Genomic DNA, 72089 nt, shown 5'->3' with positions numbered 1-72089 from the left:
CATCTCGAAGTGTTTATCCATATTTGACTAGTGGTTCAGGGTCTAATTAGATACAAATGTGTATGTCTTCATATTACATAGGAACCTCGCACGTTTTCAAGCCCTGAACTGACGTTTAGCATCCAAACCGACACATTTCTCGACTGGTGAGTTCATACCCCTACGTTTTTCCATGTTTTCAATGTTTTCAGGGGGGAATACAAGCAAAAGTACAAGGAAATCTTGTACTCAAACTTATGATTTCATTTGATCTGTTTCATATTTCATATACTTTTAACAAGGAAAACTGTATTAATCAATCGTTCAACTTGCAGAGTAAACCGTCATGTTATTTGTGAAACTCGTTTTAAAATGTTATATTTTATATTTCACAAATATATTTCCACATCATTACTGTTAAAAGCATGAACCTTAGAACTTTAAGACGTCCTTGATAACACTCCCCTTAGATACGAGAGTGAAGGACTAATAACATTAAACTTAGAACTTTACCACTCCCCCTAGTTACGAGAGTGATGGAATAGTAACATTAAACTTAGAACTTTAGACAAGTCCTTGATAACACCCCCTAGTTACGAGAGTGAAGGACTAATAAAATAGAATTTCCTGTTTTATTATCTTTTAATTCATTAATCTTAAGATTGGAGACACGTCCTTGTAACACTCCCCCTAGTTACGAGAGTGTAGGACTACCCCCATAACCAGAATCTCTTGGAGGGAGAACGTGACTTGAGTGTATAGATCTATATGGGATTGACAACCCCACACCTGGCTGCTAGCTACAGTCGAACCGAAAGGTTCAAGGGTGACAAAAGTCATAAAAAGATATTGGTCCCTGTTTCAAGCCTTATCCAGTCTATAGTATGGTTATGGAACTCACAATTTAGATTATGAATACTTTTATATTTACTTATTAGTTTTATATACGTGTTAAAACTAATGTACTTTTCAAGGATAAACAGGTTTTCAGGAAACATCACACGAACACATAAAGTATGGTAGACACTTGTACATTACTTTTAGAACCGATAACCGACTACAAACTTTTAGGGAAAATAAGGGTTTTTCCTAGGATAACAAACTGTACATAACCGGATCGTATAACAAATGGATAACTAAACTTTACTTATAAGAAAATATGGGATTTTCTTGGATATCAAACTTTTTCGGAAAACCAAAGGAAACTTGTACATTTTCAGAAAACAAACCTCTTATGAACTCACCAGCTTTATACTGATTTTCAAACTGCTTGTATTCTCAGGTCCACATTAGACAGGTACACAACGATCTTTTGGAGAAGACAAAGCGTATAGAAGACTCGTCTTAACTTTTGTTCATATGATATATATGTATAACTTTTGTAACACTTTGCTTTGAAACAAATGTAATTATTCATATGTAATGTAATGTTTTGTGTTTACTATGCTTACTATGTACATTGGTTGCGATACTTCATGACATCCTCCGCCCCGGAACGTTTCCGCCATCGGTTTCGGGGTGTGACAGATTGGTATCAGAGCCCTTGTTTATAGTGAACTAGTATACCAAACCTTACATGGTATAAGACTATAAACACTAAGGGGCCAAAGTGCTCTGAAATAAAAGTAAACTTTAAAATATAAGTATTTTCAAAAGTATACAAGTATACCTAACCGCCGGAATCCGTAACTACGAGTAGAACAGAACATAAGTAAATGAGTGTTGTATGCTGCGGTTAAACCTGGGCAGTTATGTAGTCGTGTCTAGGGTCAATATAGCCTGATCAACTATATTCATTCGAGACACGGCCAACATGTGCTTGGGAGTGACTGTGGTGTTCAGCATGCCTAAAACTTACCCAATAACCAAACAACGAGCCATTGTCGCAACGAAACATAAAATACTATGGGAGTATTTTAGCCAGAACTGAGTACATTGTAGAAATTCATTCCGAGCGTTGCTACTCACTCTTTTCTTAGCGATAGCTTATCTGCTTTGATAACTATTTCATGTGTATCACTTACTAGAACTTTATATTTGTCATAAAGAGATATTTCTTGTTCCATATCTCTTGATTCAATTCAAAGGACTTATGATCCTCTCTTTCCTGGCTATTATAGATCAAGATGCCTCCAAGAAAGAGGCCCAGCTCAAAGAACAACAACCCTCTGCCACCACCCCCTCCTCAATTTGATCCTGTGATGTTCCAGGCAGTTGTTACTGCCACAGTGGCAGCCGCCATGTCTCAAATGAACTCCGGTGGCCCCGGAGGTTCAGGAGGTGGTACCCAATCCCAAAACCAGGAAGGTAGCCAGGGACACCTGAAGGAGTGTTCCTATAAAGACTTTATGAATGCGAAACCCACATCTTTCGATGGCACTGGAGGTGTCATTTCCTTAACCAGATGGTTCGAGAAAATCGAATCCATTTTCAAAATCAGTGCCTGCTCTAAATCGGACAAGGTGAAGTTCGCCGCCTGCACTTTCACCGATAAAGCCTTGACTTGGTGGAATGGACGAGTCAAATCCTTAACTCTACCTATAGCCAATGATATGTGTTGGGAGGCCATGAAGGATCTTCTACTTGCTGAGTACTGCCCACGGGGCGAGATGCAGAAATTAGAACATGAACTTTGGAATCTAAAGATGAAGGGTTCCGACATTGCCGCGTACACTTCCAGATTTGATGATTTAGCTCAAACACCTACCAGTAGGTATGCTGGTACCCTCCCATTGTGTAACAAGTGAAACTATCATCACCTCACTTCCAGCCCGTGTCGAGAGGTGTTTTGCAACAGTTATGGCAAGAAGGGTCACACTGCGAAAAACTGCAAGACACCAACCCAATCAACCACTCAAGCTTCCGGAGCGGGCATCACTCAGGCTTGCTACGGTTGCGGTGAAGTCGGGCATTTCAAGCGAAACTGCCCCAAAGCAGCAACAGCCGGCAACATTGGAAGAGTCCTAACTATTGGACAAAATGAGACAGTTGCCGATCCCACCGTTGCCATAGGTATATTCCTCGACAACTTCTACTCTTGCAATCCTTTTCGATTCTAGTATTGAAAGAAAATCTGTTAACTACTCATTCAAATATCTTCATAAACATAGTCCTCAACTAATAACCGAAACCTTTACCATCGAGATGACTAACAGTGAGAAAGAGAACGCTGCACCCCTACTCTGAACGATCATTCATTTCCCATTGACCTAATACCAATTACCATCAAGAGCTTTGATGTTCTTATGGACATGGATTGGTGAAATCCCAATCATACATATATCCTTTGTTACAACCATCTGTCCCAATCTCCCCTCTGATTAGACTCTTAGGATCTACAGCGATAAACTTAGTTTCAGCCTTCGCATCATTTTGTGCATCGAAGCTCAAAAGTTTCCCCGAAAGGAGTGTCATGCTTTCCTAGCCCATGTGATCAATGAGAATCAGGAAGTTAAAAACCTCGAGAGCATCCCTGAAGTTTGCAATTTTCATAATGTCTTTTCCGAAGAGCTCCCGGGAATTCCTCCCGAACGTCAAGTCGAGTTTCGTGTCGACCTAATCCCTGGAGCTACCCCGTAGCCAAATCCCCTTAATCGCTTAGCTCCAGCAGAAATGCAGGAGTTATCCAGTCGACTTAACGAGTTGCTCAGCAAAGGGTTCATCAGACCGAGTTCCTCACCCTGGGGAGCCCCGGTGCTACTTGCGAAGAAGAATGATGGATCCTTTCGGATGTCTATAGACTACCGCGAGTCGATTAAGTTGACCATCAAAAACCGATATCCTTTTTCCTCGAGTAGATGACCTCTTAGACCAACTTCAAGGAGTCAGTTACTCCTCGAGAATAGGTCTCAGACCAGGGTACCATCAGCTTTGAGTTCACGAGGATGATGTTTCCAAGACAGCATTCAGGACTCAATATGGTCATTACGAGTTCGTAGTGATACCTTTCGGTATAACCACTTCCTTTGGCCACGTAGTAAGCGAAGAAGACATACACGTAGGTCCTTCCAAGATCAAATCAATAGAGAATTGGTCGGCACTAAAGACACCCACATAAACCCGTCAATTCTTAGGTCTCGCCGGCTATTATCGCAGATCCACCCAGAAATTTCTTCCAGAATCGCCAAACCCTTATCTACTCCGACATAGAAAGATGTACCCTCTTGTTTAAGATTGCTTCTTGTTGAAGGTCTTATCCTGGAAAGGCATGATATGCTTTGGAAAGCGCGGAAAACTTAACTCCAGGTACATTGGACCCTTCGAGATTCTCGTTAGGATCGACCCCGTAGCCTTCAAACTCCGAGTACCTTCAGAACTTAGCAACATCCATCCTATCTTCCACGTCCCGAATCTTTAGAAGTGCCTGTCCGGTGAAACCCTAGTAATCCCTCTTGAAAAGATCGAGATCATAGCCAAGAGATCAAACGTACGAAACGAAGCCGTATCCCGATAAGTGAAGGTTCGCTGGAATACCATGCGAGAACCCGAATTCACATGGATACACGAAGACTCGATGAAATGGAAATAACCACGTCTCTTTCCAAACCCATGATTGTGCCTTAAATCTAAATTTCAGGACGAAATTCCTTCTAACAGGGGGATAATGTGACAACCCGAAAATTTTTCCGTCACGATAACCCGTTCCCACCAGCGAAACCCGTCTATCTTTCAAATTTTTCCGCTAACATTTTGGGTTAGGTCATTTTATTTGAGACTTTTATAATGACCTCGTGAGTGTCCAAACCCATTAGAAACACATGAAAACGCCCCAAATTATTATTTGGAAAAATTTTAGTTTTATTCCATCGGGTTATAAACAATTAAATCGGGTGAGACCAAAAGACCCGTTTAACGTCAGTATCGGGTAGAATTCCACCGAGCCCCAAACCCGAACCATATATAAGGTTGAGTGGGCTTCATTAGAAGCTTTTCCACTATCTCTCTCTCTACTCTCTCACTAGAAACCCAAGTTTGATCCAAAAATCATCCAAATCAAGCTCCAAATCGGTAAGATAACTATCATAGCTCATAGTATAACATCTTTAGCCTTCAAATTCGTGTTTAGATTATGAAATAGGACCATAAACATGTGTTTACGGCCATGGAACATCCTTAAGCCGTGAACACATACAAATGGAGTTTTTAAGCCTTAAAACCCTTCCAAACCACATTTGGAGCTTAGATATGATTTAGGGGCTTACAATACGGGACTTGGAACACCAAAAACTCATCATTTAAGGGGTAAACATGAGTTTACTGCCCAAGAACATGCTTCGTCCATAAACACCCTTTCATGGGTCGTAAACACCTTCTAAGGTGTTAAGATGCCCCTTAAACACCTCCTAAGCCTTGGAATAAGGTCTAGAACCATCCAACAATGTGTTAGGGACCCTAAAATTGATAGAAACCACCCCGCTAAGGAGTTCACGGCCGTAAACCCCCAAGGATAGGTTCCTAGGCCGTAAACTCCTATAAATGGGTCAAATGGTGCCTTAACTTCATCCTATGAGTTGTATATTGGACTAGAAACTCTTGTGATTGACCTAAGACCACCAAAACACACTATGAATGGGTATGCAAGAGTTTACGACCGTAAACTCCTCAAATGGTCCCTATGATGTCCAAATTCCATTCCAATGCCTTAAAACCAAGCCTAGCATTACCCCTCATGAGTTGTAAGACCATTTAGCACCCAAGAACACCCCCACCATAAGTTTACGGCCGTAAACTCATGGGGAGTTGGTTATTTGGGCCTAAAACTCCATTAGGAGTTTACTCTTGAAGAATAAACTCCAAATCCAAGCCATACACACCTATAGATGTTACTCGGGTCACTCCAAACACTTGTATTGAAGTGTTTTCACGTCTCGAAGTGTTTATCCATATTTGATTAGTGGTTCAGGGTCTAATTAGATACAAATGTGTATCTCTTCATATTACATAGGAACCTCGCACGTTTTCAAGCCCTGAACTGACGTTTAGCATCCAAACCGACACATTTCTCGACTGGTGAGTTCATACCCCTATGTTTTTCCATGTTTTCAATGTTTTTAGGGGGAATACAAGCAAAGTACAAGGAAATCTTGTACTCAAACTTATGATTTCATTTGATCTGTTTCATATTTCATATACTTTTAACAAGGAAAACTATATTAATCAATCGTTCAACTTGCAGAGTAAACCGTCATGTTATTTGTGAAACTCGTTTTAAAATGTTATATTTTATATTTCACAAATATATTTCCACATCATTACTGTTAAAAGCATGAACCTTAGAACTTTAAGACGTCCTTGATAACACTCCCCTTAGATACGAGAGTGAAGGACTAATAACATTAAACTTAGAACTTTACCACTCCCCCTAGTTACGAGAGTGATGGAATAGTAACATTAAACTTAGAACTTTAGACAAGTCCTTGATAACACCCCCTAGTTACGAGAGTGAAGGACTAATAAAACAGAATTTCTTGTTTTATTATCTTTTAATTCATTAATCTTAAGATTGGAGACACGTCCTTGTAACACTCCCCCTAGTTACGAGAGTGTAGGACTACCCCCATAACCAGAATCTCTTGGAGGGAGAACGTGACTTGAGTGTATAGATCTATACGGGATTGACAACCCCACACCTGGCTGCTAGCTACAGTCGAACCGAAAGGTTCAAGGGTGACAAAAGTCATAAAAAGATATTGGCCCCTGTTTCGAGCCTTATCCAGTCTATAGTATGGTTATGGAACTCGCAATTTAGATTATGAATACTTTTATATTTACTTATTAGTTTTATATACGTGTTAAAACTAATGTACTTTTCAAGGATAAACAGGTTTTCAGGAAACATCACACGAACACATAAAGTATGGTAGACACTTGTACATTACTTTTAGAACCGATAACCAACTACAAACTTTTAGGGAAAATAAGGGTTTTTCCTGGGATAACAAACTGTACATAACTGGATCGTATAACAAACGGATAACTAAACTTTACTTATAAGAAAATATGGGATTTTCTTGGATATCAAACTTTTTCGGAAAACCAAAGGAAACTTGTACATTTTCAGAAAACAAACCTCTTATGAACTCACCAGCTTTATGCTGATTTTCAAACTGCTTGTATTCTCAGGTCCACATTAGACAGGTACACAACGATCTTTTGGGGAAGACAAAGCGTATAGAAGACTCGTCTTAACTTTTGTTCATATGATACATATGTATAACTGTTCTTACACTTTGCTTTCAAACAAATGTAATTATTCATATGTAATGTAATGTTTTTTGTTTACTATGCTTACTATGTACATTGGTTGCGATACTTCATGACGTCCTCCGCCCCGGAACGTTTCCACCATCAGTTTCAGGGTGTGACATGTGTGTGCATATTATCTGTATACTTGCTATCAATGTTGGATGAACAATTTTATACATGTTTTAAATGATTTAAACTGTATATGTAATTTATATCTACAAAATGTGTTGGGTAAAACATGGTTAGATGTAATAGTTGCTGTGTGACAAAATAAAATAATGAGAGGCCTCGTTATAGATGTTATTGATGATCCAGTCATCTAGCGGAGTATAGATGACGACCACAGACTATTCTACATAGTCCAGTGGAGCGCTAGTAGGCTCGCAACCTGTAGGTGTTTATTTGAACTGTGTGTTTACCTGCAGTACTCCATCCCCCACATGGTTGCCTTAAGGACATTTATTGTTGAGAGGATAATGGAAATGGGTAATCGGGTTATTGTTGATTGATGAAATTAATAAACTTATTTATTATGGGTTGAAAACCCTATGTGATCACCAGGCTCCCAAGCCTGACCCACTCAGTTTCTTGCATTACAGGTAGTGGCGCATGAGCATAGATGTTTGGATGAGAGATAAGGGATTATAGGCCTGTAAATACGAAATAATGTAGTAAGGCTTATATTGTATTGTTTATACTTATGTACTGTATCAAACATGACATCCCGAGTCTTTTAATGAAATACATTTATAAGGAAATGCTTTTGATAACTCTTTATCATATTATTGTTTTGGGACAAATTCCGCAACACTTTTATTAAAAGGTTACTCTGATTTTGAAATAAAGTATAAACAAAACTGGTCTTTTCTGGCCGTGAAAATGGGGATGCCACAGTTGGTATCAGAGCATTATGTAGCACCTAGTTCTTGGTATGTATTATTGGTTATTAACTCTCCTTATATATTGCATTTTAACCTTGGACTCGGCGAGTTGAAGGACTAACTCGCCAAGTAGAAGCGGGACTAGACGCGGGATCTACTCTGTCTACTCGGCGAGTAGGCTCGTGGGACTCGGTGAGTAGACCCTGTCTGGACTAAAACCCTAACCCGGGTGTTTGCACCTTATTTAAACGATCTAACCCAGCCTCCATTTCCCCTAGCACTCCCAGAGATCTGTAGAACGAAACCCTAGCCCTCTTTGTGTCCTTGTGGGTGATTTTTAGCTTTGTGAAGGTGGTTTGGAACTTGGGAGAAGAAGGAGAAGGTTGAAGAGTGCAAGAAGGGAAGAAGATCTGGAATCTACTCCGTGAAGGGCTTCTATTCAGGTAGAAAAGTTCCTACCTTGATCTTTAGTTCATTAAATCCCCTTTTTGTCCCTAAAAAGTGGTTTTAAGCCCTAAGAACCTAAATCTCTATGTGTTTATGGTTAATTTTCTGCAAGGACTTCGGATTTGGACCTTTTGGACATCCTAGTAGCATAAAGTCTATATGGTTGAGGTGATTGAGGTCCCTATTGAGTGTAGGACCTCTTAAAGAGCTTGGAATTGCATGTTTGAGCTCATAGGGCCATGCATGAACGTAAAGTTTGCAAGTTTATGTGGTAAACATGCCCTAGGACCATAGATCTGTGGTTTTGAAGTGTTGCATGTCTCAGATCTGGCCTACTCAGGAAATGGGTCGAGGGACTCGGCGAGTCCTAAAGGGGAACTCGGCGAGTTCTATGAAGATGGTCCTAGACTCGGCGAGTTGGATGAACAACTCGGCGAGTCCTATGAAGATTACCTGGAGCTCGCCGAGTTGTTCTTCAAACTCGGCGAGTCATATGAACTTTCATAGAGCAAGAGGGGTTTAAGCGTTGAAGGTTCAACCCTTCGTACCTGCACGTGGAATTAACCGTGTAACGTAGTCCCGAAACCCCAAACCCTCGTATGGGGTGTTCTGATGTGGATTGGAAGCGAGTAGGGGATCCGCTCGAGGAACTCGACGAGTTGCTCGCGGACTCGGTGAGTCGGGACTCGAGTCGGCCCCATAGTCCCGAGTGGTGAGTCAAGGGTGACTCAGTGAGTGAGGAGAAGGACTTGGCGAGTAGGACCGGATTAGTAAGGGAAGGACTCGGCGAGTTGCTCGCGGACTCGGCGAGTCCAGTCAACTGGAAGTTGACTTTGACTTGGATTTCGACTTGGTCAAGGGTAAAAGGGTCATTTTGCCCTAAGTACATCTAGCAGTGTTTGACTGATCGTTTTGTGGGAATTATAGCCGGAGGACGTCCGGAGCAGCAGCAGCAGCAGCAGTAGACAGTCAGTTCCCGATCAGATCAGCAGCTACTTTGAGGTGAGTTACCTTCCAGTAGCGGTGGGTCTACGGCCACAATGTCGGCCCACCAGTAGGAGTTGTATGTAGATGATTGTCTCTATGATATTCATCTAGGGATTACTACTACCTGTGTTATGTTTATGTGCTAGTATGATATGATGCTATGTGCTAGTGACAGTAGGGGGAGATAGTCCCCGAGTATCTGGTCGAGAGGACCGAAAGGGAGGCCAGCACCCAGATATGTTAGGCAGTATCCGGTCGAGAGGACCGAAGGGGAGGCCAGCACCCAGGTATGCTAGGTAACGTCCGGTCGAGAGGACCGAAGGGGTAGGTCGGGCACCCAGATATGCCTGACAATATATATTTATGTTATGTGATTATGGTATGTGGTACAGTGGGGGAACTCACTAAGCTTTGTGCTTACAGTTTACAGTTTTGGTTTCAGGTACCTCCTCATCAAAGGGGAAGGAGCTGGCGCGGTAGCGGCACATCATGCACACACACTGGTTTCCGCTTTTACGAGATTTCTTTGGGATTTATACTCTGATATTTCGATTGGTTGTATGAATTGGCTTTTAGACATGGTTTACGTTGTGATGTGGTTTGATCAAACAATGTTTTTAATTATTAATGTTTTCTAAAGTAATGTTTCAAAAATGAAATTTTTGGACGTGAAAATTGGGTCGTTACACATTAGTTTAAGCAAACTAGGAATTTGTAGGATTTCTAGACTTAAACTTAGAATGCTAAGCAATGATTGTGAGATGTGAGCACTAGCTTATTTTAGGAATTATGCCTAAAATGGTTTTATGTGCTAAATGCTTTGTGCCTGATATGTTGTTATTTGTTCGGATCTATGGTCTATTGCCGATCGGATCTGGAAACCTTATGTGTTTAGGGTTCTAAATGTACGACTATGATATTAGAACTAGCATGTAAACGTTTCGGAGAGATAAGGATGATTTGAACATTAGTCCTAAATAAAGATCTAAATTCACCTTATTCGGTGTATAGATCAAGATGGCAAGGAGCCGTAGCGGAAACGTGAATGCAAATGGGAACAGAAACCAACCCCCAGTGATTGAGAAAATACCGGTTGTGGTAGCCGCTGCTGAGCCAATAACGATGGCCGGAGTGCAAGCGATGATCTAGACGATGTTGGATCGTCAAATGGAGGAAACCAGAAGTTTGCTCCAACAAAAATCGAGAGGAAGCGACCATACAGATCGAACAACCCGAGTTGAACGAAGGGCAGACTGAGGAGGGGAACTACAGTGGAACCGTTGGTCAAGTCAACCCACCAATAGTTCGACAAAACAATCAAGATGACGGAGTTGAGAGGAATGGATGCAAGTACAAGGATTTTCTGACTTGCAAGCCATCGACTTTCACTGGAAAGGAAGATCCGATCGGAGTCATGGATTGGATCTCATAAATAGAGTTAGCCTTTATGACGTGTGGTTGCAGAGGAAAACTACAGACCACGTTTGCAATGCGTCAGTTTCGAGGAGGCGTTGTACGTTGGTGGAATACCTTAGGTAAGACTCTAAGCCCCAATGAGCCCCTACAACTGACATGGGTAGAATTTCTGGTGCAATTCAAACAAAAGTATTGCTCAGCTCAAAACTTGCTCGAGCTAGAGAACCAATTCCTGAACCTGAAGAAAGGAAGCATGTCAATCGATGAATACACGAACAACTTCACATAAAAGATGGAGTTTGCCTTGCGTCTTGTTCCGGATGAGCTGACGAAAATTGATAAGTACGCAAAGGGACTTCCATGGGAGTACGCGGTACCAGTGCGTCAGGCGCATACTCTGGAGGCAGCTATTTGGGCTGCCAAGTCTGTGGAGGATATGATTAAGGGAAGAACTGCCAGCAAGGTTGAGGTTGGCGAGAAGAGGAAATTTGAAGGGTCTACTAAACCCAACAAAAAGAAGATCAAGTTCGATTCAAAGAAGTTTGGGGGAGGAGGAAATGAATTGAAATGGTACGAGAAGTGCAAGAAGAAACACTCAGGAAAATGTAGCGAGGAAGTAACCTGCTACAAGTGTGGGAAAACGGGGCATTATGCTAATGAGTGCACCATCAACAAGAGGGTGTGCTACGAGTGTCGTGAAGAAGGGCATGTTGCTAAGGATTGCCCAAAGAAGAAAGATGCGAGAAAGCCCAACATTCCATCGAAGCCGAAGGTGAGAGCCTTCCAGACGACACTCGAGGCTGCAAAGGAAGCAGTAGACATCGCTTCAGGTACCTTTCTTGTAAATGGTTTGCCTGCCAATATACTATTTGATTCTAGAGCCAACTAATCCTTTGTGTCGTGTAAATTTGGTGGGAAACTAGCATTACCTGTAGAAAAACTTGATAATGCCCTGATTGTAGAAGTTGCCAGTGGCAAGTTCATACCTGTTAGTAATCGTATTAAGAACGTAGTCATCGACCTAAACAGAAACGAATTCCACGAAGAGCTATTACCCATAGAGTTAAACGGTTTCGACATCATTTTGGGTATGGATTGGCTTAGCGCCAACGATGCCGAGATATTATGCCGAAAGAAGATAGTAAGGGTGAACCCACCCGGAAAAGAATCATTTATGGTGTATGGGGACAAATGCAGAGTAAATTCTGGAATCATCACCCTGATGAAAGCCAGAAAATGTTTTTCCAAGGGATGTGCATCATACTTGGCATTCGTAATCGATGCTATGAAGGAGAAGGAGGTGCATAGTATACCAGTCGTGTGTGATTATCCGGAAGATCTTCCCGGATTACCACCTGATAGAAAAGTGGAGTTTCGGATAGACTTGTTACCAGGTACAACACTGATAGCAAAGGCACCTTACCGATTAGCACCAACGGAGATGAAGAAGCTTATGACGCAACTCCAGGAGCTATTGGACAACGGTTTCATTCGACCTAGTTCATCACCTTGGGGAGCTCTGGTGCTATTCGTGAAGAAGAAGGACGGAATCATGAGGATGTGCATAGACTACCGAGAGCTGAATAAGGCAACGGTGAAGAACAAGTATCCATTGCCAAGGATTGGTGACCTATTCGATCAGCTGCAAGATTCGAGCTACTTCTCAAAGATCGATCTTAGGTCAGGATATCATCAGCCGAAGGTAAGAGAACAGGATATTGAGAAAACTGCATTCAGAACAAGATATGGACACTACAAGTTCTTGGTTATGTCGTTTGGACTAACCAATGCTCCGGCAGCATTCATGGATTTGATGAATAGGGTTTGTAAACCATTCCTCGATAAATCCGTGACAGTGTTCATCGACGACATTCTGATCTACTCGAAAAGCCGAGAGGAGCATGGCAAGCATCTACGAGAAGTGTTCGAGGTGTTAAAGAAGGATAAGCTTTACGCTAAGTTCTCCAAGTGTGATTTTTGGATCCGAGAAGTTCAATTCTTGGGTCATGTGGTTAACCAAGAAAGGATAATGGTTGACCAGCAAAAATCGAAGCGGTAATGAAGTGGGAACGACCAAAGAGTTCGACGGAGATTCGAAGCTTTCTAGGATTAGTCGGATATTACCGACGATTTATTCAAGGCTTTTCTTCGATAGCTGCTCCATTGACAACTTTGACCCACAAAGGAGCTACATATACGTGGAGTGAGAAACACGATGAGGCATTCGAGAAGTTAAAGAAGAAGTTATGTGAAGCACCGATACTTTCTCTACCCGATGGAGTTGAAGACTTCGCGGTATACAGTGACGCATCTGGAGTCGGGTTGGGTTGTGTTCTGACCCAAAGAGAAAAGGTGATAGCATATGCATCTCCACAATTGAAAAGGCATGAAAAAAAAACTACCCCACTCATGATCTGGAGTTGGCAGCGGTAGTTTTCGTTCTAAAGATATGGAGGCATTACCAATCTGTCACACCCTCGGTTGGCGGCGTAAACGTCGAGTTGTGCAACGTAAGGACAATTGGATTGAGGCCAACAAATATATTGAAGAATACACAAAAATATATCACAAACGATACTTTTATTCATTATAATTTATATGGTGTTCACATTGTTTGGTAGACCAAGCACACAACCTAAACATAACTAGAAAATAAACAAACATAAATAAACTCCAATAAGCTTTCCTGACGACATCCTCCTTCGCATGATTATCCTCCACTATCATCTCCCTAAGAATACATGTATTTTGAAAACATCGACATAATGTTGGCGGATTCATAGTTTTTTATAGTTTTCTGCATTACTTGTTTGATTTAATTAAGAATTCTTTTTTTTTTTAGAAAAACCTTTCTTTCCTTGTTAAGATATTTTACCAATCCTAACTTAAAATACTTTCTAGGATGTTTTTACCAATCCTAATCTATTATGATATATTTTAGGATATTCTATCGATCCTAATTTATTACAATATTAACTAATCAAAGGCGTTCCTCTAGATAGTTGGTTCCTTAAGGTTGTCGGTTTGTATTAGCATGAGCCACCATAATCGATGTTGTAGACTAATAATTTTCCCTGAATAGCAATTCCTCGCATATCTAATAACACTTGTATATAAAGAAAGTTATCATACCAGGATTGTAGCTAGCAATCTCAGGTTAAATGTGTCAGCCCCATATTGATCAATACATATCTTTTTGGCTCTCACAAGATTAACGATTACAAGTTCGGGGTAGCCGAATTTAATCAAGGCTAATGATGAATAATAATAGCTCACTAACACATTCACCTTAGGTGTTTTATCTTTTCTTTAACTTTTATGTAGAAATTCTTTAATTATCACTATATAATCTTTTTACTTTATATTTGATAACTAAAATCTATATACTTCATAATTATCTTTGTGTGTGTGTGTGTATATATATATATATATATATATATATATATATATATATATATATATATATATATATATATATATATATACCGTAATTGTGATTGATTTGAAAATAGGATATTCAAGCAAAGTAACAACTAGGTACAATGCATATCCAAATAGTTGACCAGCCTTACTTCTAGGTACTATGTTACCATAGGAAATAGGCCAGTATAACCTCTAGGTGAAATACATTCCTAGAATATTGGACGTTATAACTTTTAGGCATAATATCATAGGTTACAAATAGGCAGAGTATCTATGGGTACATTATCCTAAAGTTTTCATCTTTTGTATAACTATTGAAATGTGTATGTATATATATATATATATATATATGTGTGTGTGTGTGTGTATATATATATATATATATATATTGATAAAGTAGTTTAATAAGTATGTATTCCCCCATTAAAACCTTTAAAATAGTAAAATGAGGTCATAAACTCACCCTTGACGCATGAGACCGCTGATGTAAGGTTGAATCGGGATCAGGACTCCGTGGACCGCCTAGGGTAGGAACAACTTCAAGGTAGAGAGAGTGAGAGTGAGAGAGAGAGAGAGAGAGAGAGAGAGACTTAGAGAAAGCTGTACAGAAGGGGTTTACACTACCTTCTATTTGCAGGCAGGGATTGATGGTGTGTGCGACACAAAAATATGTACACGTTACACGTGATCATCGTGGCTCCATCTAGAGACTGCCGTGTGTCACCTCCTTAATTAGCCATGTCACTCACAATCTACTTGAATCCTGTGTCAGGTACGCAATGAGAATAGGTTATATATCAAGGAGTACTATGAATCTCCTTTTCGTTCTGTTAGTAAAAACTCAATCAATCTCTACGTACCGCTTTGACGTCGTAAATATTATTTACACGATTGATTTTTACTTTTTATTAATTCGATAACTCCTCCATTCAGAGTTGGATTTTTATGCATTTTATATCCTTGGAACCACATCAATGAGTAATTTCTAAATACATTAACCTTTTTAAAAGACGGCACAACTTTTTGGACGCTTATTTTTTAGCCTAGCAATCGATTTAATCATAAATGTAATGACATATTTGATTTTATTATCTCGTAAATAAAACATTAAAATACTAAGCTATTACATTTATTTTCTTACTCTTTACTAACAATGATTGGTAATGAAACTTTCGCGGTTATTAAACAATGTGGTTGCATAAGAGTAGATAGAGTAGTATTTGTCCCTTAACAACCATTTTGAGTAGATAGATGAAGAGATTTTAGCCATTGCATTGAAAAATGCAAAGAATTATAAAGTAGGATGTTATTTCAGGTTATAAGGTTAAAGAAGAGAATAAACTTAGACATGATTCATTAAGTGAGAAAATGACCAAGAGAGTAAGAAAAGATTTCGAAGACGAAATCTCTTTAAGGAGTATGGATTGTAAGAACCTAAAATTTATAGAGAGTTGACTTTTAGTCAAATATTGACCAAAAAGGAAAAATGTAATTTATGAGAATTTTATAACTTTATGAAGTTGTGACTTCGTTAAAATGTTCAAGATAAGTTTAAGTCAATTAGATGAGGATAGATGAGTAAGTTCAAGAGAAGAAATGCATGAGAATATGCATTTTGGCTAAAAGGGTAAAATGGGAAATTTTATGCTTTTTGGGCCAACTTTTTGACTTAACAGATCAGGAACCAGATTAATTCATTGAGAAGTGACTTAATGGAGTTGTAGAACTCATCCCCACATTCCTTTGGATATGAGATTTGTGGAAAATGATGAAGAAGATATGCATCTCTTAACACACATTAGAAAATGGGATAAATTTGGTATTATAAGCTTTTTGCATGGCTTAGTGGATTAATTTTCATATAAATTAAGCCAAAAGAAATTAAATAGAACTATATAGCTTGTCAGATAACTTCACGTGGATATAACGATCACTGGAAATAGGTTTTAAACGAAGAAGTTATGATTTTTTAAAGGTTGGAACAAAATGTCCCAAAGTTGAAATCTGTGAAATGTTGTCACCATGGTGTTGTAGTGCTGCTAGAACAAAATTTTAAACCTTTTAAAACCTCATTGCTAACCAAAAACACCCCATAGTCAGGTAGGGCATATGGGAGGAGATTTTAAGGCTGAGAAAGAGATTGGATGAGCTAGAGATGGAGCCTAACAAGGATTTAATATCCTTACACTCCTAAGGTAATGATTCCCTATTTTCTTAAGCTTTGAGCTTTAATGGTGAATGTGTTATATTACTATGATTGGTTGAATTAATCAACATATAGCTTGTCTAAGATGTTATTGTGTAACACCATGATTTCCAAAAACAAAATTTTCATTTAAATAATCAATTTAATATTAAAAACACTTGTTTAAAATCTTATTCACATTCGAATTACAAAACATAGTTTCATTTTCATTATAAAAGAAGACCAGGATCCTCCAAAACACAACTCTTTCTTCGGTGTGTACAATCGAACCGTTGCCATCCCGCGTTACTGTAAGAACCTGAAACAACATAACATAAACAACGTAAGCACGAAGCTTAGTGAGTTCCCTAATATACCTTACGCACATACGCCTTTCCAGGCCCTGACCTTCCGGTCAACTGTACAATGCCTTCCGGCCCATGAGATACTCGCCTTCCGGCCCATAAGATATTTGCCTTCCGGCCCATACACATATATAACACATAATACAAATACTCTAACACATAAAGCACATATATCATATATCAACCTGCCTTCCGGCCCGTAACATATTCTAACACATAAAGCACATACACCATATATCATACCTGACCTTTCTGTCACATAATACCTAGCCTTCCGGCCCATATATAAGCATGTATATCACGCGTAGCAGCTAAATTTCCATTTATAGCATATAAACATAACACATAACATACTTGACCTTCCGGTCACACAATCAAACCCTTCCGGGTGAAGTATAGTGAGAAGACTCACCTCGCGGACACTGGAAGATAGCAACTCCTAAAGTCCCTTGCACTTGATCCTCCGAGCTACAAGCTCCCTGTAACATCATATATCCCTTATTAATACTTCTATCTTCCACGTTAACTGACCCTAAGAAATCACACCAGTCCACTCTGGTCAACAGTCCATTGTCAGCTCGACTGGACTCGGCGAGTTCCCTGGCGACTCGGCGAGTCTGGTTGTCCTTCAATCCTCTAAGATTCCCCTTCTACTCGTCGAGTATCCTCTTTGACTCGACGAGTCACTCCTGGAAGAATCGCGGGGCCACCCCGACTCCACTCGCCGAGTCTGAAGAACAACTCGGCGAGTCCCAGTGAATCTTCAAGCTACTCGCCGAGTCTGATCATCCGACTCGGCGAGTCCACGCCATGCAGTCGATCAAACTGCTTCCTGAGATACGTATTTTCCCGAATATACAAACATAGGACCTTCTGGACCTCTAAGGGGTACTAATACAGGGTTATAAACGTTGGATAACAACACAACAATCCATCTAATCCCAAATGGGTTTCATAAACCCTAAATTCGTGTACACATCAAAATAACAGGAATGGTCCGAAACATAACCTGAAAACGTACTCTCTGTGTCCCCAAACCTCAGAACTCGACCCCCTTGCTCTTCCTTTGGCCAAAATCCTTCCTCTTCTTGCACCACAATTCCTTCAAAGTCAATAATGGCCTTCAAGTTTGCTCTAGATGCCACAGTCGTTTAGGGTTCTCCACAATCGGCCAAAAGACATGAAATGACGACATAACAACCCTTATATACGACCCAATACGAAACGGCTAGGGTTTCCGCTGAACAGCGTCGACTCGCCGAGTCCATACCTGGACTCGTCGAGTCCAGTCGCGAACCCGCGACCAAATCTGCGACCCTACTCGGCGAGTCTGGCTCCAACTCGCCGAGTCTCCCCTTTTAAAACACCCCAAAATGCAATTTAACAATACTTGAGATTTTGGGCTGTTACAATTCTCCCCCACTAGAATTAGACTTCGCCCTCGAAGTCTCACTCTGAAAATAGTTCTGGATGCTGCTCCCGCATCACACGTTTCGGCTTCCCTAAACACTTCCGATATCTTCCGAGGTCGCTACTGAACCAATACCAGAGGTACCTCCTTGTTCCTCAGAACCTTGATCCTCCGATCTCCGACGGCCACTGGCCTCTCGACGTAACACAGGCTCGCATCCACCTAATCGTTCTCTAGTAGAACCACTGCTGACTCATCCGCTATACACCTCTTCAACTGCGACACATACCAGTGTCATGGATCCGTCCCAATTCCGTTGACAGCTCCAAACGATAGGCCACCCTTCCTACCTTCGCACCATCACGAAAAGACCCAACATACCGGGGCCCCCCATTTACCCCTCTTCCTAAATCGAAGCACCCCGTCAGAAATACGAAGTCGCTGACCTGAATCACATACTCGTAACGGCGTCTGCCTGCATAACTTTCCTGTTAACTCTAGACGATCACTAACTCTCTTTAACCTGCTGAGTCTGCTTTGCCAACTAAAGTACGAACTCTGAACTGCTCATCACTCTCTGTAATCGGAAATTACCCAAGATGCACTCTGCTCCAAATCTCAACGATCACTCAACCCATAAGGGTTAGGAAACCCTGAACCACCGGATCCCCGATCCAAAGCCCACTTTGCCCATTCCGGACCGACTGAGAGATCCGTTCTCCCTCTCCGATCAACTCTCACAAGTTCCCTCTTGCCATCACATACACATACTGAACTAGTCCCAACACCCGCAGGTGGAAAGACCCGATACACTGATGATATCCTCGAACATCTCCCAAGATGAACCACTACACCCACCCTACACTCTGATCAGATTCACACTGAGAATTTAAAATTTTCTCTCTCCATGCATCCCTTCTGAGCCTCAACAGACATCCCAACCGGATGGGTTCCTACTCCACTGCCGCGAACACGATGCTCAAAACCATACTCGAAATACTCTAACCATAACTTTGCTCTGCAGCTTTCACTTTCGTGAACTTGCACCCCCTTCGGAGTTACATACCCTCCTCTTTTCCTTTTCCACGGAACTCTCTTGAACATAATGCCACTCCAACCGGTGCCACGGTGCTCGCCCCAAGCGACACCACCCTTTTTGCGTAACTGATATTCACATACTCTGGTTCTCATTGCAGGGGCTCTCAATCCCATGCATTCTCTCCACTCATCAAAATCACTGCCTCCGCTAAACAAGATCAATAACCCGGGGCCAGACCTTCCAATGCAATCACACTGCAACATACGCGATCCGCAAATCTCGAGCTAATCCAGCAATACCAACAGAGTCTCCAGTATGACTGGACCGACTCTCATAACACATACTAGCCACTCGAGGCTATATCTCTGTGGGTCCGTACACCCAAACTCTGCGAACCCTCAGGTTCTAACTCTGGGAACCTTCCGGTTCCAGCTCTAGAAACATGCACAGCATAATCCCGTGGGATTAATGCAGTACAACCCATCACGTACCTCAAACGTACCAATACTCTGATCGCAAAATTCCGATTACTTACTCAAGCTTGATCCCGACCTCCTCTCAGGCCTCCACAATCAAATGCCCTAGGTCTGTATCTCGCCCCGCATACTCAACACTCGCTCTCGTCGGCCTATACTTTGCGCTGACAAACACTGTTGAATCCCAACAGCTAAGCACCCTTACATACTCATCGATCTCCCGGAGAATTTTACAATTCTCCCCCACTAAAGCACTGACTAACTGCCACCGATCGTCATTAACGACCTTTCAAAACCATCCTGCACAAAGAGAACATTTACCCACTGACTGCTTCCCACAAGCGTAAGCAACCCTCAGCAAAACACATCTCCTCCTTGATCAATCCGCTCAAAAGAATCCGATCTTTCAATTATCCACTCCACAACTGCAGATGCTACCCGTCATTCAACCCAGTGCCGCATCTCCACTATCAACCCTCACGAACGATGACCAACAGAATTCCCAAGCAATAACCCATAACCAAACCCACAACCTGCCAAAGGTTGAATATCGCATCGAAAACCGCACAAGGCTACCGGTACCAAAACACCAAACTATAATCATACTAAACCATCAGGGAGCAACGAATGCCAAGCGAAAACCTGAAGCACCAATCCATAACCATGCCAAACCCGCGAAACAACGAATACCGCATCGAAATCCACACCAGACACCACCACAAACAATACGCCACAATCAACGCAAGCTACTCAAGACATCAAGAGAGCATCATACCCGCAGCTGCCTCCGGCACTGCTCCGTCTCCCTCTGCCGCAATCCGATAAGCACGACCCTGAGCCCTTGGGCTCCGCTCCATCCTGTCCTCCTCCTGAACTCCTCAAGGTGGCCGATGCTAGAGCCTGCACCGGTCCTGCAGGAAACTGTGGACGGTTGACCCTCAAATGTCCAACCTGCCGACACTGATAACAAAACCTGAAATCCCGAATTGGCACTGACTGCCGACAATCCCGTGCACCATGCCCCTCCTTTCCGCACTTGCGGCATGCACCACTGGGCCAACAAGCTCCGGTGCCATCTCTCTCACACTTCCCACAAGTGTGACCGCTCCGATCCCCCATTCTAACGTCTACGGTCATGGACCGTTTCGGCGCCGACTGCGACTGCATCGGGGCCTGCCTCATCTCACGCAACTGCAACTCAACCTCTAACTCACGCCACATGGCGGCCTCCTGCGATACCAACACGGTCTCGCGCCTCTGCGCAGACACGAACTGTCTGATACCCCCCCCCTTGAGCATACTCGGATATCGGGACATCTGAGCCTGCTCCGAAGTGAACTCAGGGCAAAACATCGCCCTCTCAATAAACATCCCAGTGCTCTCAGTCACCGACTCCAAATCCTGCTTCAGCTTAAGGAACTTCCGAGCCAATTTCTCCTTTTCATCCCGCGGAACATAGCGAGTACTGAACATCCCTCTGAATAGATCCCATGAAACCGCAGCCCTCTGCGCATCGGAAAATGACCTCGTGGTCAATCTCCACCAATCCTTCGCTCCGAGCCTCAATAGGTTCAGAGCACACCCCACCCTCTGATCAGCAGGGCATAAACTCGTGGAGAAACACCCCTCCATGTCTGATAACCATCTCATAGCAACAATCGAGTCCTGAACTCCATCGAATGTGGGAGGCTTCGCATAATAGAAGTCCCGATACTGAAAACCCCGACTAGCCCCTTTCTTTGCCGTTGCTACAGCCGCTGTAACCGCCGCGGCAGCCGTCTCTGCGAAAGCCGCATATCGCTCATCAACTACTTCAATCATAGTGGTCCTGATCGACCCAAACAATTCTGGCGACTCAGCCCGCAACAATGCATCAACCTCATCACGCAGGATCTCGCGAATCCTCCCATCCCGCTCGCTCGTGCTCGTCCGATCGATAACCGGATAACAAGATAGCCACAAGCATCATCCACTACGAACCATGGTACTCATCCCATGACATCCCTCCTCAACATGCTTCGGTGTATGATACCTGAACCATAGCACCACTCCTCAATCTGCTCCAATGTATAGCACTCGAACCACAACATCTATCTCAATCTGTTCCGATGTATGGTGCCCTGACCATAACATCACTCTGTATCCGCCCCGATGTATGGTATTCGAACCATAACATCACTCCTCAATCTGTTCCTTAGGACCTTCAGAATGCCCCCTGTATCAAGTATGGGTCCTCTGCTTTCAGTAGTACGGGCCCATACTACCTGCCACATCTACCCATACTTTCCACACGGACCATCCCAGAGTTCCTAAGTAGCTGATAAACCTGCTCTTTCACCCATCTCATCACGCGTGCTCGCTTTCCAGCGAAATCCTCTACTCTACCAGCGCACTCATCTGGCTAGGTTTACTCCCTAGTCCCTTCTGCTGTCCTCCCACTTCTTTGCTATCAGCTGCTGAAGAATTCCTAATGATGCCAGCCCTCTACCTCCTGAGTATCGTCATACTCACTTAGTAGCTGACTCCCATCATCGATAACTCCACAAAGCACAAAGCAAGCAGCATTTGAGCATTGAAGCATACATAGGACTCCCCATCTGTGGTAGCTCCACCTTCTCGGCTCATCCTCGGAAGTACCTCTGTACCCCGTAGCTTTACCCCTTGTGCGTTCTAACTAGATACTCTCACTCATCACATACACACAAAAGCATAACGCATATATAACAGCAAACCCTAGACTAAGGCATCACAAATCAGGCCACTCTAGTCCTAAGATGTGAAATACCTAGCCTGTCTCTAGCATGCAATAATGTCTCATAAAGTGCATAATAGATATTTCATAATACAAAAGTAAGGGTATTTTGGGAAATCACCGTGTGGCTCTGGCTGATTGTACACACTGCTCTTTCTTGCTTTCTCTTTGAACTCTTATTCACTTTTAGAAAACCATTTATTTGGAAAATTTTTTCTTACTTCCTCAGTTTGAGTCCAGATTTACCCGTAGGCGCGTCCGAATCCCTCAAACCAAGGCTCTGATACCAATTTGTAACACCATGATTTCCAAAAACAAAATTTTCATTTAAATAATCAATTTAATATTAAAAACACTTGTTTAAAATCTTATTCACAATCGAATTACAAAACATAGTTTCATTTTCATTATAATAGAAGACCAGGATCCTCCAAAACACAACTCTTTCTTCGGTGTGTACAATCGAACCGTTGCCATCCCGCGTTACTGTAAGAACCTGAAACAACATAACATAAACAACGTAAGCACGAAGCTTAGTGAGTTCCCCAATATACCTTACGCACATACGCCTTTCCAGGCCCTGACCTTCCGGTCAACTGTACAATGCCTTCCGGCCCATGAGATACTCGCCTTCCGGCCCATAAGATATTTGCCTTCCGGCCCATACACATATATAACACATAATACAAATACTCTAACACATAAAGCACATATATCATATATCAACCTGCCTTCCGGCCCGTAACATATTCTAACACATAAAGCACATACACCATATATCATACCTGACCTTTCTGTCACATAATACCTTGCCTTCCGGCCCATATATAAGCATGTATATCACGCGTAGCAGCTAACTTTCCATTTATAGCATATAAACATAACACATAACATACTTGACCTTCCGGTCACACAATCAAACCCTTCCGGGTGAAGTATAGTGAGAAGACTCACCTCGCGGACACTGGAAGATAGCAACTCCTAAAGTCCCTTGCACTTGATCCTCCGAGCTACAAGCTCCCTGTAGCATCATATATCCCTTATTAATACTTCTATCTTCCACGTTAACTGACCCTAAGAAATCACACCAGTCCACTCTGGTCAACAGTCCATTGTCAGCTCGACTGGACTCGGCGAGTTCCCTGGCGACTCGGCGAGTCTGGTCGTCCTTCAATCCTCTAAGATTCCCCTTCTACTCGTCGAGTATCCTCTTTGACTCGACGAGTCACTCCTGGAAGAATCGCGGGGCCACCCCGACTCCACTCGCCGAGTCTGAAGAACAACTCGGCGAGTCCCAGTGAATCTTCAAGCTACTCGCCGAGTCTGATCATCCGACTCGGCGAGTCCACGCCATGTAGTCGATCAAACTGCTTCCTGAGATACGTATTTTCCCGAATATACAAACATAGGACCTTCTGGACCTCTAAGGGGTACTAATACAGGGTTATAAACGTTGGATAACAACACAACAATCCATCTAATCCCAAATGGGTTTCATAAACCCTAAATTCGTGTACACATCAAAATAACAGGAATGGTCCGAAACATAACCTGAAAACGTACTCTCTGTGTCCCCAAACCTCAGAACTCGACCCCCTTGCTCTTCCTTTGGCCAAAATCCTTCCTCTTCTTGCACCACAATTCCTTCAAAGTCAATAATGGCCTTCAAGTTTGCTCTAGATGCCACAGTCGTTTAGGGTTCTCCACAATCGGCCAAAAGACGTGAAATGACGACATAACAACCCTTATATACGACCCAATACGAAACGGCTAGGGTTTCCGCTGAACAGCGTCGACTCGCCGAGTCCATACCTGGACTCGTCGAGTCCAGTCGCGAACCCGCGACCAAATCTGCGACCCTACTCGGCGAGTCTGGCTCCAACTCGCCGAGTCTCCCCTTTTAAAACACCCCAAAATGCAATTTAACAATACTTGAGATTTTGGGCTGTTACATATTGAGAGTGTTTACAAGCTTTAAAAAAGCTTTGTAAGTGATTTCCATGGTGAAATCCATATATGTGAAGTTAGGGTTTGAAATCCTAACTAATAAGTGGTGAACTGATGCATTAGGTTAGATTATAATGAATCAGGTAGTATGGGATGCTTAATTTGTTGGTTGGAGTAGGATTAAGTGGTAAAAATTAAGAAGTTGTCATATTGACCCATTAAGTTGTCATCTTGACATAAAGAGTCATTAAGATCTTAACATGCTAAGACAAGTTTTAAGAAACTTGATTATGTGTATGAATATGCCTACGAGAAAAGAATATGGATTCAGATGCATCAATTGAATAATGGAGCCAAGGGTGGTTAGCTTTCACTAACTAACAAGGCGAGTTATCACTCACGCACTCTCTCTAAATTATGTTTGTATGTATGTATGTAAGTATGTATGTATGTATATATATATATGTGTGTGTGTGTGTGTATGTGTGTGTATTTTGTATCTTGAGGCACTAAGTGAATACCATCAAGTTACTAGATGAAGATAGATTAAGAATATATGTTGTAAATCATTAAATAGAGCATGTATGTATATTTAGAGTATGTATGAGGTATACGTTTAGAAACATGTATCAGAGCATGTAAGTATACCTAGAGAATGTGTTGCTAGAAGATAATGGTATTCATTAAATACCTAAGAGAAGATAGACTATGATTATATATGGTATAATCATATAAAAGAGTATATATGTATGTGTAGATGTAAATGGTATTGTGTAGAATACTTAAGAGATATGAGAAGAAGAACTAGACCAGTACTTAACTCATTAAGTACTAGATGAGTAGTAAAAGATCTCTTGATGAGATAAAGGGATAGATTCTCCATGGGACAAGTGTTGTGTGATGAGTCACATATAAGAGTTAGAGAGGTGTATATATATGATTCCTTTGGAAATAGAGAGTATGATTCCTACAGGAATAAAGAGTATGATTCCTCCAGGAATGAGATTATGATCCCTTTGGAAATGTAGATAGATTATTCTTGTAGGAATAAAGATTGTGTATGGTTAGAGAAGAAAGAGAAAAGGTTCCACGAATGGAACAAAGCAAGAGAGTTCTTTTAAGAAATTAGATTTAATCCATGAGGGATTAAGAGTAAGGTGTATGTGAAGGATTCCAGAGAAGAAGAATGATTAAGGATCCACGAGTGGTCATAAGAAAGTGGAGTAAGTCCAGATTAGTGTACCCGCTAATGTTAGTAGGATGTAGTTTCCCTTATAAGTGAATAAGGATAAAGTATGAGATGAGACTATTGGGTCTACATGAGAATAGAAGGCCAAGGCATTATCGTTGAGAATAAAGAGATGAAGAGTAAGTAGAGTACGAGGCAGGAATGCTAGGAGTAAGAGATGTGTGAAGAGTAGAGTAAGAACACGAGAAGATCAAGCATAGAGTATGAGAAGAACATACAGATTATAAGATGAGATAAGAGTAAGGGACAAGAAAAGAGAAGTAGAAAGAAAAGTATGAGAGAGATACAGAAAGAGAAGATAGAGTATGTATAGAGTATGAGATGAGCCTGAGAAGAAGCTAAGAAAGAGTATGATATGAGAAGGAGAAGAATAGAGAAGAGAAGTAGAGTATAGAGAGAATAGAGAAAGATGAGATGAGAAAGATTGAGAATAGCGAGAGTATGAGAAAAGAGGACAGAAGGTAGAGTATATAAAGATGAGAAAAAGATATAAAAAATAGATGAATGAGAAGAATAGCAGTGTATGTTATACGAAGAAGATGTTATATGATAGATTATGAGAAAGAAGTAAAAAAGAAAGATACAGTATGTAAAGATGGAAAGATGTGACATCCCCATTTTCACGGCCAGAAAAGACCGATTTTGTTTATGCTTTATAAAAATCAGAGTACCTCTTTTAATAAAAATGTTGCGGAATTTGTTCCTAGTAAAACATGATAAATACGTTATCAAAGAATTTCCAAAGAAAAGTATTTTTAATTCGTTTTAAAACATTTGGGATGTCATCGTTAATACAGAAACATAAGCATAAACATAACTTACATTTATTTACACTAGTGATCTACATCTCAGTGTAATGTGACTTCATCTCAACACCTATAATAAAAATAAACTGAGTGGGTCAAGTTGGTAAACCTGGTGAGTACATAGGGTTTTCAACCCATAATAATATAATTATTATGTTTAAACAATCGACCCAATTACCCATCCCCATTATCTTCTTTACTCTTAAGGATCTATCCTAAGAGTCATCTATCCCACATTTGTTCATTCTGAAGTCCTTTGCTTCCAGAGTTATAGGACTGACACTAAATCCATAGCTGCCAATGCTCGTTCATAAAGCACTAATTCCATAGTTGTTGGGTACTAAATCCATAGCTACCAGTGTTTATCTAATATGTACTAAGTCTATAGCTACCAATTCCTAACAGGTACTAAGTCCATAGCTACCAGTGTTTGTCCAATAGGCACTAAGTCTATAGCTGCCGATGTTATTTGTTAGGCACTAAGTCTATAGTTGCCAATGTTTACTCACATCATCTTTTATCTCTCATCATTCATCTACTCATCTCATACCTAACATACTTGTATATTTAAAATAGCATAGACAACAAGTATTTAGATAATATGCACACATAGCACGTAGTTTATATAAAATACTTCATATCTATGTGTAAGATGAAAGTAACTATGCACTCACCTGAGAAGGTGGTGACTCGGTACTCAGACAACGATTCGTTTACTTTAAAATAATTTTCTTCGACGAAACCTAGTATTATTACCACTAGATTTTAGTCTAATATTTACCGTGACTAATTATTAGTCTTATTATTATTATTATTATTATTATTATTATTATTATTATTATTATTATTATTATTATATAAGCGTTTAAACAATACTTTCCAACCACTATATACAGACAGGGGCCAGACATAAAACACAGGAGGGTAGGACCATTTTGGCGTATAGCACTTATGAAACCCAACAACCCTATGCGGCCCTTTAAACCAGATTCCCCGTACCGCGAGTAGTTAAAAAGATATTATAACAACACTTATATAAGTCATAATAATAGCTCAAATATTTATTATAAATTTATAATAACAATACTAATTTTAAATATAAACTATATTTAAAATAGGCTAAGCATAACTTACTTACAAAGAGATTTTAGCTAGGAGTCGGGCTCTGCAGGGGCAGAACTTCGTCGCTAAATCTTTCTAAGAAAGATTCGTGCAGCGCTTCAGCGCTCACCTTACTATACTAAAACTACAGAAAGAGAAGTCAAATCACGAGGGACCGAAATGCTCGGGGGATAAGGAGAGAAAGACTCTTGAATCAAGAGAATGGTGCAAGAAATATGAGAGGTCAAGGCTCTTATTTATACTAATTGAATTTTCAAAAACTACCCTCCATAATTACTTAATGACCTTTTAGTTATATAAACAACTAAACACCCCTTTATAATACTATTTTAAATAGATTTAACGATATTTTTACCAAACTAATGTCGAAAGAACTCAACATTAGTCTTATAATGACCGCATCATCGATACCTTTCTAATGATATATGCATATGTATATATATATATATATGTGTGTGTGTGTGTGTGTGTGTGTGTACGTATATATGATTTATACATTAATTTAATACGTAAATATGCTATTATAATTTGTAACTCATTCACACGAACTCCGTTTATGACGTTATTTATATCCACGCGTAGGTGGAGACTCCGTCGGCTAATTTTTACTTTATTTTTAAAGTTATATTTTTAACATACCCGGACAGGATTGGTCCGTTAAAATCTCAAAACTTCTTCATCCGATGTCCATTTTCGTCTGTCTTTTTATCGTTACGCTACTAATAACGAGATATTGGATTCTCGTTTAGGTTGTGACGGCTAAAAACGGCTCCATCTAATATTCGAATTTCGAGTTGTACACTGCTAATCCGAAACGTCGAAAAATCATAACTTCCTTATACGAAGTCAAATTTGGGTGTTCTTTTTATGGACGCTTTCGGTTTAACGTATTCTACGAATTTGGTTTAGATCGCTAAGGCTAAATCTCGCTCTATCATAAATTCACTATTTACGTTTCCCGGTATCGTGCCAGTTCCGTCGCGAAACTTCGACGAGTCATAACTTCTTCGTTATAACTCGGATTTCGGCGGTCTTTATATGTACAGAAACCTTGTAACATATACTACAACTTGGTTAAGATTATTTATTCTAAATAATATTTTGTCTAAAAGTCATTTTCGACACTTATTGCCTCTAAATTGACTAGCCCGGATCTACGGGCGTTACAAAAGAGTAGAAGAAAACTAGATTAACATGAAAACATATTAGAATATAACTCACTAGACTGATGTTGTAGATATTTTTTGTAACGCCGAAAATTTCAAAACAATTTTTCATTTAAAAATAATCGTTTAATTCTTAAAATACTTTGCTTAAAATCTCATTCATAATCGAATTACAAAACATAACTCCATTTTCACTTGCATAATAAACCAGGATCCTCAAAACATGACTCTTTCTCTTGTGTGTACAATTGAGCCGGTGCCGTCCCGTGATACTGTAATAACCTGAAACACACAACACAAAACACTGTAAGCACGAAGCTTAGTGAGTTCCCCAAACTACCGCATACAACACATACGCCACTCGAGGCTACAGTACGACCCTCCGGTCGGTGTGTCTCAGCGGGACCCTCCAGTCCCGTAGTTCGTTGGACCCTCTGGTCCGATCATATCTCGTTGGGCCCTCTGGCCCGGTCTGAATCGTTGGACTTACCGGTCCGGTCTGTATCGTTGGACCCTCCGGTCCGGTCTATAACTCCGCATAGCATAAATCACAAAGACATAATGCATAGCATGTCACATACAATAGGATAACATAATACTCAATGTAAGCACATACTACCTTCCGGTCACACAATACTTCCACTCAAGGTAACGTAGAGTGAGAAGACTCACCTCGCGTATCTCGATAACTCATAAATCCCGGAAATCACTCGCGCTCGATCCTCCGAGCTATAATCATCCTATAACACCATAGATCTCTAATTAACACTTTCTCAACTAAGGTTGACTACCCCTATCAAGCCAACACTGGTCAACTCTGGTCAACAGTCAACGGTTGACCCGACTCGCCGAGTCTAGCGTGGACTCGCCGAGTCCTTACGGGAACCCGATCCCTCTGAATCTCTTCCGACTCACCGAGTCACTCACCCGACTCGGTTACTCAACCCCTGGTTCGTAATCACTGAACAACCCGCACCAACTCGCCGAGTCTGGGAATAGACTCGGCGAGTGCATTCCATGCACAACCCCAAACGACCTTCTGAGGTCAGATCCGCTTCACTAACTCATAGATCCAGTCTCCTTAAGCTTATTGACCACATAAAGTTCAAGTCTTGGTGCTCATTAAGCACCGAATATCTCATGAATGGTGTTTTAGCCCCAAATACATTGATTCCAAGCCAAAACCTCCATGAATGCATATAAAGCTTTGATAAAGAGGTGCTTTGGACCTCTATGGGTCCAGATCCAGAACCTTAACTCGCTAAGGGACCATGAGGACACTAGATCTAGCCACAAATGGGTTCAAAAGCCCTAAATCTATATGAACATCACAATAACAAAGAATGATTCGGAATGGTACCTCAGTTGTGATGTCCTGGACCTCAGTTCTTCAGGAATCCACCCATCTCTTGCTTCCTTTTGGCTAAATCTCCTCTTTCCTTACTAAGCAATAGCTCCAAGATCAATAATGGCTCCTTCCCTCACTTGAATCGCTCAAAAGCTCTAGGGTTTCACTCTGGGGACTGATGAGCGCAAATGACGGCCATAAGGCCCTTTAAATATGCCTCAAACCCGAGAAATAAGGGTTCATTAAACAGCGCAGACTCGTTGAGTCCGGGCATCAATCCGGGTGAGAAATCGTGTCTCAACTTGGCGAGTCTATGCACCAACTCGCCGAGTTCTTCCACAAAACTCAAAATAAAAAGAATAATTAATATTCCTGAGATCCCGGATGTTACAATTCTCCCCCACTTAAATCCGACTTCGCCCTCGAAGTCTCATTCATGAAATAACTCTGGATGCTGCTCCCGCATCTCCCGCTCTGGCTCCCGGGTCAACTCGGATCCCTTCCGATGTTGCCACTGAACCTGTACCAGAGGCACCTCCTTGTTCCTCAGAACCTTGATCTTTCGATTCACGATCGCAACTGGTCTCTCCGCGTACATCAGGCCCGCATCCACCTGAATGTCCTCTAACGGCACTACCGCCGACTCGTCGGCTATACACTTCCTCAACTGAGACACATGGAAGGTATTATGAATCCGCTCCAATTCCGCGGGTAGCTCCAAGCAATATGCTACCCTGCCCACCCTCGCAATCACCCAAAAAGGACCGATATATCGGGGCCCCAACTTGCCCCTCTTCTTGAATCGGATCACTCCTTTCCAAGGAGAGACCTTCAGGAGTACAAGGTCACCGACCAAAAATTCGAGCTCGGACCGACACCTGTCCGCATAACTCTTCTGGCGACTCTGAGCGGTCAACAACCTCTGCCTGACCTGCTGTATCTGCCCTGACGTCTGAAGCACGATCTCTATACTTCCCATCACACGTTGCTCTACCTCTCCCCAGCAAATGGGGTCCAATACCCCCTCCCCTACAACAGCTCAAAGGGCGGCATACCGATGCACTAATGATGGCTGTTGTTGTAGGAAAACTCTGCCAAGGGCAAATACGGGCCACAATTTCCCCTTGAAATCTAATACACATGCCCGAAACATATCCTCGAGCGTCTGAGTCGCTCGCTCTCTCTCTGAAGTGTCCACATACATCACTATGGTAAACTCTAGCTCATTTCTCATATTCGTCTTCGATACCGAGCACCAGGTCAGCTTTTGGCCCCACAGCTGAATCCCCAAAGGTCACACATAACATGATCCAAAACATCTCACTAACTTCCTCCCCGTGACCACTATCACGGCCCAGTGACACGCAAGTCACGAAATTCCCTATTCCTCATGAAGAAATACAATCCAATCAAAGATCGACTCAGCTCTAACCTCTGGCGTCTACTGCGCATATTCTCCCGCGCGCCTCGCTGACCCTCCCGACAGAGACGGAGACCCCAGTCTCGCCCCGGTTTTAACCACCAGGCTCCAAAAACTCAACACTAGGGCTACTCAACCCTAAAACTCTTCTGCATCATGCACTTACCGGAGAACACTCCATCATCACACTCTCTTGCAATCGAGTGGGTACAATGGATTCCCACAACATTACGACAGCCTCTGACTAGTGAATACTACGGCTCCCCGTAGTATCACAACGCCAACTAACTAGTGAGTACTACGGCTCCCCGTGGTACCATGACTCCCTCCCTCTGACTTGTGAGTACTACGGCTCCCCGTAGCATCACAACACCCTCTGACTGGCAAATACTATGGCTCCCCGTAGCATCACGACTCTCTCTCTCTCTCTCTGACTTGTGAGTACTACGGCTCCCCGTAGCATCACAACACCCTCTGACTGGTGAATACTTCGGCTCCCTGTAGCTTCACCTTATACTCTCATTCTCATTACAACGCCACACTATGTTCACTAACTCATGCACCGAAGACTATCATAGATAGCTACACACACTTGCCCCGATATGCATTACCGACTCTGGCGGCAACCGCCATAACACAGAACCTCCCTCTGCGGAGATCCACTTCCTTAAATAATCCCTCTTGATGACAATACACGAAGGGCTCCCGCTGGAACCGTGGATACATGATACTGATGGGTTTTGGTCATAAGACATCCTATGTGCTCATACAAACCCTAATGCTTGGATCTAGGTTTCTCTATTGTACATGCTTTGAATCCAAGACTATAAACCCTAATTCTAGCATATGGAAATCAATATTAACATATAATTAGGTTTAAGATGTTACCTTGATTGTTATGTAGTAATAACAATCCCCATTCCTCCTTGAATTGACTTTGGAAGGCTTAGAGTCACAAGTGTCACTCCTCTAATGGCTCACAAACACCATAAGCAAGAGGATGAAGAGGAGAGAGGTTAGAGGCTGCCAAAACTCGTGTGAAACCCTAGCAAGAAGCTTGTCCACGTTTTTGGTCCTTAAGGGATCTATATATAGTGAGGCTATTAGGGTTATCTAACAAGGAAACCCTAATTTGGTTGCTTAAGCCCTAAGCAACCCATAGACTCCTTTAATCAAGCCCTTGGACGATTTCCTTATGGGCTTCCCATAAGAATTCGTCCAACCCTTGATACAAGGCAATCCATGGCCCAAATTGCAATTATCTTATAATTACAATTCCAGTCCCTTAAGTTTAATTAATCTCTTTTAGTCACAAAACTAATTACCAATTAATTATTGACTAATATTAATTAAACAATATGATTTCTCCTTTAATATATCATTCCCATAATATATTAATAAATCATATTTAATCCTTTCTCTCCATAATTCATCCTATCAAGTTGCTTTGGTGAAGGCAACCCAAAAGGACCATGCACCATTGGGTCAAGTACATACCAAAATAGTTATGGACTTAGACACTAATCCAACAGATACATAAGTCACAAAGACATAATGCATAGCATGTCACATACAATAGGATAACATAATACTCAATGTAAGCACATACTACCTTCCGGTCACACAATACTACCACTCAAGGTAACGTAGAGTGAGAAGACTCACCTCGCGTATCTTGATAACTCGCAAATCCCGGAAATCACTCGCGCTCGATCCTCCGAGCTATAATCATCCTATAACACCATAGATCTCTAATTAACACTTTCTCAACTAAGGTTGACTACCCCTATCAAGCCAACACTGGTCAACTCTGGTCAACGGTCAACGGTTGACCCGACTCGCCGAGTCTAGCGTGGACTCGCCGAGTCCTTACGGGAACCCGATCCCTCTGAATCTCTTCCGACTCACCGAGTCACTCACCCGACTCGGTTACTCAACCCCTGGTTCGTAATCACTGAACAACCCGCACCAACTCGCCGAGTCTGGGAATAGACTCGGCGAGTGCATTCCATGCACAACCCCAAACGACCTTCTGAGGTCAGATCCGCTTCACTAACTCATAGATCCAGTCTCCTTAAGCTTATTGACCACGTAAAGTTCAAGTCTTGGTGCTCATTAAGCACCGAATAACTCATGAATGGTGTTTTAGCCCCAAATACATTGATTCCAAGCCAAAACCTCCATGGATGCATATAAAGCTTTGGCAAAGAGGTGCTTTGGACCTCTATGGGTCCAGATCCAGAACCTTAACTCGTTAAGGGACCATGAGGACACTAGATCTAGCCACAAATGGGTTCAAAAGCCCTAAATCTATATGAACATCATAATAACAAAGAATGATTCAGAATGGTACCTTAGTTGTGATGTCCTGGACCTCAGTTCTTCAGGAATCCACCCCTCTCTTGCTTCCTCTTGGCTAGATCTCCTCTTTCCTTGCTAAGCAATAGCTCCAAGATCAATAATGGCTCCTTCCCTCACTTGAATCGCTCAAAAGCTCTAGGGTTTCACTCTGGGGACTGATGAGCGCAAATGACGGCCATAAGGCCCTTTAAATATGCCTCAAACCCGAGAAATAAGGGTTCATTAAACAACGCAGACTCGCCGAGTTTACCAAGACGACTCGCTGAGTCCGGGCATCAATCCGGGTGAGAAATCGCGTCTCAACTCGGCGAGTCTACGCACCAACTCGCCAATTTCTTCCACAAAACTCAAAATAAAAAGAATAATTAATATTCCCGAGATCCCGGATGTTACATTTTTATGATTTGCAAGTTCAAGTAGCAGTTGTGGTACATTAGAAGATTGGAGCGGAAGGACTTAGTATAAAAAGAATAATTATATTCATTTGTATTTTCCTTGTTTCTTATTTAATAGATTAGATTTTATTTTAAACCCGTGATTAACCCTGAGATATAAAGTTTTTAAATTTTTATAGAATTCTGTATTTGTTAGAAAACCCTAATATATCCCTATAGATGTATGTATAAAAAACTTTGGTTCATTATAGGTACCTCCGCTGGTCGTAAGGCAGTGATGGTTGTTGGGGTTTGATGGTGAAGGGATGGTGGTTCCATCGGTGTATGTAGATCGGAAAATGATGTGGGTTTTCGGTCTTCCGACGGTTAAAGATAATGGTGGTCGTACCGATTTCTTGAGAGAGAAGGGAGAAGGAGTAAGGAGGTAGAAGATAATTGTCCAAAGGGGGTGATGACATTTTGTAGCAGGTCAAAAATGTCTTAAGTGCAAAAATGAACAATTTTTCTCAAATATTAGGCATTAACGCACCAAAAATCGTCACAACGACAAAACCGGAAAAAAACATGGAAAACCTAAGGACTTTTATTTCAATAGCCCTATAAACAAATGCATCCTTTATAACTTTTATATCTTCTATAATTGTTATAATTTCATATTTTATATATTTTTGACTTCAACAAATACATACCTAAAACAAGGAAGGGCACTACCCATTCTTAAACATTAAACTTCTCTTATGTAATCTTTCATTCTTAGCAATATAATGCTCATGAAGGGAAAACCTCTTTGTTTCTCATGGTTACATTATATATATATATATATATATATATATATATATATATATATATATATATATATATCCCTATTCTAATAAAAGAATAAGTTTAATCTCTTATTGACAAATGTCATACAATTAGAACTCCTCATTAATGTTATATATCATTTATCATGCCACTTGTTAACATATTAATTATCTATTTCAAATTTCAAAATTTTCCACTCTAATTACATTAAATTAATAATTGACTCTTTATTTTAAATTTCAAATTTTAAATTTTCTCACTTTAATTATATTATAAGACGATATAACTTCACGTATTTATTTAAATCAACGATTATAATTTTATATAACTAAAAAAATATCTCTTAAGTAATAATTTATTTAAAATAATTAATTAATAATTTTGACTTTTTATATGAAATTTTAATTAATTTTATAACCGGGGTTCTCACGGGTTATAAACTAGTATATATATATATATATATATATATATATATATATATATATATATATATATATATATATATATATATATATATATATATATGTGGGAAAAGTGAATATACCCTTAAGGGTATATAAGCTTAGGTACTCAAACCCACCATAATACAATGTTTTGTTTCATATATTCATTATAATGTTCTTAAACTTCAACCCCTAACTTGATTTACGTTCAACATTTCCAATATTTCTCCATTATCTTCCTCTTACATTACATCTTTTTGTCGAACATTACTAGGCTATATATATTATAGTTAAAAATGAAAATTATGTAAGAGGACAATAAATGTGAAATTTATAAATATTTTCGAAGTAAATCAAGTTAGAAGTTGAACTATAAGAACATTGAACAATTACAATGTATATATATGATACAAAATGACGTAATATAGTGAGTTTGGGTTTCATTTTTCCATATATATATATATATATATATATATATATATGAAAGAGTTGAACTTATGTCCACGTCACGTCGATGATCTCTTCCCACTACCAGTAAGAAGAGTAATGGGCGACCATTTTTAACGTATGTGTGTTCTTCCATTATGTCATGCATCATGTAGCTACTTGGCTGCCTGTATCACCAATCTGCCTAATTGTTTCCGATCGTCATTGCATCAGGCTGCCACATTAAACTTCAAAGGTGAGTTTGCTTAATTGCTTCTCTGTCGGCGTCTCCCCCAAAAGTTGCTTGCCGCCTCAATTAACCATACTAAGGTGAGTCACTCCCTCTTTTCTGATGCTTTTTCTCTTTGGCGCCACACCCTACTAACCTTACAGGCTTACACCTCCGTCCTCCTGCTCCTGCTGCCTAGGACCCACTTTTGTTTCATTCGACCCTTCTTATGTTTTACCACCGCCTTACTTCATGTTTATCTTCTTCGACACCATTCCCCTCTTCTATTTTCTACCTTTCTTAGTCTTATTCCCAATACCCTAGATTTTTATTCTTTCCTTTTACTCAGTAAAACTCAATGCTTAATTTGCTCTTCGTGTTAGCAACCGTTCAATTTTGGTATTCTTTTACTTTCGGTTTATGTGTTCCTTGGTCCGCCACGGCTATCATCCCGATCATCTGACGTCTCCGACTTTCCTCCCTCTTCTAATTAATTTGGGATTTATGGATTAAATAAGCAACATCGTATTCCATGGAGGTCGGCATCGGTTTGAAAAGGAAGAAATTCTGGCGAAGATCCGACCTAGGGTTAGTGCTGTGTTAATGCGATTATTGGGAACCATGTCTCTCTTCCTATTGTTACTGATACTTGATTAGAATTGTCGTGGATAATGCAATCAGGTGCAATTTATTTATCATCCTTTTTATTAAAGTAATTGGTTGATGTTTCTCTAACATTGTCTTCAACCTGACGTTGGTCGGACAATTAATGTATTTTTTACTTTTTACTCGATGTGTAATTGTTCCACTAAGGCCACAAAGCATCAAACTACAGTTTGATAATCCAAATTGTAGTTGGTTTTTATTCTGATTTTGAACCGATTTAGCTAGAGTCCTTGCTAGCAACGAAGTTTTTTTTACCTTTATATTGTTTCTTTACCTTTGCTTAATAGGTTGGATTTTGTGTGAAATTGGGACTTATGTTGGATTTCCCTGGATTAAGAATGGAAGAAACTTTTGAAGAACGGTTGTTGGCTGATCATTATTGTTGGAGAATCACCTTTATCAATACCAAATTAGAGGTATATGTTTACTTTTTTCTTTGATTTTTCAATTGTTAGTTTATGTTTATTTGCTCAACATGTTTGTAATTTATATGCACATCAACTATTTGATAAGATGCCTTAATGGCATCTTCTTATGAATTTGTTATAAAGAGTTATAAGTGTTGTGATGTCCTAAAAAGCTTAGGAGAGTGTTGAATATAAGTTATTGATTTGGTAACAATCCAAAATAATTCTAACCATACCGAACAAAATTCATGTCTTTTGTGAGTGTGTGTATGTACGTGTGGTAAGAATGAAACATTAAAACTTACATGCATGTAAATACACCATTGTGTTTCTTGATAACCAGATCTTTAAACCGGACACCTGTAATGCCACTATCTTCAGATAAAATTCTCTATGTATGGTTCATAGCATTCTTATCTTTCATCGGCATCCTTTTCTTTCACCTTGTTGGAAGAAATTATGGATAAACAAGAAGAAGAAGAAGATGATTTATCACACGTAAATGTTAACTGCTTTATTAATTCACAGAGTTTACATATTTATACATCCCTAACCATCACGTCCATTCATTAGGACGGTTACATAACTAATAACGGCTTTTACCAACTAACTAATTATAATTAGATAATATTTACAAAGTATCTAGCTTAATTCTAACATTCCCCTCTTAAGCTAGATTTCAGATACTCCAAGATTCTTCTTCAAACAATTGAAGTTACCCACTTGCAAAGCCTTGGTAAATACATCTGCCAACTGATCCTTTGTTCCACAAAAACAAACTTCCACATCTTTGTTTGCAACAAGTTCACGGATGAAGTGATATTTAATTCGAATATGCTTACTTTTACCATGGAATACAGGGTTTTTTGATAGAGCTATGGCAGATTTGTTATCACAGAAAAGCTTTGTTGCATTGATTTGGTATTTTCCCAGTGTGACCAAAATACCCCTAAGCCACAAAGCTTGGCAGCCAGCCATTGAAAGTGAAATGTACTCCGCCTCAGCAGAAGATAGGGCGACTACAAAGAGTCCTATTTTTTCTTTCAGCAACCCCGTTTTGCTGGGGTGTGTAACTTGCAGTTAGTTGATGATGTATGTCATTCTCTTTCAAGAGAGATTGAAGACAAAGAGCAGTGTATTCCCCACCACGATCAGACCTTAAACATGTGATTTTGTGTTCACTTTGATTTTCAACCAAAGCTTTAAAGATCACAAAGTAATTGTAGGTCTCCGATTTTTCTTTAAGAAAGTAAATCTAGATTTTTCTGCTAAAATCATCTATGAAGGTTAATACATACCTACTTCCTCCGATTGACAGTGTTTTCATAGGACCCCAAATGTCCGGGTGGACCAATTCGAGAGGCTTTGATGCCCTCCATGCCTTGTCTTGAGGAAATGACTTCTTTGAATGTTTACCCAACGCACATGCTTCATATACATCGTTTGTAACAACGATAGAGGGTAGCCCATGTACTAGTTGGTGTTTATGCATGTAAGTAAGAGCACCAAAGTTTGCATGGCCAAACCTGTGATGCCACAGACGTGACACATCTTTTGTGTTTGTGTAGAGAGAGAAAAAATTGTCCCCATCAAACTTGATAGGGAACATCTTGTTCACAGTCATCTCTACTCTCCCGATCAAATTATTATTCCTATCTTTTATCTCATAGAATCCATTTTTAAACCGTAAATCATACCCTTTCATAATAAGTTGTCCCACACTCAATAGGTTATGTCTCAAACCTGGTACGTAGAACACATTAGAGATCTTCTTTTCATTATCTCTAATCTTAATGGATATCACTCCATTCCCTGCCACACTAAGCTTGTTATCGTCCCCGGTTCGGACTTCCCTTTTCTTCGAGTCTTCTAGACTAACAAACAGGTCTTTATTCCCTGTCATATGGTTACTGCAACCACTATCCAGATACCACAAGGTATCTTGCACTGAATCTTGAACACTAAGCATCATGAACATCATGTCACTATCATTGCTTTCTTCGTTGTGAATGAAACTAGACTCCGCTCCTTCATCTGCAATTCTTTTTCTACAGGCTTTTTTGACATGACCGAACTTACAGCAATAATGGCACTGTATTTGTGTTTTTTTTATTCTTGCCTTTGTTGGTGTTTTTGGGTTGATTATCTTTGGCCTGAAAGGCGTGTTCCAGTATAGGGGGTTCAAACTGCTTCATCCTAAGTTCATGGGATTGAAGCGTACCCAAAAGATTTTCTAATGAAAAATCCTCCATGTTTTTCGACTCCTCTATAGCCACAACGACGTATTCGAATTTTTTTGTGAGGCTTCGCAAGATTTTCTCAACAACCCTCCTATCTTCAAGGATTTCTCCATTTAAGCGCATTTGATTTATCAGGATTATTACCCGATTGTAAAAGTCTTCTATGGATTCAGTTTCTTTCATTCTTAATCCATCGAATTGACAACGAAGCATCTGCAATCTAACAATCTTAACCTTCTCTTCTCCTCTGTATGATTTGTGCAAAATATCCCAGGCCTCCTTTGAAGTGTCAGAGGATGAAATTCTTTCAAATATGTTTTCATCGACTGCTTGGTATATTAGAAATAAGGCCCTTCTATCTTTCTTCCTCAAATCTTTCAACTCTAATGTCTCAAGCGCAGTCAATACGGTGGGTTCTGTGGGTTCATCGATTCCGTGTTCAACAACATCCCAAAGATCCTGGGATTCAAACAACACTTTCATTTGGATATTCCAGTGAAAGTAATTCTTTCCACTTAGTTTTGGTAACTGCGGTTGAGACTGTAATCCGTTCCCAGAAGTTGATGCCATGAAGATTGGCTTTGATACCAATTTGTTGGAAGAAATTATGGATAAACAAGAATAAGAAGAAGATGATTTATCACACGTAAATGTTAACTGCTTTATTAATTCACAGAGTTTACATATTTATACATCCCTAACCATCACGTCCATTCATTAGGACGGTTACATAACTGATAACGGCTTTTACCAACAAACTAATTATAATTAGATAATATTTACAAAGTATCTAGCTTAATTCTAACAAATATAAGTTATTGATTTGGTAACAATCCAAAATAATTCTAACCATATTGAACAAAATTCATGTCTTTTGTGAGTGTGTGTATGTACGTGTGGTAAGAATGAAACATTAAAACTTACATGCATGTAAATACACGATTGTGTTTCTTGATAACCAGATCTTTAAACCGGACACCTGTAATGCCACTATCTTCAGATAAAATTCTCTATGTATGGTTCATAGCATTCTTATCTTTCACCAGCATCCTTTTCTTTCACCTTATATATGTTAACTATTTCTTTAAAGTTTTCTAATCTCTTAAAGACTTAAACATATTGCAGCTGGGGTTAGCCTTTTGATCATAATGAATAAACATTAAATATATACTATGAGGGAAAGAAATAAAGAATGATTACAAAGTTGCTTCCCTCTTCTGGTTTGTTTCCCCCAAAGCTGACGTATTTTGGTCTAATTGAAGTGAGCGGTTTATTTTTGGTCCAATAGATTTTACTTCGGTTCTCCTCCTTATTCAATGTAAGTAATTTCCTCTGGGTCACTTCTTCTTCTTTTTCTTCTTCTTCATGACTTACTCTATTCTCTTTGTCTCGCTTTTCTTCTCCTTTTTCTCCCAATGACTAATTTCATAATTTCAGGTTCAATTTAAGCTATGCATTTTAGGGTTTATTAGGGTTGGATTACATATATTATCTATATTTTTCTTACTTAGTCTTTAAAATGGTCTTTTTACAATTATCTAGAGCATCTGATGTTGCCCTGAGGTATATATAATCACTTGTTCCTCTACCTTCTGGTGCTTTTCTATGTCAAAAGGACAAGCATCATATCATATGCTTTGATATGAGTGTCGGCCCCCACCTTGAAGCTCTTCCACGTTGTGTCGCTAGCTTCCCTTTGCCGCTTCAATTGCAATAAAGTTCTTGAACCTCTGTAAATTGGTTTATTTAGTTATTCGTACCTCAAATCGAATCTACTAGAGCTTAAGAAATGCTTTATACATATGTGTAATCTTTTGTTAGAAAAGTAAGGTGGCTACAGATTAAGTTGCTAGAACAATCAAAAATCACTTCTGAGCCTACGAGAGAAAATGATTTAGTAGATGGATGTTTTCACTCTTTCTTTTTCAACTTTTTTGCTTTATTATTAGGTAGTAACATGTTGACTTTGAGGTCAACAGTTGAAAGAATACCCTATCTTTAGGAAATTGTACTTACTTTTCTGCTTCATCTTATCAACTTTGTAAAGGAAAATTAATGGCAACCGATGAGAAAAGTAAAGATGGTACTGCCATATATTTTCATATTCAGGTATGTTTACATTTTAAACTTTCAAGTGAGTTATGTTTGAGTTTTCTTGATTGAGAATAATGATTAGATTATTTAATATTTTAATTTGATGTGATGATACAAGGAGCATACATGGTAGGTAAAATGTGATAGGTGGTTAAATTGTTTCCATATCTTCTTTTCCAATTTTCATCGTCTCAAGTCCATCATTGCATGGTGGTTTATTTGCTTCACTACTCTCTTTGTGGCTCTTACCAGTCAAGATGTTGGTTATATCAACCAATTGGATCGCTTAACTTAGCTATTTTACACATATAACAAACCAAGCTTCATATTGAATTACAGGCTACAGTGAAATTTGAAGAAAAGAGGCATAGCTTTCATTATCGTTATGGTCTTGAACCAACAATGGTTGAATGCGCTAAAGCCACGTTACTTTTCTTCCTTTTGGCATATAATGTGTAGGTATCTATGTTAAATCTGAAGCCGAATTAAAATTAATGTTTTACCTTAACAGTCGAAGCATACTTGCATTCTTTTTTTGTCAAGAAGGCAAGTTGCACTTTTTTATAGGCAATTGGTAGACAATTTTGCCACCACAATGCTAATTGTCATGTCAGCTGGTGAACCTGAAGAAAACAATGACATTCGATTATCATTTTTACTATTTTTTTTGTTTTGGTTTACTTGGAATCTACAAATTAATACTATGAGATAAGTTAAAAATTATATGTTTTTACTTCAATATAATACTTGTAAGGCTGTAACTGAATAATGATAAATTTCAATAGGTATTATTTAAATGTAAAAACTAAAGTGTAAAATTAAACATGACATTATGAAATATAATATACTTTTCCGTTTTACATTTAACCATCTATGACAAAAAACATGGACCATAAAATGGAAGATTTAACCGGTTCAATTGGCAAAATTGATGAAAATTAAAAGAAATGGCTACATACTTTGCTTTATTTGCTTACTAAAGCATCCTATTTTATTCCCTTATTATCACATCCGACATGATTATAGATGCATCACTACCATGAAAAATACAATATTTTTCTATTTTGTTTCAGATAAAAATAACAGCGTACTTTACTTTATTGGCTTATTATAGCATCCTACTCCATTTGTTTACTATAACATCCTACATGATTATGATGGTGTACATTGATATCTTAGGACTTCAACTATAATATAAATATTATGGGCTTTTAGATGCAAAAAATAGCGATGTACTTCCATTGATTTTCAATTTTCGTTGCTACAACTGAAAAGATTTTCAAAATATATTGTCCTAATAAGAAATGGAAGTACATTGTTATATGACATTGGGGTTGGGCGTAAGCTTGGGTTGTCGGGGTGAGGGGTGGGGTGGGGTGGTGGCAGCCGTTTCATATTCCATGGGCAGAAATCACTCCACCTTGAAGAATCCTCTTATATAAGAGAAGAAAAAAAAAAGTAAGTCAATGTTTGGGTAAAGTGGCTAAATGGAAGGATGCCCTTCTGGATAATTACAAGCATGAAAAGAACATACCTGTAAAGAAACCTTCATTCTTAATGGCCACAACAGCTACTGCGTCACTAAAATGTACAAAAAATTCATTTGCTTTCTTAGTGTATTTCAACACACGATGAAGATGTTTTCTATTTTTATCCTGAAGAATGCTCTCATAATGGATTTGAGGAATTCTTGAGCAGATACATGGAAATTGTCGCTTATTTAAAGCTTGCATGTATGAGATCTTATACTCTAATTTTTTTTCTTTATATCTTGAATACCACATAAAATTTACCATTTTTTCCTTTTAACCTTTATATTTGTATTTCATGTTTTTATAGGACTGACATCAGTTGCCCCTATCACTGAACATGCTATGACTATTATTAAACATATCAGGGGCCAATATCATGTGTTGTTAATTATTGTAGATGGGTAGGTGATTTTTTTTATTAATTTTTTTTATAATGTAATCTGTTACATATATCACAATTAACCTTAAAATTAAATTGAACGTAACAAGAAGTGTTGGTACTGAGATTAGTCGTTTGAATCCATAATAACAGAGAAGTATAGACGGCAATACACCATAGTCGAAGCAATGTGCTTATATAATAAAGTCTTATAATGTATACTTCACGATTTATAAGTTATGCCCTTTTGTAAGGTTCCACAAAAGCTTGTCCTGTACTATTTTGCTCAAATTTGTAGCAATTCATAGAGCATGTCATGTACTATTTTGGGGCAAGGGAGCAGTCGACTGTCATACAACAAGTTAGAATGAAGCAGTATGAGGATCAACATAGAAGTGAGATGGAATTTTCAACGACTCTAAGAAATAATGGTCGGGAAAATTTTGAGGGGTTAAAATGAATAAAGATTCACAAAGATTTATAAAGTATGATCAACTTATTTAAATGTTTGTGAGGTTAAAATGAATAGAATTCAGAAGTCACCTATTGAAATGAACAATAAATCTTATTGCATGGCTATCTTGATTATACAAGTAACTGCTCCGTTTTACCAAGAAACGATTACAAATGAAAGAGTGACATCTTGTATTTTAACTTTTTTCATACATTTAGGAAAATTTTGATAGTTTCAAGTAATACTTAATCTTATTTTTTTTTTCAGGTGGAGATTTAGTGTCTTCATATGATCGCCTATGGCGAGCCCCCTCATAACCTTATACACCAGGGCAGTTAAAGTGGGAGATCAGGCAACCCATTTTTGCAGGTTGAAGCTTCTATACACCCATAAAAATGCCTTGGAATCTATAAGTGTTTGAAATGGATATGAAAGAAAAGAGCAACTCTATAGAGGATGTAATAAGAAAAAAGGTACAAGATGTTTACCAAAAGGAAAATGTTATAAATCATAATGAGGAAAACATAACTTCTGCTCTAATTACCTTTGTGCCCTTATACTTTTAGAAACAATAACAAAAATATTCAATGAAAAGCTATATTGCGAGTATAAAACGTGTTTTTCTAGAATCACATCAAACTAGCTTACAAATCAAATCCCAGGGGCCATGATTATCACGGCCCCCGTTAAGTTTCCTAGTATATATATATATATATATATATATATATATATATATATATATATATATATATATATATATATATATATATATATATATATGTGGTTGTTTAGTCAAGTTTATGTTACTTATAATCGGCCCGTGTGGCCATTTGTTTCCTTGAAGGGACATGTTTAGTGTTGGCCATCCAAATAATGTAGTTTATCAATGTATACACACATTTCTAGCCTAGGTTGTGTAGTTTTTTTTTTGGAAAGGGAACTTCCCTAACGAGGGTTTCCGGGCCAGCTTTCGTGCACCGACTAATCCCCCGCTACAAACATGAGGCTTTGCCTCATGCCTTGGAGTCACTGCAAGCGAACCTCCATGGCCACAAGGGTTTAGTAGTGTCAGGATTTGAACATGGGTCAATAGGTTATCTATCATATCTTCCACATGGCTTACCAAGTCACCACAACCCAAGTGGTTTAGGTTTTGTAGTTCAATACAAGAAAAAACTAATATAAATGAGAAACATGTAAATACTACTTAGAAATAACGGATAACTTCATAAAAACTCAAAAAAATATCCATTGATGTATAAAAAAAAATTATGTTATTTTTGTGTTTATCAAAAATATTATGTTTTGTGATTTGATTATTCAATGTTGCATGATTAGATAACCCAAAGAAATCGTTTGTATATCGTACATGGAACTAAAAAGATTATATTACTTTATTAACTAGTTGTTAGACCCATGTATTATATGAGTTAATATATATATATATATATATATATATATATATATATATATATATATATATATATATATATATATATATATATCAAAATATTTGAGAATTTTGAATTTATAAGAAAATAAGAAAAATAATGAATTATTATAATATAAATGTTTATTATCTTTTAAATTTAAACAAGTAATTTAAATAAATAAAAGAAACTAATAATCTTTAATTTTAAGAATTTTGAAATTAAAAGGTAAGCATATTAATGAAATTGATATCCATTCATTACTACATTTATTGCAATTATTATAGTAAAATATTTTGTGGTATTTAATAAAATAGAAAAACTCATAAAATGACACATGGGAAAAAATTAATTCAAAATAACACAAAGTGACATTTGACAAATTGAATGAAAATGTGACAAGTAGCAAAAAAACATTCATTTATTAAAAATAATATTATAAACATTAATTGTAATTTCAGAAAATTGTACAATGACAACTCTAATACCATTAATTTCTAAAAAGTGTAATATTTATAATTTAACTAGATTATAAATCCATGTACTACATGGTTCACAAATCAGAATAATATAGAAAATATATCACATTTCAAATTTAATGCTAAACTTTGAATTCAAATTAATTTTCAGATTTTATTACGATTTATATTATTCGTTAATCGAAAAATTAAAATTTTAAGCTTCCTTAAAATATAAGATTTATATCGAGTGAAATAAAAAAAAATATAAAATACTATGAAAATGACATGTAACATCAGTATGCTTAAAAAATGACATATGACATATTTAGGTTTCATTTATTAGGATATTAGGTTATAACTCGTTTGTTATACGGTTGACAATAATTAAGCTTAAATTTATAAAAAAACATTTATTTAATGATAAATTGCAAACAAATATAGTATGTACATTGGTAAGCTTATAATGTTTATATATTCATTTTTTTTATTGAACACAAAATAAAAAGAAAGAAACGAATTTTTCATTTTTTGTTCCATCGCTGGATAGAATGCAAAAGGAATAAAGGTTTATTATTCCCCGTTTATAAATATCCAAATTTTGATGCCTAATACCCCATAGATCGTTCAAACTGTATAGGAACTAGCTCGAATGGCTTGTAGTGGAACCTTCCCCTCTCTAATCCATTCAACACGCGCAATTTCTTTTCTGTCGATACATCCTGCAATTTGCACTTGAATTCCTTTTGTATCTGCTTGTTCAGTTAATTCTATAGCCTTTTTCATTGCTTTGCGAAAAGAAACTCTATTTTTTAATTAGCCCACTATAAATTCTGCAAGAATATTAGGGTTTCCATTAGACTTTTCAATTCGTGTGATAGCAATGTTAAGTTTTCTATTTACAGAATGAAATTCTTTTTGTAAATTCATCTGTAATTCTTCGATTCGTCGGGGTCGACTTTCAATTAAGATTTTTGGAAATCTCATATAGATTATGATTTGGATCAGGTCGATTCTTTTTTGAATCTCTATATGTGCAATTCCCTCAACGCCAGAAGATGTTTTCATATTTTTTTGTACATAATTCTGGATATAAGTTCTTATTTTTTTTTTTATCTTCTTGTAGACCCTCAGAATAATTTTTTGGTTGTGCGAACCAAAGGAAATGATAACCTTGGGTTGTACCAAGTCAAGGTTATACCAAGTCTGAAACCAATTGGATTTAATTTTTGTCCCATGTTCCCCCGTTACTATACATATCATAATACAACATAGTTGTATGCTTTTTTTTCGATTTAGGTTTTTGTGACCATGTAATAGAGTCCGTATCTATATATTTAGGGGTGTTTGTTTTGATGGATCGGTTTGATCCTATCCAATCAAGTGAATCCAAATTGATTTCGGTTTTCAAAACATGGATCTGAATAGTCCAAACTAAATACAAATCCGATCCGATCCAATCCAATTACAATTCGGTTGGATCGGTTTTTATAATTCGGTTTTCAAAAACAGAAACATTTTAAAACGAAAAATAATTATAATATTATCAACTTTACACAAGAAACAAAAACAAATTATTTACTTGTGATTTGAAATTTATAAACAATTACTACGAAGATATATATTATAGTTAAATATTTTATAAATAGAAAAGTTTTGAGAGAAAATGCATATTAATGTTTTTTAACCGGATGAAACGTTTTGAACCTATTTCAAAAAATAAATTACAAAATTAATAAATAACTATAGATATATATGTTATAAATAAATAAATAATAAATGTTTATTCGGTTTTTTTGGACTATTCGGTTCTTATTTTATAAACCAAAACCAATCCGAAATCCAAAATAATAATTCGGTTTTGTTGAAAACCAATCCAAAAATCTGAATATCCAAACCAAATAGTCTAATCCAAATTATCCAATTGGACAATTCGGTTTTATCCAAATAGTGAACAATCCTACAAATATTCATCTAAGGATATATCTTTCATTACAATAGCTATATGGCAGGTAGGCTTTTGTATCGCAAAACTACGCCCTCGAGCGCGAGGTTTTAATCTCTTCACAATAGTACCTTCATTGACTTCAGCTTTACTAATGACTAAATTTACTTCATTTGAACCCATATTGAAACTAGCATTTGCTGCTGTAGAATAAACTAATTTAAAAATTGGATAACATGCTCGATAAGGCATGAGTTCTAATATCATAAGTGTTTCTTCGTAGGAACGCCCACGAATTTGATCAATTACCCTTCGCGCGCTCTGTGAGCAGACATAGATATATGTTGACCTAAAGCGTATACTTATGTTGTTCTCTTATTTAACATAAAGTTCGCCTCCTACTAATCAATGATAAATATCTATATATATATATATTATTATAAATAAACAAACTTTTTTTAACGACGCGATCTATTATCGCTTTTTGCATGGCCTCAGAAATTTAAAGTAGGTGCAAATTCTCCCAATTTGTGTCCTACCATACGATATGTTATATAAATAGGTAAATGTTCTTTTCCATTATGGATAACAATAGTATGGGTGACCATCATGGGTATAATGGTAGATGCCCGGGACAAGGTTATTATTATTTCTTTTTTCTGCTTTTGTGTTAAGCTTATTTATTTTTTTTAATAAATTATTCGCTACAAACGGATTTTTTTAGTGAACGTGTCACAACTTCCTCTTATTTTTTTGTTTTGTAAAGACGAAGAAAGAAGTTCTATTTTCTCTCCTATTTACTACGGCGACGAAGAATCAAATTATCACTATATTTATTTCTTTTTCTACTTCTTTTTCCAAGTGCGGGATAACCCCAAGGGGTTGTGGGTTGTTTTCTACCAATTGGGGCCCTCCCTTCACCACCCCCATGTGGATGGTCTACAGGGTTCAAAACTACTCCTTTTACTATAGGGTGCTTACCTAGCCAACGCTTAGATCCGTCTCTACCCAAACTTTTCTAGTTCACCCCAACATTCCCCACTTGTCCGACTGTTGCTGAGCAGTTTTTGGATATCAAACGGACCTCCCCAGAAGGTAATTTTAATGTGTCCGATTTCCCTTCTTTTGCAATCAGTTTCGCTACAGCACTCGCTGCTCTAGCTAATTGTCCACCCCTTCCAAGTGTGATTTCTTTGTTATGTATGGTCGTGCCTAAGGGCATATCGGTTTAAGTAGATTCTCCTTTTTTATCAATCAAAACCCCTTCCCAAACTGTACAAGCTTCTTCCAAAGCATACGACTTTCTGGATGTAGATGGTGATATCTATATAGATGGATCTTATATATATGGTATAATGAAGTACCACATGGGTGGATATATTGGAATCAAAATCTGCCGAATCACTCATGTTATGATCTTCTACATCCTAGTTCTTCCCGTTCCATCATCCGGCTTATGTTCTTTATGTAGCATTCAGACCGGATGACTCTATGAAATTACGTTGATACTTCCACATATTATGGGTAACGTAGGAGACATCTCTATCCCCCCCCCCCCCCCGGGAATCTTTAGAATTACCACTGCTTAGCTTTCAATTCGCCTCTAACCATCAAATGAAATGTGAATAATCTGTCCTCTTCTCTTTGAAGAAGGGCGCTTCCGGTTTTGTCGGTGCTTGAAACAATTTTGTCTTCTCCATATTACTATATCTCACGAGTCAATAATTTTATATGAGGAACTATTGAACTCAACCACTTGCTGCCGTTACTCTTCAGTTTTCTGTTGACGTCTATCCTATAGAGGTACTCAAATTGGATCAGTGATCGATTTCTAGGTTTCATCGTAAACCTAGTTGGTTACTTCCAATTACATAAATCAATAGTTCAAACCGCACTCAAAGGTAGGGAATTTCCCATTTTTATAGGAACTTCTGTACCAGAAACAATGATATCTCTAATTATAGCCCCCCTGGGATGTAAAATATATCTCTTCTCACCATCCCTATAGTGTATGATACAAATGTATGCATTTCGATTCGGGTCGTATTCTATGGTTACGATTCAACCATATATGTCTTTTCATTCCGTCGAAAATCTATTTTACGGTATAGACACATATGACCTCCCCCTCTATGCCCTGCGGTAATGATTCCTCTGGCATTATGACCTTTACCACAATGATGTTGTCCATAGATCAAATTATTTCGTGGATTGGATTTCACTTTACTGTCTATGGCTCCATTGCGTGTGCTCGGGGTAGAAGTTTTGTATAAATGTATCGCCATGCTATTAAGTATTTTGATTTAAGTTCTTTCCTTTCTAAGAGGTGGAATAGAATAACCCGGTTGAAGCGTAATGATCATACGTCTGTAATGCATTGTCTGTCCCATAATGGGTCCCATTCTTCTAGCCTTTCCCCGAAGTCGATGACTATTCATCGCGATTACCTTGACACCAAAGAAGAGTTCGACCCAATGCTTTATTTCTGTCCTAGTTGATCCTGATTCGACATTAGAAGTATATTGATTTTTCCCCAATAACTGAATACTTTTGTCTGTAAATACTGCATACTTGATTCCATCCATAAATCGATTTGATTCCCTAGGAGTTCTAGTCTCAATAAGACTGCTAATTCTTACTGTTCATATAGTATGATATGAATATACCACATCAATTCGTTATGTATGGATGATGAGATTTCATTGATACAGAGCTAATTCCAATAGACTTATTGGAGGGTCCTATTGGCGTGGATCCAGTAGGAATTGAACCTACGAATTCGCCAATTATGAGTTGGGTGCTTTAACCATTCAGCCATGGATGCTTAGCGGGTCATAGTGAATGACCAAATTCCAATTCAAATGGAATCTTTCAACTAAAGCAGTGAGATGCTTAAATGGAATTCTTTTAGTTCTAATAAATCAGGAGGAATTTAATGACAGGACATGAATTCAGGTCCTGGATTTTAGAGTTGAGAGAGATATTGAGAGACTAGCATGACCACTTAATGAAATGTGGAGGGAAGTGGGGTAAATGGCTGATACTACTAGAAGAATTTCTCTTTGGATAATAGGTACTGTAGCTGGTATTCTTGTGATCGGTTTAGTAGGTGTTTTCTTTTATGGTTCATATTCCGGATAGGATTCCCTTCTTTGTTTGTCTGATTTGAGGGAGAAGGTCCCATTGAGTTCTTAATAATTAGAATTTTTTTTTTATAAGTTCATTGAAGAAGTTCTGTTTACTCAACGGATTTTCCCCTCCTCTTTTATTTGTCCACCACTTTTTATTTATAGTATACGTAATTATTCTAAGATAAGAATAAATAAAATACGTAATAACTATAAAAAAACGTTCTTATACGTTTGTAAAAAAAATAGAAACTAACACTAGGAATGTTTGACGAACAGTATCAAGAATCATTATTATTTCTACACAAGAAAAGGATTTTCACATCCCTTTCTTGTGTCGAAGACTAGGAAGATGAATAACCCCTCCCAGAAATATTTGTTCCCTTCAATTATCCGTTCTATTTTGCGTTTACTTTTGAATAGGATCTAGCCGAAGTCCATTGTATTAGACTCAAATGCATTTTATGACATTTTAATTTGCCAATAGCAACATAATAACATCACCCCAATTTTTTATAAAACAAAACAAAAACAAAGAAAGAAGAGGTCAAGTCAAATAGTCTTCTTCACAATCTACATACTATGGATAGGAATGTGGTACAAGGAATTCCCGGCATCTCATAGAAACAGAGTATAAACAAACAAAAGGCTTTTTAGAATTTTATTTTTTATCATAGATAATCATAATTACTAAAAAAAATTTGGTTCTTTTTACAAACTTGAGGTCGATAAATCCGCGAGTCTAGAAATTCATTTCGAACAATTGAACCTTCTCGAACTGTTTCTTTTTAAGAACAAAAATAATTTGTGCCAAAATAACATATGCTAAGAAGAACAAAAGGCCTTGTACACATAATGGATCTTGAAGTACTATTTATGCATCTCCCTGACCAAATCCGCCCACATTAGGATTACTTGTCAACGGCTCCTCAAATTTGATAGATTCGCCTTCTGAAACAAGAAGTTCTAGCCCCGGAGGGATAATATCAACCACTTGACGTTCATCCGATGCATCCGCTATGGTTATTTCGTATCCCCCCTTTTCTTTTCGTAGGATTTTGCTTACTACACCGGATGTTGTAGCATTATAAACTGTATTGTTACTCTTGCTCCCGTCAGGATAAATCTGGCCCCTTCTCCTGTTTCCGCCTACGTATATAGGATATTTTAAGAAGTGAATGTTTTCTTAGTAGCGGGGTCTGGGGAAAGAATAGGAAACGTGATTTCACTATATTTCTGACCAGGAACAGGGCCTATGACAAGAATAGTTTTTTGATTTGGGCGATAGCTCTGAAAAGACAAATTGTCCATATTTTCTTTTATCTCGGGGGAAATACGATCGGGGGGGGGGGGGGGGGGGGGGGGGGGGGACTAATTCAAAACCCTCTGGTAAAATAAGAACAACCCCCGCATTTAAACCCCCTTTTTTTTACCATTAGCAAGAACTTGTTTCAGTTGCGTATTATGTTTAATATCTTCCTTAATATTATGGATATGAAATTGCATTGCCTAAAAAATTTCAATTTTTGATATAGTCAAATGTAATAGATTTGAATTTAAATAAATTTAGCAAGTTTGATAATGCTTAATATTAATAGATTTGAAATTTGAAAAACAAACAAATAGACCTGGGAAAAGATGCCATATATACAACATTTTATTTAATAGATTGACAAATCGTAAGTTTAGGTTTTTTTATTAGAAGAGATAGGTATAAAGGTAGCTCATGTATAATTTCATGTTGGTTATACAACCAATTTTCTTAGGTAATTTGATTGTGAAAGATTAATTTAATAAAAATCAAAATATATATAATATTCTTTTTAAATATCATTTTGATAATACGGTAGATTTTTTAAAGATTGTTTAAAATATAATCTGCTAAATTTTTACTGTAGCTGTTGGGCATCAATTGATAAGGTTTAAAGGCATCTATAATACTTTAAACTCCATAGAGTTCAATGAATTGTCACATCATCTTTCTATAATCCATGCAACTCTATCATTTTTTTTCTACATTGCATTGAACTTTATAAAGTTGGACAAATGTTACAAAATGTAACTTATAGTAAATATTTAAGAATTAAAAAGTTTTATATTTCCCATTGAAGAGTTCAATAGCTATTGAACTTCAAATCCATTGAATATCAAGGTGACATCTTATAATTATAGAGTTTCATCCATTAAATGATACATAGACTTGACACTAATAAAAGTGTCTGCATTCAACTCTCTCATTGAACTCACAATTATAAATATTCTAAGTAATAAAAATGTTTTTATTCAACTCTCTCATTGAACTCACTATTATAAATTGATGTTAAGTAAAAAAAAGTTGAACATTGACTTAAGCCAAATTTACTACTAGTAGGGTTATATGTGCATGGGCCAAGTCCATTTGCAGATTCATAGGCTACGATATGACCACTACATCGTAGGATAAAGCCCACTTTGTAGGCTTATGTTGAGTTGTTCACTGACCTGCTTGATTCATATTTGTTTTTTTAATATATATAATTAGATTTAATTAAAAAGAAATTAAGTGTTGAATTCAAGGTAAGATGAAATTTCTTCGGTTATTACACTTAATTTCCACATGTTCAGAATCAAAGATAGAGTTTCAATCTAGAAAAGAATAGAAAATAGAAAGTCTAGTTCCACGTCCTTCTTCTTTGTTTCTCTGGTTATTTCTCTTGTTTAGAATTAGAAGACTTAGAACCGTCTATGAAACTTTTATCAAATTTTATTATTTAATTTTCTAGAAGCAAATCTTAAAAAATGAAAAGTTCTAGAAACCATGAAATGTTGAAAACTATTTGTAGCATTATTTTTCGAAATGATAAAATCAAAGCGGTGAGGCTTCATTCAAATAGAAAATCGAAATGGAAACCAAAAACGGTTGATAAATTTTCTATATAAGAAAAGATGTCGCTTGTCGGTACTAAAAAATATAAAACACAAAAAAATTAATTTTATTGTTTATCTATTACTCCGTATTATTAATAAATAATAAATTATATATATATATATATATATATATATATATATATATATATATATATATATATATATATATATATATATATATATATATATTGCAAACTCATAATCAGGTCATCAATAGTCTATATGGCTGTTGATTGTGCACATCCGTAGTCCATATGAACTGTTGATTGTGCTCATTTGCCCAGATTTACATGTCTAGATTCACATTGTGAATGTTAAAATTGAAAAATTTACAGTTCAGATTCACAGTATGAATCTGAACTGATCGATGTTGATGTTAATTGATAGAGGACAAAAAATTGAATTTTTTGGTATAATTAGTTTTTTTTTAATAAAAATAAACTTAAATATTGGAAAAACAATAAAACGCAGTGAGTTTTAAAAAAAAAAGTTTGTTTTTTATCGATCAACATGGATCTCTGTGGAAAGATGACGGAAAATCATGAACAACGGTATATTCGTTTTTTTTTTCCGATAAAAAACGTGGCCTCAAAAAATTTTAAACGAAAAAAAGAATGTGGTTTTTTTTGTAAAGAGGTGAGTTATATCGTATAATCTGGTGTATATGTGTCCAATGTACTAGTATACATTCATTCCCTTGACCGTTGATCGCTTTAAATTTTAACGCTCACGTGTATATATATGAGTAAGAAACATGATAAAACTAAAATTTTTATTATTATTTTGAAATGGTATTTAGCGTACAAATACAAGCTTTTAGTGACAATTTTCATAAAAAATCATAAATGGACCTATGCTGACCCATTAAAATGATATAAATATTGGATTAATGACATTATAGCTCATTAAATTTTTCGATTTTGTTTTAAAAGGTCTATGAAATTATTTATGATTTTATAGGGGCATAAAGAAGATGTTGACTTGTTTTTTTGGTCGTTCATACCTAATATAACATGTTTCATATAAGCTACATGAGTATTTGAAGTTAATGTGACTTCCTTGTCAATAATGAAGTGGCCAAATTGTCTAAGGTGGTTGCCTAGGTAACAATACAATAAGCAACGTGAATGGTACAAGTAGTCGATGTTAGTATGTTACCATTACCACCACCATCATCTTAAATTAAAAGATCAATTCAACAAGATTTCGATTGCACTAATATAGGAATCGAAAAACACAATAATGTAGATATCTTGTTCTCTTGATGTTTATACAAATGAAAGAGAAGATCTAACATTATCAACACATTGAAACATAACCATACTTATTTAATACTAATACATTTTCAGTTTTATCTGATTCTCTAAGTTTAATTTGCTCTGTGATTGAAAAAAGGGGCAAACTAAGGGGCGGGTGGTTGACAACCAGAGATTGTTAAAATAGTTACATTAGACACCTTATGAATGACAAAGGAACAATGAATAAGCCACAGGGAAACAGACAGGTTAGTGCGACAGCCTATGATCATTAGCCGAAGGTGGAAGTGGAGTGGCGGTTATCGAAAGGATGTAGTTAGCTGACTCAACGATATTGCTCCACCGCTAAGGATTTTAATAACAACCTTCTTCCCACCGACGGCGACCGTTGGTAGTGATAATTTAGTAAAAGTATGAAAGTTTGTCTTTGCCTTATCGCCACGGAACCCCCGTACAACGAAAGCATAAGAACACGCCACCTTCTCCACAATATCAAATGTCCTTAGCCAAACATGGATCTTTTTCCTTGGATACCTGATCTTAGTTACGTAACGTCTACGTAGCCACTGAAGGAGAAGTGGGCCAAGGGAAAGTGGGGTCAAGATAAATGTCTATATGGAAAAGGGTAACTCGGTTACCCCTTCATAATTTCCAAAATGACTATTTAAACACGACGAAAGTCATTTTATGCCCCCATAAAGCCAAAAAATAAGTTTGGGGACCATTTAAATCAAAAGCTAAAAGTTATATGGTGTACAATGTCCTTAATCTTATAAGATTTATATCATTGGACCGAGTCATTATGAATAAATAAAAGCTACGATTGCTAACTAGTTTTGGCAAACATGCTCGTAGTCTTAGACAATATAAATAATGTAAACAAAAATTGTCTAATGCCTATGGGTATGGGCATGTTTGTACAAACTAGCTAGTAATTATAGTTGCATGTTTTATTTGTGCATAAAGGTTCAATAAAAGTAGCTCTTGGTTTTTAAATGTGTAAAATTGCATAAAAACCAAAAGCTATTTGAAATAGCTTTTGGATTAAGAGTTTTTTGTTTAAAATAAAAGTTAAAAGTATTTAATACCCAAATAAACCTTTTCATATCAAAACTGGCAATTTCAACCAAAATTTTAAGTGTTATTCATATGTTATTGAGCATTAAGAAGTTTATCTTGTATCATCATCTTCTTCAACTAAAATGCCACAAATTCGTGTTTTCACAACGAGTTCATTCAAGCCACCAAATCAGTTCATTTACACATCGGGCTATTATGATTTGAGTTCATCATAATTCAAGGGAATTGATATCGATACTAGTGAAGAAAAAGAAGCCAGAATAAACTTGGTTTTAAAGATCAATTCATGATGCAGACATAATCAAATTCAAACCAATATCTACAACATGAACTAATGTTAACGAATCAATCGAGAGACCAACATCATTCAACAAAGTAAGATGAATTGAAGAAATTAAATCAGATTGATTTTAGATTCTCTAACGTTGTAATAGATGATTTCGATCAAAGAATGAAGGAAAGAAAATCATGATCGAGTCAATATTACGATGTATGACAATCGAACAAACATGAAAGAAGAATCAAGCGAACAATTACTATGTTTCCAAAAATCAATTTGTATACTTAATTCAACAACTAAGATTAATGATAAAATCAAGAAACGAACAAGCGTGTTGGTGAATGATATACACCAGACAAGAAATATAAGTTGGGCTTCCATTAACACTAAACAAATTAATCTTATCATATTGGGATTTTGGATGAACATATTGTTGGATTGTGTGTCCAAGCTCATAACTATAATTGGTATAAACTAGAATTGATAGCAGCACGACCCTTTTGGGTTTCCCTCAAACCTAGCAATTGAATATGATAGCTTTTAGAGAGAGAAACTAATTGATTAATTTATTATATGGTTAATAAATTAATTAGAAATCAAAATAAATAATTTGTTAATATATTATGAGAATAATATATTAATTGGAAAGAGTTTTATTAATTAATAATTAATCAGAAATTAATTGGATTAATTAAAAGTGCATGGTCTGTTTAGTTATTTATTGAAAGTTAAGGAAAAGAGCCCATGAACCTCATTGGATGAGGTGGACGAAAATCACTTGGGCAAGCCCAAAGAATTTCGTCCACGCCCCTTGAAAGAGGGGAATGGGTTGCTTGGTCACTAAGCAAAGGGATTAGGGTTTCCTCCTTAAACCCTGGCTTTGGCACCAAGATACCTTAGTTATAAAAGGACCCTTAACATTATAATTCAGCTATGACATTCCTTTAGAGGCTTAGGTCCGGAATTTCTAATCTTTCTCTCTCTCTCTCTCTCTCTCTCTCTCTCTCTCTCTCTCTTCAAGCTCCTTGGTTTCTAGAGTTTGGGTGTGAACCATTAGAGGCACGACATATGTGGTGCTTGCTTCCAAAATATGTTGCCAATATGTGAAGGACATATATCATATTAGGTTGCATGTGCCCTAATAATTTGAATTGTTTAAATGCTTTCACTCTTAGAGCATTGTAGTTGTAACCCTAATAACCCATCAGTGATATCAGAGCCTAGGGATTTCTTTCATGTATATGCACATTGGTAAATCGAAAAAGAAACATGTTTTTCTGTTTGTCGCTACTCACGACGTGAGCACAGTGCAGATCCACAATTTTATGCCTTATCTGCCTAATCAACTTTTATATGATAATTACTTGTTATACTTATCATCCAAATATGATTTTGGTGTATCTATGATGATAAATTAAAAGCCTAGAAGTTAGGAGATAAATATTTGATTTGATTAATTGTTTTGCTGATTAATATGATTCATCTTTTAAGTGTATAAATAATAAATCTAGATATTAATTGAACTTTATAAATAATGTCAAGTAATATTTGGTGTTTTGAAAAGTTTAAAATACATTCGTATGGATCTTATTAATAATTTAATTAAGTAATTAATTAAAAAACAATTAATAAATCCATAAAATGGTTTAAAGTTAATTAAATTAAAAGTTTAACTTATTAAAAGACTAAACCCTTGGGATTTAAAAAAATGATTTAAAATAAACCTTATACTATATATATATATATATATATATATATATATATATATATATATATATATATATATATATATATAAAATTAAAAGTTTAATATATATTATACGTATAAGAATAGTCAGTCAAACCGCTAGTACGCCTCATTCATGAAGCTGGTCTATAAGGGGTGTATAAGGAAATTGCCTATAAAATGATAGTTGAATGGGTGTCCACTCTCACCCACCACTTCCTTGATTAGTGGAAGGTCATTAGCTAAACGGGTTTGATAGGACAGTTAATTCTCAGTACTAAGTATAATGCGATTGAAAAGTAACTAAACTATTTTTTAAAATCTCACTCTTAGTTACTTTAGGAAAAATGTGAATTTGTATGCTAGTGCATGAAATTACACATTACACTTTATAAGTCGTTAGTGGGGCATGTGTGGTTAACCGGTACATTAATGGGGTACTAGTAAAGAGTGGTCGTGGGTGTCTTGAAAATTATCGTTGATTAATGGAGTGTGTGTGCTTAACCAACACATTAAAACGAGATGATAAATGACATTAAGAGTGCCAAGCTAATTTTCATGGTTATTTACATCTTGTTTGTGATCCTTGACATCTCAATCACAAAAGTAATATCATAATCATAGATTAAGCATGTCATTGATTAGATTCAATGAATCTCAAAATGTCACACCCCCAAACCGGAACGGTGGAAACATTCGAGGGTGGAGGACTTCATGTAGTATTACAAGAATGCACAATAGTAATCAAAGTACAACAATAACCATTGTATTTACAAAGTTATAAGTTTTACAACTATGTTCAAAACATAATGTATATGAACTCAAAAGTACAAGTTTAAAATACATGAGTTTATAGATCTCCATTTTCTCAAAAAGTTGTGGTTGTACCTGTATCACTGTTTCCCTAAGAATACAATTAGTTTTTGAAAAGGTATCAATAATTAAGTTTGTGAGTTCATAAGTATGTTTGTAACTAGAAATAGGTTTTCTTGTGTATTGACAAAGTGAACATGTTTTTCTCAGAAAATCCTATATTTTCTGCTATGTTATACTGTAAGCAAGATGTATAATGATTTTTGTAACAAATTGTAAAATGTAGTTTAGTTCTCATAAAGTCATGAAAAGTATGTTTTCTCTTAACTGAAATAGTATAACATGTTTATACTTGTAAGATATTGTATTGTAGTTTTATAATTTAATAAAACTATGTGAAGCGTCACTTATTCATACAATAATCATTATTCAATACCAAATTGTGAGTTATCATAACCATGCTTGATGACCTAGGATCGCCTAAAACACGACGTTCTCCATGCATCGAAATATGGTACAACAGTTGTCACCCCAGGCCTGCCGGCCTAGCTATTGCAAGTAGCATAGGTGCGGGATTGTCAGTCCCGTATAGATCTATACACAAATGTCACGCTCTCACACAAGGAGACTTTGGTTATAATTTTCAGGACTTTTGTTTTATACTAAAATAAGTACTTGGAGCATGTATCACAAGTGCTATATCGATGATTATATGTAGAATAAAAAGTTACCTTGTAATAACTATACTGAAAATAACTTTCATAAACTATATAAAATATAGTTTTATATGTTTGTTTCTTAGTAAAGTATTCTATTTGTTTTCTGATAATGTTCTCTGCTTGTTTTCCATCATGTATTCTATTTGTATTCTATTATGTACTATGTTAGTTTTCCAGTTATGTATTTTGAAACTTGAAACCAATGAATGAGTCCTCTAAATTATACCTATTATGGTTTAGCTGTTTGTTTTATCGTAAGAATCTGTAATATTGTTATTCCATGAAATTCTCTGTTTGTACCCATGTATTATCAAATAGTTTGTAAACCATTTTATATTTATATAAGTGTAATATTTATATAATTGTGATTAATTAGACCTTCGATTAAATAAATTTACCCCAAGCCCACAACCAAACAAGGAACATTAAATGAGGTCAAATTTGTGGCAACCCGAAATTTCTATCTTGTACAGTCAAACAATCCAATCAAAGTCAGACTTGTTTCTGCTATCTTTTAGCACTATTTAGAGTCTGTTTGAGCACTCTAAGCCTAGCACCTTCAAGTGGGGATGTTAGGAAGTTTATTCTAGAGTTCAATGTGTAGTACACAAGCCGGAAAACTCCAAGAATTGGAGTTTACGGCCGCAAACTCTAGGGTATATATATCACACTTAGTCATTTTTATCACTTTTACCATTTCAAGCCAAAGAACTCATTCTCTCTCAAGTATCATCTGAATTTTCTCTTAGATCTTCAAGATTGTAAGTGGCTCTCCTCTTGATTTGTTGTTACATCTCTTTATCTAATGATTGTACATGATTTCATCCATGAAATCTCTTCATTTTGGTAGATCTTCAAGTGTTCTTCATTTCACCAAGAATACCAAGTACACACACTAGTGTTCTTGGACCTTAAACACCCTTACAAGCTTCTTATAAGTAAGTACACTACCCTCAGCTCGTTATATGCTAGAATCACTTGTTAAACACTTAGAAAACATCAAGAAACTCAAGAACAAAATGTGTTTATGGCCAAGGCAATCTCCTTGGGCCGTAAACCCTAATTTGTGGTGCAATGTTGCCACAACTCCTTCATAAGCCTTGGCTTTGAGTCTAGAACCTTTCCAAGAGGACCATAAGACCTGAAACACACAAAATGGTACAAGTTAACATGAGTTTACGGCCGTAAACTCATTGGGCCGTAAACTCATTGGTCCATAAACCCATGGCTGTGAACTCATGGGGGATTACCATTTAGGTCTTAAACTCCTAAGTAAGGCCCTACACCCCTTAGATGTAACCCTTTGTACTCCTAGCACTTGAATCAAAGTGTTTTCCATGTCCTAGGTTGTCTATACTTGCTTAATTAGTTGTTTAATCACTAATTAGATGCATATATGTGCCATTATGTGCAAACTTGGATTCGTGTGTGTGATCAAGTCTTCACTTGACACTTAGCATCCTTTATCGATCTTACATTCGAGCTACTCACTACAGGTGAGTTCATACCCCTTAACTTATATTTTAAATGATTTTAAATGCTTTCATGGGAGGAATACAAGTAGAAAAAATGTTAGTTATATAATCAATCACATGTGAATTATAACTATGTTTCAAACAAAGGATTTCATATACTTCAAACTGTGTTTCAAGCAAACTGCTTTTAAACTGTTTTATAAACTGACATCAAGTCATTATTATTTATTGTTCAAAACTCTTTAAATGTATTACAAAACCTCTTTTAAACTTATATATTATCAAAAGCATGTCTATATATGTATAGTTATATACATAATGTTTAAAGGACTTAGGTCTGCTAACTCGCTTTATTTCGTTTTCCTTGTTTGGATGTGGACTTAGCGTATCGATTATTCATGTGAAGGTCGTCTATATATTAGATATATATTATGTATACATATGTAGATATAAAAGTACTATCAATCGATTCAGTACCTTTGGGTAGCAAAGGTATACATTCAATCATTTATTCAATTACAAAAATCACTAGAAAACTATACTAAGTATAGTTTCTGAGAATACTATCATATACAAATACTATAACAGAGAATACTATAACCGATAATAGTATATAGAGAATACTATACAGAGAATACTATACATAGAATACTATTACTATAACAAGTATACTATAACAGGGTTCAGAAATAACATAATGCGAGATACTACTTCATGACACAACGACCATTTCATTGTGTTGTGTTTTGTAACTATAATATCCTGGAGGGAGAGCGTGAGTTTGCGTATAGATCTATACTGGATTGACTATCCTACACCTTTGTTCTTCGCTACAGTGGGATTTGCAAGTCTTCAGGTGCCAAATGTCATTTCTTCCGACGTCTTTCATCGTCGTGTTATAGTCAGTTTAGTATGGTAACAATCTTATCACATTTTGCCTTAATTAAACCATTGGTTTTAAGGTAGTTATTACTTTAGTAGTTAATACAAATAATACTGCTGTACACATACATTTTCCCATTATATTCAAATTGTGATCTTTTCACATAAAGGGTAATATAAAACTATATTTTGGTAATGATAGTCATATTTGGGAAAAACATTCACTTTTACAGAGAAACAAACATACAAAACAGTCGGGTCTTGGTAGAAGACTACTTTTTATACTAGTAGAAAATATAGGATTTTCTAGGAGTTATCAAATGTATACAAACATTTACATTGAACATTTACACACATTTTCATCGATCTTATACAAATATTGACACTAAATACTTATGAACTCACCAGCTTAAATGCTAATCTACGCTTTCAAAATAACTTGTATTATCAGGTCATCAGTAGACAGGTACCGATGGTAGGTTTTGAGAAGACGGAGGACAGTCAAGACTCGTCTTTTATTTTTATTATTCATTTTTAGTGTCTTATTGCTATTTAAGAACACACTTGTATGAAATTATACTATTAATGCAATGGATGATGTTGTTGCTTATTTACTAATTTGCATTGTTATGGTACTATACACGACGTCCTCCGCCCCATAACGTTTCTGCCGTTCCGGTGTTCGGGTGTGACAGATTGGTATCAGAGCATTGTTTATAGTGAATCGAGTATATCAACCCATAAAAGCTATACAAACTATAAACACATCGGGATTAAAATACTCTGACCAAGAGTTTGTACTTTTAAATAATAAAATATTTAACTAAGTATACATACCTGCATTCATACTAAAATCAGTGTCACTAGGACAAAACAAAATTATTACGATTGTTGAACATCACAAGTAGATTCGGGGATGTATGGTCAGTTTTGGGAATGACATAGCCTGATCGACTATGTTGATCTGAGAAGTGATTAGCATATGCCCAAGGATGGTTGTCATGTGGCAACAAGTCTATAAACTTACCAACACTACTACAATGAGAACATTAGAACATAACATAAACCTAAAATACTATAGGAGTATTTTGTGTTACTATAATTACTTATCTGAGAACTAAAAAGGTCTTTGCTAGTAGGTCAATAGTTTCTAATTGGATGCACTAAGGTTATATGTGATTAAGGTGTCATAGACTTAGAATCTGTGATCTTTGCTTTACTTCATGTTCCTTGTTTGGTTGTGGATTTAGAGTTAGGGTTGCCTATTCGAATGTTTATCCTGTTTTGATTTCATATAACTGGTATGCACTATGCAAGTATTGAAGTAACTGGTAACGATCATCTTATACTTATCTTAAGTAGTACGTCTATTTATATTAGATTCTTATACCCCTTTTCTCGCGTAGATATCATGGTTGGATTCCATCCTCATGACGACCCGTACTTCCCATACAAAGGCAATGCTAGATTGCTTGAAGAAGAGCCAGAAGATGATCATCCAATCCCTTTGGATGATCACCATGCCGAAGGCTTTTCCTATGAATCTGACTCCGAACCATAAGTCAACAACCTACCTCAAGAGGCTCAAATCCTAAATCTCAACCCCCGACCAGCATTTCAAGGTCCCACACCCTTGTGGGCGACAAACTTGAACCAATGGAGCCATGCACAGGGTCAACCCTTACCCTTCAATGGAGATCGAAGCTTCTACAATGTTAGTGAAGGTGGCTCAGCTGACCGAGTCCTGCTCATCATGGTTCGCAGGGTTTCTCGAAATGGTGAGCACGGTCAGGCAGCTATCGACCGAGTCATGGAAATTGATACCAATTTGGGCGTTAACATGGTCCGTATTATCCATCTTGAATAAGCTATGGAAAGGACTAGGAGAGTCAATGAGACTCTGCAGCAGGAACTAGCTGCATCCTGAGCTGAAGTCTTAGAACTTCGAGTGCATCAGAGAGCTCATGAGCGACATCTTCAGGACATAGTTCGTCAACTGCAGTCTGAGGGTTCGCCCGAGGAGTACCCGTCGCCAGTAGAAGATGTCTGGCTCATCTTTTCTTTTAGTTTAAGGAATAGCATTTCTTATCTATGCTCTAAGTAGCACAATTTTGTAAAATATCCCTATCTTTCAAGCACTATAACTAGACTTCTAAGTTGTCAACATTTTCCCTTATGGTTTGATGTAAGACCTACTGTTAGGTCATTTTTCTCGAACTTGTTATGTAGCACCTGGTTTTTGGTACGTATTTCTTTTTATTTTTATCTAATTATTTTGCATTTTTGGCCTTGGACTCGGCGAGTTTAAGGACCAACTCGCCGAGTAGAAGCGGGATGGGACGTGGGATTTAAGCGATGGACTCGACAAGTCGGGTCCCGGACTCGAAGAGTAGACCCTGTCTGGCCCTAATCCGAGGGTTTGCACCCACCCTATTTAAACAATGTTATGCCAGCCACAACATCCCTTATGCTCCCAGAACACCTCTCATTGAAACCCTAGCCATAATTGAAGCAATTCTAAGCCTTGTTGGTGGATTTTGGTGCTTGTGGTCTTAAGAAGGAAGGAGAAAAGCTTGAGGAAGTGAGTAGAGACCAAGGGAACCTGAGTTTGTGCACCTTCTACAGTTCATTGAAGGTAAAAAGCTGTAACCTTGCTCTTTCATTTGTTAGATCCCTCTTTGGGGAGATTTAGGGCTTTTATAAGCCATTTTTGATGACCAACCACGATTGCAAACATGGTTGGGGGTTGGGGCTTCTAAATCAAGTCATTAAGGGAGTCACAGGGCAGTTGGGGGATGCTTTTCCACCCTTGAAGGGTACCATGCATCTTAAGAGCTTATTTTATGTCTTTTTGAGCTCAAAGTCCCATGCAAGCACGTAAAGTTTGTGACTTTACGTGCTAGATGGATTGTAGAAGCTTGGATCTATCTTTTGATCAAAAGTTGTACATCAAAAATTGAGGATTTAGAGTGTGGACGTGACCGACTCGGCGAGTCCGTTCCTGGGACTCGACGAGTCCAAGGCTTTGAGTCCCAAATCTGTTGAGGGTCAAAGAACTCAGTTGAGTGTTACAAGGGTTGTAGCCGGACAGAAAGAGTGACCCAACGTATTGGACATAATTTTAGACCTAGAGTTCATGGGACTCGACGAGTGCTAGAACAGACTCTGCGAGTCCAAGGCAATTTCCTTAAGATTGGAGATGAACTCGACGAGTTGTTTATACAACTCGGTGAGTCGAGGACAGGACTTGTTCATCAGATGAAGGTGGACTCGACGAGTGTTCATACAACTCGACGAGTCGGATGAGGTTCATATGATGTTCATATGAGAGAGGGACTCGTCGAGTCGATGCCAAACTCTACGAGTCGAGTCATGCATAAGGACGAGTAAGAGGTTAGGGACTCGACGAGTTGACGACCCAACTCGGCGAGTCGGGTCAACCTGAAGTTGACTTTGACTGGACTTGGACCAACCCTGTTTAGGGTTGCACGTGCTATGTGTTGACTTGAAGGTTGTCGTGTAGGGATCGAGGAGTCGAAGGGAGTCGACTTGTGCGTCGAGGATAATTCAAACACTGCACGACATTGAGGTGAGTTACCTTCCAGTAGGGGTGGGTCTAAGGCCACAATGCCAGCCCACCAAAAAGGAGTATTTAGAAGATGATTGTCTTTGTGATAATTATCTTGGTCTGGTTATGTGCTTTGGCCATGAGATTTATCTGTATGATATGTTATGTTTATAATAGGGATTAGCTTCCCTAACAGTGGTCCTTAGGACCAAAGGGTAAGTCAGTACGCGGATATGCCTGACTGCATGCTTATATCTATTGTTGTATGCTAGTAGTAGGGGGTGAAATCGGTTGAAAGATACCGAAGACGGTTACCAGTTGAAAGATACCGATGATGGTTACCGGTTGAAAGATACCGATGATGGTTACCGGTTGAAAGATACCGATGAAGGTTACCGGTTGAAAGATACCGACGATATTGTATGGTATGTGGTATGATGGGGGAACTCACTAAGCTTTGTGCTTATAGTTTTGGTTTTGGTTTCAGGTACTTCGTCGTCGAAGGGGAAGGAGTCGGCGGTGTAGCAGCGCATCACACACACACATGGTTTCCGCATTGAGTTTATGGGTTTGTACTCTGATTTTCATTACTTTTGATGTCATAGTTTGGGACACAACATTATGATTTTGAAACGTGTTGTTTATTTGACCATATTTTGGTAAAATGTTTATTAAATTATTAATTCAAAATGAAATTTTCGGGCTTAAATTTTGGGATGTTACATGTTACATCAATAATACCAGTCATATTGACAGTTATCTAATTTGTGGGAGAGTCTTTGCTCTTATGTTTCCCTACTCTAATATTGTGTCTCTATTTCAAACATACTTTCATTCTTATAACTCTAGAACTCTATGGAACTTACACTCTTATCTAGTTGTTGAGCTATGGTGATTTAGTTCATGGGACTCAATCATTAATTTCACTATTGAATTCTTATCTTTGTGCTCATCTTTTTCTAACTTATAGTTGAAAGATGCCTACTCGTAAGTCAACAAGGCGTGATCCTCCGATAACGTCAACTACACCACCTCCTCCACAATTCGACATGGCAGCTCTTAATATTGCGGTAACTGTGGCTGTTGCGAAAGCCATGACATAATACCACAACAACCAGGGTATTAGCAGAGGTGGAACAGTCGTTCATTCCACACAAGGTGACGTCATCGTGCGCTCGCGAGAGTGCTCTTATAAAGAATTCACCAACTGTAAACCCCGAATCTTCAATGGAATCGGTGGAATTATTGCTCTGTCGCAATGGTTCGAGAAGACGGAATCGATCTTTGAGATCTGTTCTTGTACTGAAGGAAGAAAAGTCAAATTTGCTGCATGCACCTTCAACGATAGAGCCCTGACGTGGTGGAATAGCCATGTCAAGTCACTAACTCTAATAGTGGCTAATGTTCTGGGCTGGGAAGCTCTTAAAGGGCTGATGATTGAAGAATACTTCCCGAGGGGCGAGGTTCAAAAACTGGAACAAGAACTCTGGATCCTAACCATGAAGGGCTCCAACATAGTGGCTTACACTGCGAGATTCAGCGATCTGGTGGCGCTATGCCCCAATATGGTTCCCACTAAGGGAAAGAATATTGAGAGGTACATTTGGGGGGCTAGTGCCTCCATTTCAGGGGAATGTCTTAGCTTCAAACCCCACTACTTTTGATAGTGCCAAGCGATTGGCACAATGACTCATTGATCACGGAGTCCCTACCTCGACAACGACAACAACCCTGGCTATCTCAGAACCCTCCAAAGCCGCTGACAACAAGCGAAAGTTCTAGGATAACAAGAAGGGAAAATCGACTTAGAACTCTGCCAAGAAGCAACAAGTTGTGGCTGTTCATGCCGTAATTGCACCTGCTGCTACTGCGCCGAGGAAACAGTATACTGGGAATTTGCCCAAGTGCAATAAATGCACTTTCCATCGTAATGGTGCCTACCGGGAAATGCAGTGCGCTAATTGCAACAAGAAAGAGCACACTGCCCGATTCTGCAAGGCTCCGACAAGGCCAATTAACCAAGTCCCCGATATTGTTGTGGGCCAGGCTTGCTATGGTTGTGGCGAGGTTGGTTATTTCAAGAGAGACTGCCCGAAGGCAGGAAATGTTGGCGGAGTGGGAAGAACTCTGGCGATAGGCCACGAGGAAGCCGTAGCCGATCCCACGGTGGTTACTAGTACGTTTCTCCTCGATAATTCTTATGCTTGCATACTATTCAATAGTGGAGCGGAGAGGAGTTTCGTAAACCAGAAATTTGCTCCCTTACTTAAACAAAAACCACGTGCACTAGAGGAATCATTCACTGTAGAAATGGCAAACGGGAAAATGGAAAGCACTAACTGCATATACATAGGTTGTACTTTAACTCTAGATGGTCATTCTTTCCAAATCGACCTCATGCCGGTCTTAATTAAAAGTTTCGACGTCATAATCGGCATGGATTGGCTAAGTCTTCTTCGCGCCTACATCATGTGCTTTGAAAAAGAAGTTCGTCTTAACCTCCCTAACAACAAAACTCTAGTTATCTATGGCAACAAATCAAGTATGAACCTTCGTATCGTTTCGTATATTCAAGCTCAAAAGTGCTTATGAAAGGAATATCATGCATTCCTTGCACACATCGTCGATATGAGTCAAGAAGTGAAAGACATTCAGAACATTCCAGAAGTACGCGACTTTCCCGACATCTTTCCAGAAGAACTACCGGGATTACCACCGCAACGCCAAGTCGAGTTTAGAATCGACTTAGTGCAAGGGGTGTCACACCCCAAAACTGGAACGGCGGAAACGTTCTGGGGTGGATGACGTCATGTCAAGTATCACAACACATGCATTATAGTAATCAAAGTACAACAAAACATTGCATTAATAGAATAATTTTACATGGTTACATTAATACATCAAAGTAATACAAGTAATAAAATAAATATAGTGTGGTACTAAGCTATCTTCATCAACAGCTCCGGGGATGTACCTGTCTAATGCTAACCTGAGAATACAAGTTATTTGAAAAGCGAGTATCAGCATTTTTACAAATGTTGGTGAGTTCATAAGCATTTGGTGACATTTCATTCAAATAACTAAATAAAGTAATAGTTTAAGAGATTTCAGTGTATTAGTGTCCTTTCCAGAAAATCCTATATTTTCTTTAAATAAAGCAGTCTTCTACCAAGACTGGTCAGTGATGTGTGGTAAAAAGTAGTTTTCCCTAAGTTGCTATCATTATCAAAATACTGAATTTGATTATTGAGGAAAGCAAACGACATCAGGGAATATCATATGCCTCAGCAGTGAGGACTGCTGACTAAGGCAAGGAACCATAGACTCCAGGAAAGTATCAAACGAACGACACGCCTGGTTCAGTCTAACAAGTGAAGCCACAGACCCCAGAAGGTACCAAATGAAAGATACAACTGGTAAGGTCATAAAACAGCGAATACAGACCGCAGACAATATCAAATGTAAGATACGTCCAATAAGGTCTAAAACAGTGAACACAGTGAATACAGTGAATACAGTAGATTCTGTGATTTCAGTGGATACAGACCCCAGACAGCATCAAATGAAAGATACGTCTTGTAAGGTCAAAACAGAGGAGACAGACCCCAGACAGTATCAAATGAAAGATACGTCTTGTAAGGTCAAAACAGTGTGACTCTGAAAATGAATTACCAACATACAGTGTAAATAGCTGGCGAAATACCGTTACCTTAAAGCCATGAATTATAAGGTAACCCGGGATACTCGTAACCATACTAACCGACACTAGAGTACCCAACGCCCTACAAGCGTCTATATAATGTGCCATTTGTCACCCCTTGGCTTGGTGAGCCGTGGACTGTAGCTAGCAGTCAGGGTGCGGGGGTGTCAATCCCGTATAGATCTATACACACAATGTCTGTTCTCCCTACAGGAGACTCTGGTTACCAACTAGACGACGGGGAAGACCGTGTCCTGAAGATGCAACCCAAATAGTGGGTAGAGACTTCCAAATAGTGAGTTTCTAATGAAAGTGTTGAACTAGAGGTAGAGACTTCCCAATAGTGGGTTTCTAATGAACATGTAGACTAGAGGTAGAGACTCTTAACTGAATTGACTGAAGTAACCCATTTGTCTAGGCTTGTATACATAGTATATAACTAATGAATCAAACAACCTTCGGATGTACATCCGATCCCACCAGACCACATCTCAACGAAGAAAAGGAAATAGGGCGGACAAGCCTTCCTAAGTCCTTCAATCATTATCTATATGCATCTATACAAGCACAAACATACATCTAACTACGACTGATTGTGTATCAAGTAGAAGTGATTCTCGTGAAGTAGGAGTGTCTAACAAGTGAAGTAGAAGTGGTCGCACGTGAAGTATAAGTGTCGAATAAGTATAAGCGTATCTCGAAGTAGAGACGACAATAAGTGAAGTAAGAGCGTATCGAGTATAAGTGAAGTAGAGTCGATATCAAGTATAAGCGAAGTAGAATCATATCACTAAGTAAGAGTGTGAATAAGTATAAGCGTCCATCAGGTATAAGTGACTTCAAGTATAAGTGAAAGTGTTACAGAGTAGGAGTATAAAATAAGTATAAGCGAAGCAGCAATATTTAACAAGTAAAGTATACGTCGAAAAAGGGAATCTTTGATGAAAAACCTTTATGTCCAGAGAAAATCACAAATTGTATTCTTTTATATAATATGTTTGAAAAACTTAGAAAATCTTTCATAAATCAGTTTTAGAATGACTTGAGATAAAGCAGTAAAAGTAAGAACTTGAACAAGTGAAAACCTTTTAGAAAGCCATTTATAGTGTCCTACTCGGTAAAACAGTGTACAGTGTGGTAAAATCTGATGCATGCGGGTTATCAATTACATGTGATTGATATGATAACTGGCATGTTTAACTTGTATCCCCCCTATAAAACATTTAAAAGCATTTAAAAGGTTCATTCAGGGGTATGAACTCACCTGGTGTAAGTAGGTCCGGCGAAGGTGTCGTTTGGGCGTTCGGTGTCACGCAAGGACTTGAACACACACAATGACCTATTTAACATATGATAACATATGTTTACATACAATTAGTATATTTAATACTAATTAAAAAATATACGCGCTCACTGGAGCGGAAAACACTTTGGCTAAGTGTTTGGGTGTCCCGGGTAGCGTTTAAGGGTGTGTATGGCTAAGGAATGGAGTTTACTCTCCAAGAATTAACCCTTATCATCTAGTTTACGGCCCAGGGACATCTCACCATGAGTTTACGGCCGTAAACTCATGGGGAGGGTGTTCTAGGGTGTTAAAGTGTCTCATATCAATTGTGGAATTTTGCTAAACTCAAATATCAAGTGTGTGAATGGGTTTAGAGTGTCTATATGGACCAACTTGGAGTTTACGGCCCAAACCAAGGGAGTTTACGATCGTAAACTCCTAGGGACATATTCTTGGGTGTTTTATGCTTCTAGCTTGTTCATGGGATTTTTCTAAGCACTTTTCCCAAAAGGCATGAGTGGATTTGAGGCTTCTAAGAGCACTATATAGGAGTTTACGGCCTAGGGACACTCCTATGGGAGTTTACGGCCGTAAACTCTCAACCTTTGAGTTTTGTGAAGTTTCAAGCCCCTATTACCTTTCTAGCAATTTCTAATGGAGTTTGATGCTATTTTGGGGAATTAAAACCATCATTTGGGGGTGTTTTGGGGTGTTTACGGCCTTGACATGTGTTTGGGCCGTAAACTCCCTTTACTCCTTCATTTTGATGTGTTTAAGTGGTCTAAACCCAAAATACCAAGTCCCTAATTTATGTGTTAAGCCTAAGGGTGGTTTGGGAGTGTTTTTGGGACATTTTGACATGATTTTGAGGAGTTTACAGCCTAAGCTTGTGCTTGGGCCGTAAACTCTCTTTTACCCCCTAAATTGATTGTTTTAAATGTGCAAACACTCCTAGGCTAATTCCTCTATTTATTTCCAAGCCTATAGGGACAAGTTTGGGTCATTTTGGCCTTGTTTTAGGTGTTTACGGCCTAAGAAAGAGCATAGGCCGTAAACTCCTTTTCCATTGCTTCTAAGTCCGATTTTTGGGCTATAAACATGAATCAATATGTTTAGATTAGACTAGGGTAAGCGGACTTACAATTTGGAAGCGTTTGGTTGCGGATTCGGGGCGAAAACGGGTCTAGAGAGAGAGTATAGAGAGAGTGTGTAAAAAGTCTCCAATGGACTCCACTCACCCTTATATAGGGTTCCGGGTCGGGGCTCAGTGGAATTCTATCCGATATTGCCGTTAAACGGGGCTTTTGGTCGCACCCGATTTAGTGGTCGTAATAATAAAACTT

At 37.9% G+C, this 72089-nt stretch overlaps 1 long non-coding RNA gene and 2 pseudogenes across 1 annotated transcript; 1 reads left to right on the top strand and 2 right to left on the bottom strand.

The window, feature by feature from the left end:
* Positions 1–40683: 40683 nt before the first annotated feature.
* Positions 40684–44741, top strand: LOC111883502 (uncharacterized). The gene is made up of 3 exons (XR_002847463.3): positions 40684–43462; positions 43569–43662; positions 44362–44741. It is a non-coding gene; the product is annotated as an uncharacterized LOC111883502 (long non-coding RNA).
* Positions 44742–48672: 3931 nt separating this feature from the next.
* Positions 48673–50517, bottom strand: LOC122196935 (50S ribosomal protein L2, chloroplastic-like; annotated as a pseudogene).
* A 923-nt stretch (positions 50518–51440) lies between these two features.
* Positions 51441–67134, bottom strand: LOC111883498 (cytochrome f-like; annotated as a pseudogene).
* Between the last annotated feature and the right edge of the window lie 4955 nt (positions 67135–72089).

Source organism: Lactuca sativa, chromosome 3 (assembly GCF_002870075.4).
Source record: "Lactuca sativa cultivar Salinas chromosome 3, Lsat_Salinas_v11, whole genome shotgun sequence".
Classification (NCBI taxonomy): domain Eukaryota; kingdom Viridiplantae; phylum Streptophyta; class Magnoliopsida; order Asterales; family Asteraceae; genus Lactuca; species Lactuca sativa.
This window is presented reverse-complemented; position numbering and strand designations above follow the sequence as displayed.